The 72089-nt window shown below is 40.5% G+C and overlaps 1 protein-coding gene across 1 annotated transcript; it reads right to left on the reverse strand.

Moving 5' to 3' along the window:
- Positions 1-3498: 3498 nt before the first annotated feature.
- LOC131225470 (uncharacterized) lies at positions 3499-33153 on the reverse strand. Its single transcript, XM_058220998.1, has 8 exons — positions 32997-33153; positions 28797-28878; positions 28608-28675; positions 27402-27499; positions 27107-27243; positions 26656-26723; positions 4934-4997; positions 3499-3783 (listed from the first exon to the last, which is right to left on the reverse strand). Exons 1-8 carry the CDS (start codon positions 33005-33007, stop codon positions 3766-3768), a joined length of 546 nt encoding a protein of 181 aa, XP_058076981.1. The 5' UTR covers positions 33008-33153; the 3' UTR covers positions 3499-3765.
- Between the last annotated feature and the right edge of the window lie 38936 nt (positions 33154-72089).

Below are 72089 nucleotides of genomic sequence, written 5' to 3' on the forward strand. Positions count from 1 at the left end.
TAGTGGCCCAAACCATTGATATGCTAGGCCCCATAGTCGATAGAATTTACCCAAAATACCACTTGACTTTGAGTTGTCAAGTTCTAAAACCTTGGTGTAGTGCTATCGATGGGTAACCGATATGTGAATAGCAGCTAATCGGATCTAAATCTAGATTTTTAGCTTGACTGATAGTTGGGCTGGTTCGAGTTAAAGTATGTTAAACGTAACGTGACCCATAAAACAATATTTCATTTCAACATACGTACAAGCAACGACCGACTCTTCCATAAGACAAGATTTCTACCAATTCATATATGATAGGCAATAGTAGAGAAACAATCATTGGATGATTGTACCTAATCAGCACCACAATATTCTTACACTTATAGGTGCTCATGATCAGCAAAGATATACCCTTTTCTAGAACTAATTTCAAGTAGTGAAAAAATGTGTGTTGTAATTCCAAGCCCACAATAAACTCGGATCAACCTTAGATATTAGAAATTCTCGGATCTAATACTATTGTCAATCATGTACTTTGTAGAAGCATGTTCAGCGAAGATAGACACAATCAAACTAAAATCAACCTATCAAGCAATCACAAACACATTATTTGACATGGAAAATCCTTTCAAGAAAAACCATAACACAAAGTGACGGAGATTTCCACTATAATAAAAACATTCAAGTTACACCACTCTCCTTCTCCTATTATAGAAGCAATTCAATCTCTCCTTGCAATGCACACCCTCAAGAAAAATCCTAGCCATTGAGAAAAATCCATTTTCAAGCCCTTATAACTGTAGAAAACTCCTTCATCCTCTAAAACTCTTATCCTATGAGAGTAAGCACTAGTCCTTGTCAATCCCTAATTGAATTAGGAATTAAATAACCCGACTTACACAAATTTGCGTAATTGATTTGGCAATTGTCTGTCGAACCGAACTCCCCCTTGGTTGTATCGACTCAAACCGACGGAGTCTTACTTTGCTCCTGACTTCTGACTAAGAAATCCTACACTCTGTAGGTTGAACCAAAACCCAGTTTGGTCCAATCGGCAGAGCCCTACTTTATCTCCCTGATTGTGCAAAATCTAAGGCATGCGCATAACAATGTGATACATCAAGATGATGTTGAGGAGTTTTCATAAATTAACTCACAAGGCTTACAACATAAGTAATGTTGGTCAATCATTGAGAGGTAGACTAGCTTGCCCACTAGACAACGATAGCAATCTAGATCTGAAAGAAGGCCAGACTCTTTGGAGCGGAGATTATGATAACTTCAATAGTAGTCTCAGCTGATTGAGATCCCATCATACCAGTCACTAAGGATGTCCATGGTGTACATGCACTGGGAAAAAATTGCCTGCCTATGATCAAATAACTTCAATAGAGTAGCTCAAATGGCCAAGGTCCTTGATTTCAAAGGACGAAGTAAAAAATCATTGACATCATAAATATTGTTTAAGTTTTCACATGTAAGAATGACATCATCAACATTGTCCGCAAGAATTATTATATTTGAACACTTCTTTTTAAAAAAACACCGAGTGATAGCAGTGTTGTAGATAAATTCAATCGTAAAGATAACCTGACTAAACCATTGAAACTAAGCATCGGGGGAATGCTAGAACTTATAACGCCTTCTTTAATTTACACCCCGTATCCTAGGAATCCAAATAATGAAACCTAGAAGTATGCAAAAAAAAAATGAATGGCTAGAATAGAAAATTATTTTAACGGTCAATTAACTTGGTACGCTTTGGTAAACCTCACGAGTGAAATGGCCTGAATTTTCAGATAACAAAAGTTCATATCTCAGACGAATGTGGGCACGTGTGAAATTTGCACGCGTACGGAATTTGTAAAGCAGTGAAGCATGTGTGAAATATCCGATTGTTCCATCAGGTGGATTGGACGTATTAGGTCTTGTGGCTTAAAACTCAAGAGGTTTCAATTATTAAGCAGGGCAAAGCGTACTAAACAAATGGATAGAAAATGCTTACTGTGGCTCACCTGAGTAGTGAGATTGCGTGACTTCTGAGGCCGATTTTACAGCTCTCGACAACTCAACCATCTTACGAGCTCGATTGATAGCTTGCCTTCTAAAAGTATGCAAGGGATGCCTCCTTGACAATGTCAGGATTGACTCGCTCGTAAGAAAATGAGAAGAGTCTTGTGTTGGTTTTACTCTTGTTTAGGGGCACCTATCAATTATTTGTTCATTGGGGAGCTTCATTTTTAGACGGTGTACAACCAATTGAAGGTATGCATGTACGGTGGATGTGGTGTTTAGGGACGGGGCAGTCTTCCTCTTTGTGCGGGATGCTGTTTGGCTAGTGACCCGAACACCAACCAGCTAGCTGGTTTCAAAGCTCTGTGGGCCTCACCATGATGTATGTGTTTTATCCATGCCGTCCATCCATTTTAGCACAGAAAGTATTGAATGCTTACCGTTGAAAACTTTTTGGGGGCCAAAGAAGTTTTGGACCAAGCTGATACTTTTATTTTTTTCCTTCGTTCAGGTCTATTTGATGTTGGACATTCAATCAACACTGTTTTCTGTGGTGTGATCCACCTGAGATTTGGATCTGCCTCATTTTTTGGCTTACGCCCTAAGTTAAGATGAAAAATGGATGGACAGCGTGGATAGAACACATACATCATGGTGGGTCCCATAGAGCTTTGACACCAATTAGCAGACTGGTGTTCATGGTGGGTACCCGTACCACCTCCTTTTGAATGGTCCAAATTGCTAACCACCTGATGTTGACCGGTTAGATTGCTGTCCACCATCTTGGAAGGGTCCAAATCATTATCCAGGTATTTTTAACAGTCCAGATTGCTTCCATGATTACCACTTCTTAGGGGAATTCTGTCATTTGAAAAAAAAAAAAAAAAGACTTTAACCGATGTAAGTTAGATTCTAAAGGTAAATTGTCTAAGCGGTTGTCTTATTCATAAACTTAACAAAAAAAAAAAGCACACGTGCAGATATGAAGTACGTGTGTGAGATCTAAAGCTTTACCATGATGTTGGGAATAATGCTTAGATCTTCTGCCGTAGAAACTTTCACTCCTTGCGTAGGCCACAACGTATAAAGTAAACTGATACTTTAAAAAATTCCTAACCATTCATTTATTCGGGTATGGTGTGGCCCACCTGAGGTGTGAAATAGCCTAATTTTTATGTCAGACGATATAAACAGTGTTGATCACCTGATAAAAAGCTCATATCACACATGAACCAAGTGTCAGATGGATGGCATGGATGTGTATAGCTCCACACGTGCATGGAATTAGAAAACATAAAATCTCTCCCTCTTCTGGTTGAATTTCAGTATTTTATCGGCTCGCCGCCACCCAATGATGCCCCATGATGGTATGGTCCGATGATTCTGAAACGTCCATTTTATCATTACTGCCATATATAAGATATTAGCCCAGAATTATGACCATTTCTTTACTTCCGCCATCCATCAGAAGGCCAGAGTCGGTGGTTTTTTTCTGCAATGGGCCACACACATGATGGACGGTTTGGATTCACCAACCATACTGACATGCGTACCTGAAGTGCATGTAAATGACTTGAAATAAACTAGTGATGAATTCCTTTCCCAACTCATTGTAAATAACAGTCATTTTATATCCTTGAATGACTATATCAATACCTCTCGACTGCTAGCAGAAGATTAGCACAAGCGCTGTATATATATCCCAACTAATACATGGCGCACCCGCACATCTTACAGTGCTGTAGTCCAGCACAGCACACTCCTCATTCAGTCCATTCGCTCCATCTGCAAAAGTAAACCCATGTTTCAAACATCGCAACGTCATGGCTGCCATACATGACTAACCAGTGAAATCCTACTCGCCCTATGTGAAGGCAACATTCGGTTCATTCATCTGGTGTGGCCCAAAGTACATGCTCTATGGCCTGAAGATCAGGCAGGTCCGCAGGTCCAGTAATCAGGTGGCTGTACATGTACATGGAAAGGGGACTCCTGGCCAATCTATTCTAACCATTCGTCTTTCATATATGTTTGACATGTGCATCCACCTGATGAGTACCAACCTGATTTTTGGTTCATGGCACGTATTTGGTGGGGACTCGGATGCGGGAGAATCAACAATCTTTCAACAGTGCACACGCTACTGGCTCAAAAATCATGTCAATCCACCACTCATAAGATAGGCCACAAGCATGTGTTGTCGATCATTTTCTACTGCCCATTTGCCTCACTCATGTCTGCCCTAGTGGATGAGTTGTTGTCTGCCCTAGTGGATGAGTTGTGGCCTGATTTTTGGGCCATGGCATGTTCACTGCAGGCCCCATCTAACAATGGTCTGGAATTCAAGTGTCGACCATGTTGGCACATGAGCTATGAGACCCACTCTCCATCTCGTTACTGTGTTCCCCTTTCTACACGTCACACACGTGCCTAGCTTATATTAATTTCTTGTAATAGATGAAGGGCATTTCACACTCAAAACATAGCTGGCTAATTAGTTCCCACGAACAAAATCTTGCACAACCATTTCAAAAGAGAGGATTGTAGGCCCCCTAAATGCTCCTCTCTCCATGCACACCTTTACCACCCAGCACATGAGAATCTCTAACCAGAGCATAAGGTGGCCCCCACCATGAAGATGACCTGGTGAATGAATCAGGCTAGTCCACTCAGGAGGGCCCCACACACATTGACTGTGAACAGTGGGCAAATTTATTGTTATGGCCATTTTCTTTATACAGAGGTAGCCCACCTATTGAGTGGACCGGCCTGATTTTGCGCCACCATCTTCATGAGTTCATACATATGCTGCATGTTAAGGCACGCATATGGAGACATTGAGTGGGGACAGAAACCCTCTGCTAAAGAAAAGAAGTGAAACCAACACCAAGCTTATAGATGAAGTAAACAAAGGCAAGACTCCTGTCATGATTACCTTCCAAAGGCCATCATTCAAATAGTGCATGTTATCCACACCAATTCCCTTGTTGATAGCCCTTCTGCAGTAACAAGAAGACAAATAGTTTATTTTCTCCACAGGGAAATATAAAAGATATGAAATACAAGTTGTCTCCAAGTCAATAAAAATTTCCTTCTTCCCCTTCAAAAAAACGGGGGGGGGGGGCGCGGCCTAACATCTCTTATGTTAACGTGTGAACTATCTGAAAAAGTTTCAGAGGGATTTAAGAAGTGCCAACAGCAACTCAGCAAAATTGATTTGATAATCAGCTATAGTACAGATGACTCAAAAACCTACTTCAACTCAATGGTTGACCACTGGCCTGCTACAGAGTTTATCACCCACGTTCGATTCTGGGTCTATAAGCAGTGACAATTGGCCTACAAGAACTCGCTTTTGCTGCAGCTCTGGTGGGTGCCATGGATTGAGCGGGATTCGCAGGCTATTCTCAGTATCATTATGTCAATATAAAATGGCTCAGTGGTATGTTAACAAACTAGTCCACTACAGAAACAAACATGATTGGCTGACATTTGTGACAGGTTTTGTTTGATAGATTTCGGGAATCATCCTTCCACAAGTTCATTTTCATAAGAATGTTAGCACTTATGGTAGATAATGAGACTACTTCTCACATCACCAGTAGCAGAGTCCACATCACCCAGTCATCCAAACATTCCATCGAAGCATCCAGTCAGTATGAGCAGTGTGAGTCAAACTTCAAAATGTTGGACAAGATGTATCAGCATGAAATGAATGGCAATCTCAAAAAGAATTTTGTATTTATTCGAACTACAGCTAGGGCTGTACACAAACCGAGTTAGCTCAGTTAGCTCGCTTGACTCAATTTGACTCGGTTTGAAACTGAGTTCGAGCCAAGTCGAGCTGATTTTTTTAGCTCAAAAAAATTTCGAACCGAGTTCGAGCTTGACACTCGACTCGGATCGAACCCAACTCAAATTGAACTTGGATCAAACCAGTTTGGTGACTCGATTACTTTGATATTGATGTTGCTCACCAAGTGTTTGACGAAATGATTCACCGAAGTGTCTCTGGTGGCAAGGTATGTATATGAAACAAATACCCTTTTTTCTTGATTTTTATATTGCTTACAACATGTTTGATAAACTAACTATAAAACCACTGCTGCTGTTTTACATACAGTGAGATTTTGAAGGTGCAGTCCATGTGTTTGTGAAAATGCTGCACAGGTGAACTCAGCTTGAACTCGGCTCGAACTGGCCCGAGCTGCTGACCGAACCGAGCCGAGCCGGCCAGTCAGGCTCAAGGACCGAGCCGAGCCGAGTTCGAGCTAGGGTATCTTGCTGGCCAAGTCGAGCCAAGCTGGGCAAAGCTCGACTCGGATCGACTCGTGTACACCTCTAACTACAGCACTCAGATTGGTGAATGTTCGCACAAATAATGGCTGATAATTGGTGCATATTGGACGATATCTACCAACATTTAATTGGTTTTAGAGCTGGCTGACACATGCTCTGATACAGATAGTATGAACCTTCAGCACAATCAATGACTAGTTGCTTTTTTGTTTTTTTTTTTTTGAAAAGTCGCATATTATATTAATAGAGGAAAGATAAAACCAAAAAAAGTAGGCTGCACCGCTGAGGGAGCTACACAGACTACTATAAACCTAAAAATAGCAGATTACAGCCCTTTAATTTTTCTACGTTAACAGCCCATTCCACAACTAACAATCTAGCTCTAGCAGCAACGTAATCAGCTGATTTGGATTTCCTGATAAAACATCTGCCGTTTCTTTCTTCCCAAACAGCCCACCAAACAGCGAGCAACGCCATTCTCCATAGCGGCAACTTGTTCTTCTCAAAAGAAATACCATGCCAAGCCTTTAAAAAACTTCCTGCTGATTTTGGGGCTGCCCAAAACATTTCGAAACGGGATAGAATATCCTTCCAGATATGGCTGATGAAGGGACAGTGAATAAATAAATGGTTCACCGTTTCCTCATTAGACATACAACAAAGGCAGACATTAGTGAGAATCATCCCTCTTTTTCTTAGATTGTCAATCGTGAGAATTCTATTCTTGCCCACCAACCAAGTAAAACCTACAATCTTTGGAGGAGCTTTGTACTTCCAGATTTTGTTGGTGTATCTCTTCTTCCTTGTCCACTCCTTTGTCAACGCACCTGTAGAACGATCTAACCGAAAACTTTCCTGATTTATGTTTGTTCCAAACTAACTTATCTTCACTTTCCAAATGTAACTTGACTTCTTGAATGCAGTTTAGGAGAGCCACATACTCTTCAACCTCGTTGTCCCGGAGATTTCTTCTGCACTCCACATTCCACACTATAACACCCCCATTCACAGAATAAGTGGCAGCAACTGAAGTGTCCTGATTAGCCACAATGCGGTAAATACGCGGAAACTTATCTTTTAAAGCTCCATCCCCTCCCTACCCATGAATCTGACGAAAAGCTGATCCTGTCTCCTCTTCCTACTGTAAAACCGATTTCTTTGAGAACTTCCTCCTTAATAGATAGCACCCCTTTCCACAAATTACCATCCTCGTATCCCAACCTCCAAATCCACTTTCCTAAGAGGACCCTATTCATCGTTTTGAGATCTTTTATTCCAGCCCCTCCATCTTGAACATGCTTGCAAACCTCTTTCCAATTCAAAAGATGATATTTCTTTTTATCTTCCTTTCCATGCCATAGAAAGTTTCTCCTTAGCTTCTCCAATTTTTGAAGGATCGCACCCGGGCACGAAAACAGAGACATAAAGTATAAGGGGAGATTCGAGAGGGCCGCCTTTATAAGAGTGATTCTTCCGCCTAGGGAGAGATATCTGCATTTCCATCTAGCAAGGTAAGTGTCTAATCTGGAGATTACCTTTTCCAACATATGTAATGGAGGTTTTCCAGAACAGAGAGGAAGACCCACAAAAGTAGTCGGGAGGGAACCCACTGCACAATCAAACAAGTCAACAAATTTCAAAAGCTCTTCTACCTCCATGTTTATACCAAACATCTTTGATTTAGCCATATTCACTTTAAGCCCCGAGACCACCTCAAAACACTGGATAATCGTACGAAGATTGATAACTTCCTCTGCTTTGCTAAGTAGGAGAATATCATCGGCAAACTGCACATGCGAAATCGACCTATCCATACCCTTGACATTAATACCACCAATAATGCCTTGTTCCTGACCATTATCCAACATTTTCAAAAGAGCTTCCACCACTATCAAAAACAAGAAAGGGGATAGCGGATCCCCATGCCACAGACCCCTAGTGCTTTTGAAGAAGCCTTTAGGGGAGCCATTGATGAGAATCGAGAAGAAAGCAGAACCCACGCATTCCCCCATCCATTTCCTCCACCTTTCTCCAAAACCCATCCGATGCAGCATGTATTGTAAGAAACCCCAGTCAACATGATCATAAGCCTTTTTGATATCCACTTTACATAGGATAGCTTTACGCTTAGATCTATGACGCGAATCCACACATTCTAAAGCAATTAGCGTGCTCTCAATAATCTGTCTTCCCGGTATGAATGCACTTTGATTATCAGAAATAATCTTCCCTAAAACCCCTTTCAACCACGTAGCTAAAACTTTTGCCAGAATTTTATAAGGGCTACCAATTAAACCGATAGGTCTAAAGTCTTTTAACGACTCTGCACTTGAAGACTTTGGAATTAGAGTAATGAAAGAAGCGCCCAGCTCTTTCGATATACGACTTCTAGCAGAAAATTCTTGCATATAGGCCATGATGTCTCCCTTTAGAACTTCCCAAAAGGATTGGAAGAAAGCTACTGGAAATCCATCAAGTCCGGGAGCCTTATCGCCTCCAAGATCTTCGATGGCCCCTTTCGCTTCATCTATTATGGTTATTGGAGATTCCAGCCCAATTGCTTCTTCCTTAGAAATTCTGTCAAACTGCAAAAAATCTAGGCCCAGTCTCTTCCAAGCTTCACCCCTTAAAAGGTCGCTGAAATATCTGACTGCCTCTTCAGAAATGATTTGCTGATCATCAGTTCTCTGCCCATTGACCATCAAACTACTGATTTTGTTCCTTCTGGCCCTCGCACTCGCTATGGAATGGAAAAAGTGAGTATTTTTGTCACCTTCTTTGATCCACCTAGCTCTTGATTTCTGTCTCCATGATATTTCATCCTCCAAAACTCTAGCTCTTGATTTCCTAAACTAGTTGCTTTTATTAGGAATTTCTCGTTGAAGAATGGCAATTGTGATGACCAATTGATCACAATGAAATTCTCGAATTTTATTTATTTATTTTTTTTTTTTTGAACAATGATATGATATATTAAAAATGGCCAAAGCTAAAGCATACAAATATACAAAAGAACAACACCCCCCAGCAAAAGCCCCCTCAATTGCAAGAAGAGAAGATTGAAAAATCTAAGCTTCCACCCAATCCTTCGAATTAAGAATTGCCATATTGAAAACTTGCACCAGGCCTCTCAATTTGTTGTTGAACCAACATTGATTTCTTTCCCACCATAAAGCCCAAAGGGTCGCTAGCAAACTTAATCACCATACTCTTTTCCTTTCTTTCCCCTTTCCCCCCACCATGCCATGCAATGAGAAATTCCTCTATTGACTTCGGGAACACCCATAGAACTGAAATTCTCAAAGATTGGCCAATCCTATTGGCAAAAGCTACAAACTTCGTTAAAGGCATCAATATTGAGCAAGGCGAAACGCCACAGGCGCGGGCCCTCCCTCCCTCCCTCGTCCAATCAGTTCTATTTGGGGCACATCCAGACAAAGCAAAGTAACGAAATTTAATGAGTTCTTAAAAGAAGCTGGTTGAGGTGGGTCACTTTCATGTGGTTGGTTACAAAGCTACGATATGGATTGCGTAAAGGAATTAGCCAAACAAAATAATCCACCAGCTATATTGGCCATCCACCATCATCTATATTTCAAAAGGCCCCTTTCTAGAATTAGGTAGTGAAACAGTCAGCACGCAACCTGTTCATATTAGACCTGATGCTTTCATTTCAGGTCTAGGAGGGACAGAGCCTATGTGATACAAAAAGGAGTTGTGCATCTAGAAGAATGCTAGGGATGAGTGAAATTTTTGGGTAGGAAATTCAAGGACATTACTCAGTTCAAAGCTGAGAAAAGAAGCAGCCTCCTCTTTTAGGTCAATATTTGGGAGGGGGGGGGGGGGGCCTTGCCTTGAAATTACCAAGGCTCTCAAGGGTGGTGAAGTACAAAGTTCGCTCGAAGTTGGGACTCCCATGAGAAATGGAGAGGTATGGTGATGTGGAATATTATCAGCAGAAGAAATCTAAGGATAAGGAGCTGGATGATTTCACAAATTTGTTGGGCCTCAACAATGCGGTTTTCATTCGTATAATCTACAAAGATTTTAGACTATGGAAGTAGTCTGCCGTGGTTGGTTAGGTTGTAAAAAAAAAAAAAAAAGATCCTTTGCATCTTAAACTTTTAATGTCAAAAGAGAATTTGCCTCTTTTCTTAGGTTTGTGGCCCAAGGCTAAGGATTTTTGCTTGGACTGCAACTGCTGACAAGATCCTCATCTACGATCATTTCATGAATACACAACAAAAGCACCCAAGAGGCATTTTGGGCGCTTGTTTTTCTCTGATTGTGTTCTATGAGTTTTCCAACATAGCTTGTGGATGCATTTAGGAGCTGGTGGGTAGGGCCATGTAAGGAAAGAGGAAAATTCTTATGGCAATTTCTTCCACTTTCTTCGAATTGGGAAATCTTGAAGGGGACAAAAAAAATTGAATCTTCAATTATGAATTGTCTCCATGCCCAAAATTGTTGAGTATAAAAGGTTGTCTCGTTGTGTGGTCATCATCATCATCATCTAAGCCTTACCCCGACTTTTAGTGATCAAAGACCAGGGTTCGTCAATCCATCAATCCTATACGTCGTCAGGTCTGAGAGATTGGCACATGTATCGTTTAATAATGTGGAGGGACATTCAAAAGCATAGGGAGGAACAACAGTGGGGAGGTTATGGAAAGGAACTAGAGCCTTCTTAGAAAGTGGTGGTGAAGATCTGGCGAAGGAATGAATGCCCTTTGTATTTTTTGATAGGTAACCAGGGCTTGAGCTCTAGACATCAACGTTGAAGCATTACCAGTTTATCAATGAGCCATGGGCTTGAACCCGTGGCTCTTTGTAGGGTTTTTACTTGGGAAGAATGGCATCTCTAGGAGGAACTGAGCGTATGAGATACAAAAAGGGGTCGTGCATCTAGAAGAATATAAGTGAGGGATGAGTGAAATTTTTGGGTAAGAATTTCAAAGAAATTACTTGGTTCGAAGTCGAGAAAGCAAGCAACATCCTCTTTTAGGTTGATATTTGGGAGGGGGAGGAATCCTTGCTTTGATGTTGCTAAAGACTCTCAATGATGGTTAAGTACAAAGTTCACAAGGAAATGGGTCTCATATGAGAAATGGGTAGGCATAGTGATGTGGAATATTATCTTTAGAAGAACTCCAAGAATAAGGAGCTGGATGATTTCACAAATTTGTTGAGCCATGAGGTTTTCATTTGTAGAAGCAATAAAGATTTTTAGACTATGGAGGTGGCCCCCAATGGTAGGTTCTCTGCATTTTAAAATCTTAACATCAAAAGAGGATTTGCCTCTCTTTGCTTAGGTTTGCAGTCCAAGGTTAAGGCTTTTTGCTTGGACCACAACTGCTGACAAGATCCTCATCTATGATCATTTCAAGAGTTCACAACAAAAGCACCCAAGAGGTATTTTGGGTGATTGTTTTTCTCTGTTTTGGTGTTCTATTAGTTTTCCAAAATAGAATATGGAAGCATTTAGGAGCTGGTGGGTAGGGCCATTTAACGAAAGAGGACAAATCTTATGGCAGTTACTTCCACTTGCTTCGTGTTCAGAAATCTTGAAGGGGCAAAAATAAATAATAATTAAACCTTCAATGATGAATTGTCTCCATGCCCAAATTTGTTGAGAGTATAAAAAGTAGTCCCATTGGGTGGTCATCATCATCATCATCTAAGCCTTGTCCCAACTAATTGAGTTTGGCTACATGAATCCTTGTCTCATCAAGTGGTGGTACCTTGTTAAAAAGAATTTTCAGGAACTACAATTCGGACATGGGTAGGGGGAAAAGTGGGGGTTTCCACAAAAGGAAGTTTCCACATAAGGGGGAAAAAAGTTTCCACGTAAAGGGGAAAAGCAGTGGATCCTACACAGGATGCAGGTTGGGATATTGACGCGAGTTCACTCGTGAGATCAATCAAGAGGAAGGTCATGCGGGATTTCAAGAGGTCATTCGCACAAGAGGGAGATTCATGAAATGATCTATCTCGTAATTCGGTATAGAGGTACATGCAAGAAGAAGCTAGAGTCAGAGCGGATGTGGGAAAGGGAGATAATCGATTGAACGAGGGAGCAAGGAAGAGTCAAAGCTCCAAGCTGTGACACGAAAGGAAAGGGGTTTGAGTGTCGGATCTAGGGATAAGGTCATAGTGGCGAGGAACGGAGGGGGAAGGGCAACACCGTCGAAGGTAGCAAAGAAGGAGAAGGGAACAAAGGTGTTGAGGTGGGGAAGGTAAAGGGGAATCTCATTGATGGATGCAATGGGGGATAAGGGACTTCTAGCATGGAGAAGAGTGAGAATACTGAGAATGGGGAGGAGAGGCTTGCAGAGAAAGATAATAATGGGTAGCGGGTGCTGGTGGAGGAGAAGAAGAGATCAGGATTAGGAGGGGGTGGGAGGTCTCCCTTACCAAAGCTCCCCACCCTCTTCATGGAAAATTTTCCAAAGGGATGGCCAGAGCTTCACTTCAGAGGGTGTTTGGTAGCATGCGGTCAACTAAGGAGGTAGGTTCCTCTGGTGAAGGGTAAACGAAGGCTCGGGCTTTCGTCTACATCTAGCTAGAGAGAGAGGAAGAAGTTCCTGGTGGTGAGTTCAATGCGCCCGATATAGGCTAGATGTTGTGAATCGGGTTGCAAAGGAAGTTGTGGAACAAAGCTCGGCTTGTCCTATAAGGATGCAGTGGCCAATGACATCCTCGAGGTAGAGCAAAGACACAGAGGGGAGCCCGTGGAGAAGCAAAAACACTTTGGGGATGAGAGATGGATCTAGATGGAGGATAATAGTGATGGCCCAGTGGTGAAAGTCCACCTAAAGGTGGTCGAAAATGTTTCGGGTGTGCTTCAATGCAGCTTAGTGGCACAAGTGCAGTGTTTTAAATATCGACGATATCGGCCGATATATCCCACGATATATCTTGTTTCCCACCCGTGCGATACAAACGCACAGGTAGTGCGATATATCCCACGTGTTAGATCTAGCGAGCATTTTCGAATTTCGATCCTTTTATTTTCTGTAAATCATGTTAAATTAGTGTCAAATTGCAACAAATCCATGATTTTTCATGTTTTGCATGAAAAATCATGGATTGGGAGCTTCGATTTCAAGATTTGGAAGAGATGAGGCCGAGTTGCGGAAAATTGAAAAAAATCAAAATTTCCCAATTGCTCGCAAATCATTTGCAATCTGTGTCCAAAAATAAAATCAAACATGTATGTAACCTAATCTTGTGATTCTTATTTTGCTTTTGAATGCATTGCTTGTATTTCTACACATCTTCTTACATTTATAAATTATATGTATAGACATTGAATATACTTGCATCAATTCAGTTAGACAAAGCATAGATTTAGCACCCCATATAAAGAAAACCTATTATGTGTACTTGTTTTTTTGTAATGTTTTGATTTATAAGTGTGTATTGATATCTTTTTTAACAATCACTGAAGTTTCATTGAAAAATTCGACCAATTTCCCAATGTTTCCCCATGTTTACAGCAACAACGATACATTACATGATACAACTGATATATCTCATACGATAACCAATATATATCCAAATCCCAAGAATGCAATACGTAACGCGATACCAATATTTCGAACACTGCACAAGTGAAGCCCAGCGTAGCCATGGGGGAGGTGAAAGGCTGGCTCTATGAATGTGCAAGAGTAGAAGGCCCATATGTTCTCAAACTATTAATGGAGAATGAGATCTAGATTTCTTTCAACCTGCAAGTGGAGCTAGATAAAATTATCATCGTCAAGGTCCTTTACAACGATGGGCAGGTCATGCGTCTCTGCCAGTGTTTTAAATAGTGAATAGTGTGTAGCATAGCATTCACCCTCTGAAGCGTGAGGCTTGAGCTACATAGGTTGTGCTTGGTTACCAAATATCACGAAATTTTATGATAATTTGCATCAAATTAGTCTAATTAATAATGAAATGTAATGGCATTTGGTGCAACCAAACACAACCTAAAATAATAGGAAAAGCAACCTAACTGATTTAATACTATTACTTGTATTAGTTAGCTAAAATCATTAAAAAGATTAACGAATTTTTTATTAAAAAGGAAAAAAAATATAACAAATCATTGAAAACATCAATTAATTTTAATGTTTTAGTAAAAATTGGTAAAAAAAAAATAACTTGCAGTGTAAGCTAGTTAGCATATACCAAAGGCTATGTAGTGCGTAGCATATGCAAAATTAGCATGTAGCGTATGCTACACATGACTTAAGCTATTTTATGAGCTATGTGACGTTAAGGCTAAGCTACACTACATAGCATAAGCTATATGCAACAAAGCGTAGCTATTTAAAACACTGGTCTCTAAAAACACAAAGACAAATCACTGTTCGGGCAAGAGGTGTGGTATCAATTATGGGAGATGCCATTAAAGTTCTAGTTCATGCAAGTCTTTGTGACAGTTGGTTCATGCTTTGGCAAAGTGGTTGTGGTGGACCCGGCAACGGAGGGAGGAGCAGAGGTAAGGGCAGTGAGAATCTATGTGAGGAAGAAAAAGTCGCATGTAGTTCCAGAGAGGATTTCGCTTGTTGTGGGGGAGGAACGAGTGTTAGAGAGAGTGATGGAAGGGAGATGGCCTGACCAGAGCAAAGGGTTGGCCTCTGTGAGGGAGGAAGGCGTTGGAGGTCGGCCATGGGGAGCCTTTATAGTAGGATTGGGAGATGATGGAATAAGTACAACGGATCACCTCACGAGGGAGGGGTTATGTGCTTTACACCCATTGGTCGTCAGGGGTTAGGTGGAGCAATGTTTGTTGCTAGTGCGACACATGGCAAGGCAATTGTCTCTCATGCATCAGTGGCAAAATAGGGCGGCTCATTCAAGGGTCAGAACGAGGCAATTTCAGCATTGCCCTGCCCTCTGTCAAGTTCAAAGCAAAGCGTGTCAATTCAGGAAGAGGATCGGATGCCAGTTGTCACCTCGAGTAACAAGGTTGGTGCGGAGGTACTGGAAAAGGTCGATGTGCATCCCCTTACCATTAGCTCTAAGGTGATAATGGTTGGCAGGGTCTTGAGTTGCTCTACATGTAACACCCCGAACTTTTCAATACCCGAGTATTGAAAGTTCTCGAGTGTTACCATGAAATTTAACGTAATACGTACATGTGTACAACATCAAACTAACTATCCTAACCTTACATTATTTCCCTGACACGTATCTAACCCCTGAGAACAATCCTCACCCACAAATCAAGTCATCCGACTGTAGATCACATAGTTTAATACATGTACGTTCCACTAACTAAATCAACGAATAACCCTTCATCCATGATGATTTAGACATAAGTTCTTTTATAAGAATTACTTAGAAATGTGCCTAATATCATGTAGACCCATTAGATTTCACAAAACTATTAAATCAGTAATAATTATGAAAATGCCATTAACTTAGGCCTCGAATTATAGATACATAGTTTCCACTATCCAATGAACGTGAAATTTTATATCATGCCTATGAATCCTAAATTAACTGTACATGTCGAATTTCAACCCTTAAATCATTGTAAAAATAACCCAATGGATAGATTAGCCATTAACCATTGAGTTTAGGGCTCACTTAAGATCCATATGCACTACATGCGCTAGGGATGACCTCATTAATGATCAACAAAGAAAAATGGACAGAGTAGACCTAACCGTATATCGTTATGGACCTCACACGCAAGGTGCATGTGCACCAGGGCTGGTACACCAGCACTGCACAGAAACACCTGGTGCGGTCAAATCACGTTTGACCCACACTCTTCAACAGAAGAGAGAAAATCTCTCCCGTTCCCGCCGCAGCGAGGATTCAAACGGATACCGCTAGCATCACTCGCGGGCCACTTACTTGACCCAGATGATAGATCCAAACCGTCCATCACGATCAGGGGCCACCTCCGTCCCAACCCTAGGTGTTCATGTGTGGGACTTTACACGTGAGTGCACGCAATTCCCAGCAGAAGGACCTCTGTGCTGCAACGTCGACTGACAAAGTCCATTTGAGAGCGCTGGTAGCCCACCATTACGATGATCCTCGATGATCAGAACCGTTCACCTCGTCCAAGGGTCAAAACCGACCAGATCCCGGTCCTTTCACCTCCAACTCAACCACGACAACAAACAAATCCTCACACGATTTCCTACTGCAAATAGAGTTGAAAGAAACCCAACGCAATCCCACTTCTTCCACGTAATAAACCCATAGACAGCTATCAGAACTTGATCTAGGTCGTCCAAACCTAGGAAAAGATTCCGACCTTGACCAGGCTCTCAGAAACCAACGCATGGAGAAAAAAGAAACATGGGACTCCACCGTCTTCCCTTACGCAAACCCCACCTCCAAGAATTGCGTCCGCATGACCCCAATAATCACGTTCGCTGGAAGGCAACGCGATCGAGGCCATCCATTCAGAAGCCCACTCAGGGACAACACTATCCGAGATCCGATTTGATCCAAGGAGCAAGAGATATTGGCGGTCAGGCGAACATTTCGCCCACCAAACCTGCGTCCAACCTTTATCTTCGCAAGTTGCTACGTAGACAAGTCAATGCCAGGAAGTCCAGCTGACCTGAAGCCTCACGCCTATAAAAGGGGACTTTCAACGTCCCATTGAGAAGAAAAAACATGAGAGAGAGAGAGAGCAACGTCCAGCTCCCTGCTGGACGTGGCAACAAGAAAAGGAAGAAGAAGAAAGGAAAGGAAAGGAAAAGAGAGAGAGAGAGAGAGAGAGAGAGAGAGAAGGAAATGAAGGAAAGAAAGAAAGACAAAGAAAAGGAAAGGAAAGGAAAGGAAGGAAAGAAAGACAGAGAAAGAAAAGAAAAAGGAAAAGAAGGGAAATGAAGGAAAGAAAGAAAGAGAGAGAGGTTGTGTGCTAAGTTGACTCGCCGAGTCAGCCTCTGAGTTGCTACTCGACGGTAGTTCGAGACAGGAAAACAGGTTCTGATCCTAGGATTACTCAGGGCCTTTAAACTTATGAGCAGATATCAAATAACTTAAGGTGAGGGTTTTATCCTTTAGGCTTACATTAATTTAAGTTATTATATTTACCTTGCCTTACATGTCATCCTGTTGTTTCATCTTGCTTTTACATGCCTTCGTAATTTTTCTATCTTGCCTTTAACATACCTTCGACTTACTTTGAATTCTTCCAGCAATTATATGTTTTATCATCAATTATTTGCCCTTAGGGCCTGTTTGATTTTTCGAATTCAGTGCAAATGCCCTGTAAATACCAGCTTATTACAATATCACCCTGTCTGGAAATAGGTAGGTACTTCTGCTTGGGAAAACGGTCCAAAAGGATTAACTTAAATTTGTGGGCCCCACCATGATGTATATAACATATCCACGTCGTCCATCTGCTTTACCATGACATTTTGAGGCATGAACCAAAAAATGAGGCAGATCCAACATTGAAGTGGCCCACACAAAAGTAAATAGTGGCCCCAAGAAGTTTTTAACCGTGGGTGTTTGATTACCTTTTTTCCTGTGGTGTGGTCCACTTGAAATTTAAATCTGGCTCATTTTTTGGGTCATGCCCTAAATTCAGTTGGCATAACGAATGGACGGTGTGAATAATCCACATACATCATGGTGGGCCCCACAAATAATTAGCAGCATCCTCGATTTTAGCGTTGAAAAAAGTAACGGTTAAATCGATCCAATGCAGTAATTACCTATGGAAATAATCATTATGTATTTACAATGCAATTACGTTTACCTTAGAAAATCAAACAGTCCCTTAGAGATTGTAGTATAATGTTGTTTACATGAGATCTTTATGAATTTATGTGGAGCGATGAATACAAGCCTTGCCCTTGCCTTATCAAATATATTGAGTTGGCCCTGCCACTCGTCTCTTTATTGAGTTGGCCAGTGCCACTCCTTCCTATTAAATCCGCCGTTACCACTCTTCTATTTGTTGAGTTAGCCATTGCTACTCTTCTTTTATTGAGTTGACCATTGTCACTCTCCTCTTTATTACGTTGGCCATTGCCACTCTTCTCTTTATGTTATTGGCCTTGTGCTATCTATTTTTAAAGGGCTTGGGCATGTGTCTTGATATTCCTAAACTCCCATGATTCAATGGATTTCCCTTTTTGGTGCAAGTTCTATGTTGGATATCCCTCTTCTAGCGATCGAATATATATCGTGGAAGTAACGTATTTTCGGTAGCAGCCCCTGGGGCGACACGTAATTACATATTTCATAGCTAGTGATGCACAAATCGATGTAAGTAATTCGCAATACATGTTACATCACTTCCGAAATTGAATGTCGCAAATAGTCGCTCCATAAACAAATCGTGTCACGTAATTCATCCAGTCATGTGTTGTGTTTGTCTTGGGGTAACCGCATAAAACCATGTTAAACATGGGACACGCCAGCGAATCTCTGTAGTATGGGATGCGGGTTGAGTCGGATAACTCTAATCATATTCCACATTGTGGCAATCGCTACGTGTGATAAACCACATATACTTTGCTAGGCATGCATCTCATGTAGGTTGCTTACGCATATTGATACCGCTCGTAGTTGTGGAGTACGAGACGTATCAGAACCTTTATATTGCTTTTATGAATCTCTTGAATTATTGTTAATCTTGAAGGATAACCATCACTATGAGTAGGGCGTTGACCATCTCCCAACCGTACAGATGATGCAGGTGATGTACAGATTGAAGACTTAGAGGACCATCTCCCTATGGAAGATCATATTGAAAGAATAGGAAGATAGTTTTACTATTTAGTTTCATACCTCCGTTGCAAACTCGATAAATGTAATAAGCTCCCACTGAGAAGGCATTTGATGATTTTTTTACTCTAATGAAATAATCAATATAGTCGATTTTATTCTCGTGATTGTTACCTTCATGAATGTATGTGGATGTGATCCAAATGAAAAAAAATAAGGTGTGATTTTTAAAGCATCCAATTTCTACATTATTAACACCCGATTTCCTCGGGCACGAGTACGAACTCTGGCCGTGAAAATTCGGGGCGATACAGTTAGTATCAGAGCATAAGAATGAGATTAATTGGGCCTGAGGGAGTGGACCATTATAGGCTTTACGCGATTAGGGCATATAATGAAATTAGATACATACACTCAATGAATTTCCAAAAGAACCAAGGAGTTGAGAAAATTAGAAACTCATATTTAGGTCCCCCATTGGAAATTTTCCAATAGATTACTTAGGTCCCCATCAACCTTCCCCAAAAAAATTTCATCTCCATTGTCGTCAAGTCCAGTTGGGATGTCTGGCTTTCAACCAGACGACCCGGCTTCAAATCCCAACAACAAAACCATAATCCGGAAAGGCGTAAGTGTGTTAATCCAATTACCAAATCTCGGGGTCGAGATTTTGTTTAAGGGGGTAGGTTGTAGTGTCCCAATGCATGTGGCCAAATTATACTCGCACCTAGACATGTATATATCTACCTTATGAGTAGTACATTAAAAACTTAAGCATAATGAATCAGTGAGGATGGTAGTAGAAATTTCGAGTAGTGTATCAGATACTCAGAGTACGTAGTGAAAGCTTAATGAGCCACAGAGAATTATCCCTTACGAAAATATAAGATTTCGTGATATTCCCCATGAGTTTAGAACAATCGAGATTATGGACTGATGGAACCATATTTATGCGAAATTGCGCGGTTTGACTCGAATTTTAAGTCCTAGAAAATCTCAAATGATCCCAATGCCCTAATCAAGCAAAGGATCAAGACTTAACGGGATTATGAATTGATACCAACAAAACCTCTGTACTGTGCAGGTGAAGGGTCTGTGTATCGAGCGCAAACCCACTACAACCATCTATTCATATTACCTCGAACACAGGAAGTAGGGAATCCTTAGAGGCATAGGAAATTACTCGGATAACGGAAGTACTAAATTTTGGGGGTCAAATTATCTTTAAGGGGGGTAGATTGTAACACGCCGAACTTTTCAATACCCGAGTATTGAAAGTTCTCGAGTGTTACCATGAAATTTAACGTAATACGTACATGTGTACGCCATCAAACTAACTATCCTAACCTTACATTATTTCCCTGACACGTATCTAACCCCTGAGAACAATCCCCACCCACAAATCAAGTCATCCGACTGTTGATCACGTAGTTTAATACATGTACATTCCACTAACTAAATCAACGAATAATCCTTCATCCATGATGATTTAGGCAAAAGTTCTTTTATAAGAATTACTTAGAAATGTACGTAATACCATGTAGACCCATTAGATTTCACAAAACTATTGAATCAGTAATAATTATGAAAATGCCATTAACTTAGGCCTCGAATTATAGATCACATAGTTTCCACTATCCAATGAACGTGAAATTTTCTTTCATGCCTATGAATCCTAAATTAACCGTACACGTCGAATTCAACCCTTAGATCATTGTAAAAATAACCCAATAGATAGATTAGCCATTAACCATTGAGTTTAGAGCCCACTTAAGATCCATATGCACTATATGCGTTAAAGATGACCTCATTAACAATCAACAAAGAACAATGGACGAAGTAGACCTAACCGTATATCGTCATGGACCTCACACGCAAGGTGCGTGTGCACAAAGGCTGGTACACCAGCACTACACGGAAACACTCGGTGCGGTCAAACCACGTTTGACCTGCACTCTTCAACAAAAGAGAGAAAATCTCTTGTTCCCACCGCAGCGAGGATTCAAACGGATGTCGCTGGCATCACTCGTGGGCCACCTACTCGACCCAGATGATAGATATAAACCATCCATCATAATCGGGGGCCACCTCCATCCCAACCCTAGGCGTTCGTGCGTGGGACTTTACACGTGAGTGCATGCAATTCCCAACAGAAGGACCTCTGCACTGCAACGATGACGGACAAAGTCCGTTTGAGAGCGCTAGTGACCCACCATCATGATGATCCTCAATGATCAGAACCATTCGTCTCATCCAAGAGTCAAAACCGACCAAACCCTGGTCCCTTTCACCTCCAACTCAACTACGAAAATAAACAAATCCTCACACAATTTCCTACCGCAAATAGCGTTGAAAGAAACCCAACGCAATCCCACTTCTTCCACGTAATAAACCCATATACGGCTATCAGAACTTGATCTGGGCCGTTCAAACCTAGGAAATAAAGATTCCGACCTTGCCCAAGCTCTCCGAAACCAACACACGAAGAAAAAAGAAACACGGGACTCCATTGTCTTCCCTTACGCAGACCCCGCCTCCAAGAATTGCGTCCGCAGGACCCCGATAATCCCGTTCACTGGAAGGCAACGCGATCGGGGCCATCCATTCAGAGGCCCACTCAGGGACAACACTATCCAAGATCCGATTGGATCCAAGAAGGAGCAAGAGATACTGGCGGTCAGACAAAGGTTTCGCTCACCAAACCTGCGTCCGACCTTTATCTTCAAAAGTTGTTGCGTAAACAAGTCGGTGCCAGGAAGTCCAGCCGACCTAAAGCCTCACACCTATAAAAGGGGACTTTCAACGTCCCATTGAGAAGAAAAAACGTAAGAGAGAGAGAGAGAGAGCAACATCCAGCTCCCTGTTGGACGTGGCAGCAAGAAAAGGAAGAAGAAGAAAGGAAAGGAAAGGAAAAGAGAGAGAGAGAGAGAGAGAGAGATAGAGAGAGAGAGAGAAAAAAAAGGAAGGAACGAAAGAAAAGGAAAGGTAAGAAAGAAAGAAAGAGAAAGAAAAGAAAAAAGGAAGAGAAAGGAAAGGAAGGAAAGAAAGAAAGAGAGAGAAAGGTTGTGTGCTAAGTTGACTCACTGAGTCAACCTCTGAGTTGCTACTCCATGTTAGTTCGAGACAGGAAAACGGGTTCTGATCCTAGGATTTCTCAAAGCCTTTAAACTTATTAGCAGATATCAAATAACTTAAGGTGAGGGTTTTATCCTTTAGGCTTACATTAATTTAAGTTATTATATTTACCTTGCCTTACATGTCATCCTGTTGTTTCATCTTGCCTTTACATGCCTTCGTGATTTTTCTATCTTGCCTTTAACATGCCTTCGAGTTGCTTTGAATTCTTCCTGCAATTATATGTTTTACCATCAATTATTTACCCTTGGAGATTATAGTATAATATTGTTTACATGAGATCTTTATGAATTTATGTGGGGTGATGGATACAAGCCTTGCCCTTGCCTTATCAAATATATTGAGTTGGCTCTACCACTCGTCTCTTTATTGAGTTAGTCAGTGCCACTCTCCTTACTATTGAATCGGCTGTTGCCGCTCTTCTATTTGTTGAGTTAGCCATTGCTACTCTTCTTTTATTGAGTTGACCATCGTCACTCTCCTCTTTATTACGTTGGCCATTGCACTTTTATCTTTGTTGAGTTGGCCATTGTCACTCTTCTCTTTATGTTATTGGCCTTGTGCTATCTATTAAGGGCTTGGGCATGTTCTTGATATTCCTGAACTCCCATGATTCAATGGATTTTCCTTTTTGGTGCAAGTACTATGTTGGGTATTCCTCTTCTAGCGATCGAATATATATCATGGAAATAATGCATTTTCGATAGCGGCCCCTGGGGCAACACGTAATTCCATGTTTTATGGGTAGTGGTGCACAAATCGATGTAAGTAATTCGCAATGCGTGTTACATCACTTCCAGGATTGGATGTCGCAAATAGTCGCTCCATGAACAAATCGTGTCACGTAATTCATTCAGTCATGTATTGTGTTTGTCTTCGGGTAACTGCATAAAACCAACATGGGACAAGCCAGTGAATCTCCGTAGTATGGGTTACGGGGCGAGTCGGATAACTCTAATCATATTCCACATTATGGCAATTGCTAAGTGTGATAAACCGCATATACTTTGTTAGGCATGCATCTCATGTAGGTTGCTTACGCATATTGATACCTCTCATAGTTGTGGAGTACGGGATGTATCAGAACCTTTATATTGCTTTTATGAATCTCTTGAACTATTGTTAATCTTGAAGGATAACTATCACTGTGAGTAGGGCGTTGACCCTCTCCCAACCGTACAGATGAGGTGATGTACAGATTGAAGACTTAGTGAACTATCTCCTTATGAAAGATCATACTGAAAGAATAGGAAGATAGTTTTACTATTTAGTTTCATACTTTCGCTGCAAACTCGATAAATGTAATAAGCTCTCATTGAGAGGGCATTTGATTATTCTTTTACTCTGATGAAATAATCAATACAGTTGATTTTATTCTCGTAATTGTTACCTTATAAATGTATGTGGATGTGATCCAAATGAAAAAAAATAAGGTGCGATTTTTAAAGCACCAATCTCTACATTATTAACACCCGGTTTCCTCGGGCACGAGTACGAACTCTAGCCATGAAAATTCGGGGCGTTACACTACATGTGTCCCCGTAAAGGACCGAGGGGATTTCATGCATGCAACCATCCTGGCATGTGTGTTCATTTCTCCTCAAGTGACTTGTCTGTCACATAGAATTATGTTCCACACACATGATGATATCCCCACTTTATCTTGCTCGAGGAGTCTCCTCTTTCTGTGTCTATTTATGCTTCTGGTTTTGAATTGACTCTCCTCCTATATTCAACTCCTGCACCTGTGTCTCCCCCCAATGACACCATCCTTTTCTGTGATGTTGAGGCGACCATGGCAAACAATTTAGGAAAGCTTGTCAGGTGTTTTAAGGTGGTTTTAGGGCTGAAAGTCAACATCACTAAAAGTGAGATGTTAAGTGTTCAGATGTCAAAGGAAAAGGTCGAGCGGATAGCAGGAAATTTTGGATGGAGCGTAGGAACCTTCCCCTCCAACTATCTTGGTCTTCCCCTTTGCATCGGTAAACCGACTAAACATCTGTTGGACAGTTATGGAAATGATTGAAAGGAAATTATCCAAATGGAAGGGTCAGTATTTATCACTTGGTGGGCGGCTTATTCTAATAAAAGTAGCATTGCCAAATACGCCATTGAATTATATGTCCCTCTTCAAGTGTCTAGAGTCTATTTCAGCCAAACTGGAAAGGTTGAGGTGAGACTTCTTCTGGTAGGGTATGGAAGAAATGAAAAAATTCCATCTCCTGGGATGGAAAGAGGTTTACAAACCGTTCTGGGGGGGTGGCAATCCGGGATTTGGACAAGGTAATTCTAGTACTTTTGGGGAGATTGCTATGAGGGTTCATGTAGGAAAAAGATTCTTTGTGGAGAGTCTGTTGCAAACTTGCAACCAAGTATGGATGCCAAGGAGGCTGGTGGGTTAGAGACTCGTCTACATATAGGGTGTCAGGAATTTGGAAGGCAGTCGAGCCCAAGTTCAAAGTAGGGATCAAGTCTACCTAGGCGATAGGAAGAAGATTCGTTTATGCGAAGATGTGTGAATAGGTGAGACTCCACTCATAGGCCAAATTTCTAAGACAAGCTCAACTCTCTCCAAAAAGCAATATCTTGATTTTTAGGTGCTCCTTACAGCAAGAATGTGTTCATATCATCTCCTCCTTGCTGTAGGAACTTACTTGACATAGAAGTGGAGTTCCTAAAGCTGCAAAAGACCATCTTTAGTATTGTCTTCCAGTGTCCAAAGAATGGGATAGGATGGCTTGGGCTAAGGATAAATCCATTTGCTTCTTGTTCTAGTACTTCTATTCGATGCTTCGATTGCCTTTGGGGGGGAAGGGCAAGTGCACATACATCCTTGTGGTATTATGGTGCTCCTGTAAAAATAGTTGTGTTTGTTTGGCTCATCAGAAGAAAGAGGAACTTCAAAAAGAGAAATGGTACTCCCCGATGTGTGTGGTATGTTTATGGTGAACGCTGAATCAGTTGATCACCTTTTCGTCCATTGCCCTTCTATTGGGACAGTGTGGTCTAGCTTCCTTAGGTTGTTCAAAATGGCATGACTGATGCCTGCCAGTAGCTATTGATGACCTTCTCTTGGTTTGGCACGGAGTTAAGCTAGGGATTCAGGGAAGGGTTATTTGGTGATTGATCTGTTTGGTTGCCCTATGGGCACTTTGGAATAAAAGGAATGGTAGATACTTTCACAATAAGAGTACTTTGATGGCGGAGGTTTTTAGTAGGGTTAAGCTTTATGTTCTTGAATGGGCCTCTTGTTTAAAAGCCCTAGAAGGTTGTAATTTTTCTTTCCTTTTTGGAGTTGTATCCTTTTGCACCACCTTGGTGCTTTTCTTTAATAAATTTCAGTTATCTATCAAGAATAAATAAATAAATAAGGAACTACAATTTCTGACATACCTAGAGATCGGATGGTTGTGATGGATGGCTATCTGTTGGGAGTAATGATCATCAACAAATGGAAAGTGCCCCTTTCCATGTGTGAAAGTTTAGTTAGATAGGTTTTCCATTGGCAATTCGAGTGATTGCGGCATAGGTGGGATCCTGAGAGATGGTAGGGGCATTGTTCATATGTTACTTTATGGCCTCATTAGTTGGATAGAGGCTAGTGTGGCTACAACTAAGGTCCCTGGAGAAATGTTGAGAATCTTTTCAAGGAACTTCTCTACGGTCGTAGTTGTGGAAGGGGTTGAAAAAATTGTCTTGTGGATATCTCTGCTGAATTCTAAACCTTGAAAATTGAGCTTTCTGTTCTAGTGAGAGTAGTGAATGTGCCTCTACGCTAAACATTACGTTTTCCCATGTGGTAGAGAGACAAACACCTTGGTCGATGCTCTACCGAAAGAAAATGTTCACCACCAGGCTCCTTGAATTGGGAATTATCCTGCTTTGATTTTTCTTAATAAGGTGTCCGCTACCACTCGCAATACAAGAAAAGAAAAGAAAAGGAATGTTTCTTCACACACATTTTATTATAATAAAGAAAGGCCCTGATGTGCAAGATTTCACATCTAGAATCTGGAATTTTACATGACAACATACCCATTTGGAATCCAAACAACCATGACAAATCACCCCATTGTATCAAGACCACGATAAGGGACTGTTGGACTTCTCTGTGGTCTAGCAATTAATGCAAGGATAGAAAAAATCAACGCAAAATCTATCCCAAGCAACATATGCTTAGGCAGTTTACATTATCTGAATAGTTCTTTGAAAAAAAAAAAAAACAACTGAGTATCAAATCACCTAGGTGGATGTACAGATTATCTTTTTTCGTTTTTCTTTTTTACTTTTTCTTTTTTCCTTTTGAGAGAGAGAGAGAGAGAGAGAGAGAGAGAGAGAGAGAGAGAGAGAGATTGGGTGTACAGATTATCGAAGTCAAAATCAAATAAACTAGCTGATTGGCAGTTTTCCTTGCCTTTTGCTCTTAAATAAAATTTCTTTTCTTTACTAAGAAAATTAAAATACCATGAATTGAAAGCCAGTACATCCAAAGAACCAACACCTAAGGAGTGGACTTACATGTCTTTAGCCGACATTTTTGTAAACCCAATTGCAAGAGCATGTTGCTTCCCTTCAGCCATTATAGCCTGCATTCAGTTTTACATATCAGTAGAAATAGAAATAATCAGACTTTGACTCAAATATAGGGCTGGCAACGAGAAGGCCTGGGGTTTGTTCAGGATGGATTTTGAACTAGTCGGGCCAAGGCTGCCCGGCCATGCCTATACAAATATTAATTTTGATTGGCCCAGTCCCAGCCCATTGCCAGCCCTACTAAAATGATAGCTTCCTAAAAAATAGCAGTAAAGGGTGACTATCACGACCTCTACTGAACAACGGAGAGGGCAATGACAACCTTCTGGTTTGTTGATATGTACATAAAGCCTTGTTTTAATCAATTCAGTATTGCAGATTATTCAAAGTGCATATCACTATGATGGTGTTAGATGATAAACCGAAGAATTCATACCACAGGAGTTTCTTCCAACACTTCATCATCCAAAATGCCACCAGGAGATGTAAGACCAGGACACATTATGTTTGCACCAGCAAGGACAAATTTGATTGCACCCCTATCCACTTGTAATTTTTTCATTATATCTGGATCTGAAAACAATAAGGAAGGATGGGAGAAGAAGACCAAGACAAAGACAGGCTTCTTCAATAGAGGAACTAGACAGGCTTCAATTATACAGCATAAAAGCGTACTGTGTCAGCACATAAACGGTAAGAGAAGACAATAAGTGGTAGAAGAGATGCTTTACATTGATGAAGAAGCCGTAGTGTTGGCATGTAAGGGCCATCACGAATGTTGAAAAATAAAGGCACATTGTTCACCAGAACCAGATTTAGATGATTTTGACTGAAAAAAAAAAAAAAAAAAATTCATCAGAACTGATTCAAGTCAACTTAGAAATTAGCAATGTCTTCCATCAATAAGACAAGACCTCCTAACATCTTCCTTGGCAGGAATTCACCCACTGTTTCAATTTAAGTTCAACTTAAGCAAGCTGCAAAGCCGAAAGTTCAATGCTTAGCAACAACCCTTTGCTCAAGTACCCACTTCCCACTTCAAAATCTTAATCCTGCTCTCACTACCAAACCTCCTTTTGTCCTGGTGCAAACTACAATTACCACAATTCACCAAGCCCAGTGTTAACTCAATCTTTTAACAATTGTAGCCTAGGGGATTTCATACTCTGGCTATAAACAGTGTCACCAAAACATAATTTCTATATCCTGCCAAATATAAGTACATGAATGAAATTTTTTAATATCGTTTTATACAAACATTTCCATACATGCTTTAACTTCATGATTTCTTTAAAGAGGAATTACAAGATCCAGCTCATTGGCAAAAGTAGACCAGGACTCTATCATCACTCCTAAAATAGTCTGCTCACATGTAAGATTTCATAACTCCATGGTTTGGCGATCCAAAACATTGATCAAAGGGGCCTAACCATGGTGAGAGATGCCTCAAAACTCTAACAGATTGGAAGATTAATCCCTTTGATCTAGCCAATAAATAGATAGTTAGGGAGATAATTAGCAATTGTCCAAATTCGATGGAAAATAGTACAAGCAATAATGGGTTAAGATCTTCCAATCTGGAAATTTTGGGGGCAGCCAACATCCATGGTGGACCACACCAGATCAACAGTTTTGATCCTTGAACCGTAGCCTTACATGTATGCAATTCTGTGCAAACAACACGTTTGCTGACTAGTAGGACCCCAATAGCTCCTTTTTTTTAGGAGTGATGCTTCCCCACATTCACATGTGTATCCACTCCCACTTCCACCATTGCTTCATGAAACTAAGGTTTGATTTGCTAAAATCAATGTGTGGTAGAATCCAAGATACTAATTCATCGATAGAAGTCTGAGATATGATCAACTACTCATCAACTTAAGAGTCTTTGAACTTAATCAAGAAAAGATATCAGTGTTGGAAACATTTGAATAAACCATTTAGCAACGATGAGAGGTGATTTCTTCGGAAGCAAGTCATCCAACACCGGTTCAAGGCCTGGGTACTGCGGCAACAGTGGAGATCATATCAGGCGCATAAATGAACTAAAATATAAGCATCCATGCTTGCATTGTTCCAAGAACTTCAACAATAAGAGAATGCCAATGCTCAGCTGACATCCGAACCTCGTCAGCGATACTTTGTCGGATCTTGCGTTGAACAGATGCCTTCACTTGATTTTGTGCAGAAACATCTTCAGAGGAAAACCTGCAAGGAACAATACAAAAACATGTTGGTTTGTTGAGAACCCAAGGTTGGGTTGGAATTTTAGCAGTACCGAATTGAAATAATTCAAATATATAGAGAGGAAATGATCATAATGGAGGTAGGGCAATTTTTTTATGGAACGATGATGATGTTGGCAATGATACTAACATTTTTTATAGGAAGGGACACAGCAGTGTATCCCAATCCCAGGTAGGAGGATTGATGTTAGGTAGCCATCCAGTGGTAAAGCGATCATGAAAATTCTTGATTCGTAAAGCCAACCCCAAATAGCTTGGACAAGGCCAGTGGTGATGGCGATAACAATGATGGTGACAGTGATGATGATGGCAACCAACTCATTGTTACAATGTTGTGTCTTTCAAGGTTGTAGTGACTTGAATTGTTATTTGGGGTTTAATCCTCATTACAAATCAAGCGGGTACTCTGTCCTCCGCACATAATTCATTTCCAACTTTATTGAACTATTGCTATTCAGGGCCTGTTTAGTTTTCCAATTTACTATGAAATGCAAGGTAAATGAGCCATTATTATCATTTCAAGGTGTTTGTTTAAACAGGAATTATGGCTCGTAAATCAAGAGTCAAGTGATTTCTGGGTGAAACAATGTAGCAAAATCATCATTGCAATCAAATGTAAGTAGATGTCACTACACAATTACAATAGTAAATAATCATTACCCATTTACAGCCATTTACTGTTGTAATTAGGGAAAAAAAAAAAAAAAAACTAATGCGGACATCAATAGTGCACCCTCTAGAGTATACCAAAGGAAGAGGCGTCGCCAACAGAGTACTAGAGCGGAGGAGTTGATGTGGATGGACGATGGGTCCATCGGACCCATTTTCTTATGCGCTGCGAGTACAGGAGCGGCATGACCGCACCCTGACCGCAGGCCCATGGGTCGGAATTCACACCCTGTCGTGCTGGTGTTTTTAGTTTTAGGCATTTTTCAAGTCATGGAATAACTCCTTTTACATAGTATTTATTGGCATTAATTCAAATTAATAAAATTTAACCTAGTTAGTCGACCTAAGGTATAGTCCAACTGATTGGACTTGAGAGTACCTCATACACACACACACACACACTCTCTCTCTCTCTCTCTCTCTCTCTCTCTCTCTCTCTCTCTCTCTCTCTCTCTCTCATTTTTTTAAGATAAAATCTAGCTAATTTGTGACCTAAAATGCAACAAATGCCAATTCGTTGTGCTAAATTGCCGAATAGGTATCTAATTGATCCTTTAAAAAATTGATAGCTTTTTGGTAAAGTATTTTTACTAAATTAACAAATTCGTTGGAGGCTCTTAAATCATCTCTAGATACTTCAATAACCAAGATCTAGGGTTTGGAGGCAAAAAAAGGAGGAAAAAAAAAAAAAAAGGGGAGAAAATTGCAAAAACGAAAGAAGGGTTTGAGTGATGCCGAGTCAAACAAGACCAACTTCAATCAACTCACCTGACCGAAAAAAATGAAATGGGTTAGAGCGAAGCCAAGTCGCACAAGACTAACTCAGACCAACTTACCTACAAGCGACTCAAATGAGTCGGTCCGAGCCTACCCGACTCTACAGACTTGTGGTTGTTGTATGTGCAAAGGTAGTGCAATAAGTATTGACCATGCAGGCACACATCGCCATTCTACCCTAGAGTTGAGGGCTGAGTAGCCGATGCACACAGCATCCAAAGGGTCTCATAGGCGCTCACTGCTTACACCTTCAACGCCTACCTGACACGAGCCACAATGCAAATTGCAAGCACTAGGACCAATGTCCAATAACCCTGCCTCTAGGCTCCCGATTGCACTTGAAATGCCATTCCAAACTCAACAGTCCTCGCATCACACAAAGCCATTTGTCTAATGCCATGTAAGCCAAAGGGCCAAAGGCATCATGTGCAAGACATAGGCGGTGACACCAGAAAGCGATGCCGCTTGAACTAATGCATTCATGCCAATGAGCAAAAGGCATCGCTGCAGGATGCACATCTCACACACTATCACCTAGTGTCAACAGTTGCATGCCAACATACTCTGGAAAGTATTCCTTGGTGGCACGACTAAGTGCCATAGGCATCGGGACAAGAAGTGTCACCCATGGTACCCTTGGCATCAAGCACACAATGAAAAGTGCCCCTGGGGGGTAGCCATTCAGGACATCGACACCCACAGCCACATCTAGGAGAGAATACAATAGTGTAGACAGACAGTTTCCTGACCCTCTGAGCATGCTTTACTTCACCTGGCAAGTGCTCCTCACCCTGGTGTCTACCCAGGGATGAGAGGAGTCATAGGTTACACAAGAAGTCTGTGACTGTCATAGGACAATTGCAGCCCTCTCACCCTAATGGGAGAGACCCTATGACCATCACTGTCACCATCAAAGCTTGTGAATGTGTGTAGGCAAACTCACAGCCCCTTTCCTCTTCGGAGAGGTGGGTCATGCCACTATACCTCCCTCTCTAATCCACGGTCTACACTACGATCATAAGCCCATAATGTTATGATCATGCCACACCAATTATTTGTTAAATCAACGACCACTGAACCATGGTTCACAACATATCGGTAAGCCACGGCTGCTATGGTCATGCTGCTTCCTATGTCTCCCATGTATTTGATAATGGGATCTCCCAGAAGCATTATCATCTTTGCCTTCAACACATGTCATCTCATCCCCCACAATCGTCGCATCAACTATGAGATAGATGGACACTTACCTGCGATAGGTTTCAAAAAAGCCTATACACTCCAACAGCTAAATCAGGCTGGAATCACTTTGTGCACACACATGGCACACATCGTTGTACAAGATAGAACATTTGGTTTTCCCTTTTAATCAAGGTTTTTCTCCAAATAAGATGCAGCCAAGGGCATGTGGTATGTCACAACTCACAGGGTGGAATGTATTGTGTCTCCATAATTCAGTAAACCCCTCCAAAGGGGGAATTTGAATCAAATTTGAGTATGATCTTTTTTCTTCTAATCACATTAATTTTGTAAGACAGAAAACACTGAAATTTGGTAACAGTGGTATCAACTCTACCTCGTTTCAACACTTGAGGTCTTGGTATCGATCCCTAGCAGGGGTGGCTAACATGGAGTGTGTACTGACATGGGTGTGTACTAACAAGCTAACCAAACAAAAAAAAAAAACTGACTTCAACTCAACTCGGACGAGTCCTATCGGACTCAAACAAGTCTTCAAACCATGATATACAGGCTATAATGCTCAAAGCAGCTTGGATGGAGAGGTATTGCATCATGGTCAATAAAACAAGATGGCTTTCTTTTCTAGGCAAGGTAAGATGCAGATTTCACTAATCTAAGCTCTTCCTCACTTGGGTCTCACCGTAAGTGAGAGAGTGACCAAATGTCTCTACAGCAATGATCCTAGCTGTCCAATCTGTGGATAGAAAATAGATAATCACTCCGCATTTAACAGGACCCGATCAATCATTTGAGAAGGACAAACTGCTCAATCAAAGAGTGGATATTTCTCATGGATACAAATAAAACTGAAATTTTCCAACAGATGCAGCCACACATATGATTGGTAAGTTCCATTCAATAAATAAGATGGAAATAAAGAAATGAGACATATATTTCACTACTACGCCAACATCTAAGCTCGTTATCAAGCCCTCGACTTCAAGGGACATCGAAGACATGTACAGGAGATCTAAACCATTCATTTGATGCGGCATACCAAAACTGCACCGATCAGGTAATGCCGTATAGCAGTTTGATCATTTTTTAGAATTAAGATCGGGAGATTGGAGAAAAATCCTAACAAACGATCAATGTCCTCTAATCGTCAGGTGGAGTCATCTGACTGGTGTGATTTTCGCCAAATGGCCAATCTACACCAAGGCCCATCAAATACGGTCCATGTCGCTTGCACGTGCGGTGCGTGTACGGAGATCGAGTGATTGGAATTTTATTATAAAACAATGTAGATTTCTGTAAAAATAACGGGAATGAAAGTTGCGAATCATATCAAAACCTAGATTTTCAAGCATTGAAACTAAAAGCCCTAGATTGTACGGAAATTAGGGGGGAGAGAGAGAGAGAGAGAGAGAGAGAGAGAGAGAGAGAGCTGACTTCTTGAACATGTTATAGAAATTGAAGGAAGAGCTGCTTGCAGACTGCAACCTTGGTGAAGCCCTTTCTGGAGCTAGAAGGAAAGAGAAGTGCGCAGTGTCTCGATACGGCGCATGTTAGTCGCGTGTTTCTTAAGCTGAGCCGGCTACCCTTCTCGGGACCGCGCGTGTTTGTACCAGGAGAAAGTAATGCGAATTGAGGTACACACGTTCGCGAGATCAGAACCGTCCGATCAGTTTAGTGCACATCGTGGCCTACATGAGGAATGATCACATACGTTCGCAAGTTCGAGCTATGTGGGGCCCACCGTGATGTTTGAGTGCCATCCAGACCATCCATTAGATGATTCTCCTCATGTTAGAACTGGATCCCAAAATGGATCCTGATCCATAACGTAGGTGGGTCACACCAAAGGGAACAATCAGAGACATTGGGATGGGACGCCTACAATAGAATCTTCTGGATGGAATGTGGGGTCCACCGTGTTGTGTACTTATCATCCAACACATTCATCAGTTGAGGCCCAACGGGATGAAGAGACACCAAAATTCAGGTCTTTCCAAAACTCAAGTGGGCCAGAACAATTGAATATATAGGTTCTAGGCGCAATGTACATTGCTCCCCGTAGTGTGTCCCACCTCAGCTCTGAATGAGGATGATTCCAGAAATGTAACGTGAAAAGCAGGAGGCACACAAGATGCACGGTTTGGATTCCACATACACACTACAGTTGGGCCATAAAATCAGGTTGATATTTTAGTTAAGAGGTCACAGATGTGCGAAGAGATAGACGGTTAGATGAAAATAAGCAACGGTCTGCATTCGGGATACGTCTTTAGGCCACGACGCGGAACTTCCTGCGCTGGAAACTTTGGTACGACACACATTGATGCTGGCGAGAAATCCACCCCGTCCCTCAGTTTTTTTATCTCCTTTTCTGAACTTGAGATCAAAAGTGAGCATAATCCGTACTAAGGGCATGTTTGGTTTTCCAGTGAACCGGCAAATATTAGGTAAATGGATAATAATTATTTCCACGTGTATTTACAACATACTTATCTGACTCTTTACTTTTTTGACGCAAAATGGAAAACATTACAAAATATGTCTCACTGTAATGCATTTCGCGTATCCACATCGTCAATCCATTATGTCAAAGGTATATCCATAACTCAAGTGGACCACACCATATAAAAAGTGAATCAAATGCTTACCGTTAAAACTTTGTGGGGGCAACTATTTTTTTTGGTGTGAGCCACCTGGGTGTTGTATCTGCTTCATTTTTTGTTTATACTTCAAAATATTGCAGTAAAATAAATAGACGGAACGAATATACCGTATAAATTATCGTACGATTCAAAATTTAAAATTATATTTTTTGAACTAGTTTCAATGGCACAAATACATATGAATTTTCAAACACGGTAAACCATAATAATTACCTATTTCCAACTTTGAAAAAACAAATAGTTCCTAGAGGAAAAGGTGAGTAGGGAAAATCTTACCATTGAAACTTTTCCGAGGCCGACAGTAATGTTTACATACTATCCATACTGATTATAACTTCGTTCCTGCTAGGATGAACTATATATATCCATACTATCATAACTTCATTCTTGCTGGGATGAACCATATATATATATATATATATATATATATATATATATATATATATATATATATATTAGCTGGATTCAAAACTTATGTGAGCCATGAATATTTCAGTTGTGGAAGTTATATCCTCACATTTTTGTCTCACTTGAGTATTGGATCCGGTTCAATTTTGGCCTCATATTATAAATTTATCTTAAAAAATAAATGAACGTAGTGGATTTCTCACAAACATCACTGTGGGCCCCACTTATGTTTCCAGCACAGGAACTTCCTGTGAAAGGCTTTCGCATGAAATCTGCGTCCTACAGGCCACCTGACAAACGTTGAATCGAATCAGGACATGTTTTGGTGACTAGGGGTGTACATCGAGTCGAATCGAGTTGAGCTGGCCTTAACTCGACTCGGCTCGGCCACTAGTTGACCTCAACTTAAACTCGGCTCGACTTTGTCCTCGAGCCTGACGACCAACTCGGCTCAGTTCGATCAGCAGTTAGGGCCAATTCGAGCCGAGTTCGAGCCAAGATCAAGCTGAGTTCGCCATTACAGCATTTCCACAAACACTTGGACTGCACTTTCAAAATTTTGCTGTTTGTAAAACAGATGCAATGGTTTTACAGTTATTTTATCAAACACCTTATAAGCAATATAAATACCAAAATAAAAAAAAAGGGTATTTATTTCATGTACATACTTTCCTTGCCACCAATCACACTTCTTCGAGTCATTTCATCGAACACTTGGTGAGCAACATTACTTTGTCGAGTCATTTCATCAAACACTTGGTGAGCAACATGATGTAGAGCGGGTCGCAAACAGTTTCATGGCCAAGATGGATCAGAAAAGGCCCGGTCGATGACAGAAGTGATCCGGACCGTCGGACCTTAGATCGGGCGTATCTCACAATCCGGAATGAGTTATCTGACGTAAAATATATGATTTTGGAGTAGAACGAGCTAGCCAACCAAGTTACGCCGGGTTGCGCAGCCCGGAATTACGAAAAACCCCTGGATTGATGGCCGTTTTCCTGTTTTAATTTCATTTTTACTATAAATAGTAAGTTTTAGTTTGATTATAACTCTTCATCCGTCGGGCTTTAGGAGTTGCGCCCAACGTGAAAAGAGCTTAGAATAATTAGGAGAACAGTTTGGTGAAGCCAAATAGGATACTTACTATTTTTGGCCGAAAACCTTGCGCACTAGTAGACATCACGACCGTCTATAAATAGTAAGTTTACTATTTATAGTAAGTCGCGAATTCTAGGAGTTTGAGTTATAGTTTGATTCTGATTTCTTTCTCATTGCTTGGTATCCCTATTTAAAGGGTTGTGAACTCGTTTTTATAGAGGCATTAATCAAATTCGAATTTATTAGAATTTATTTCTATTTACTGCTTTCTTTCCTCGTGGATTCGAGAAGTCTCTGTGAGGAGTCCAGAGAAGTTCCGTGGATTCGGAATAGTTATCCTCTTGAGGAAGACAGTACTCGACCTCACGTCCTCCCCTGCGTCACAACATCAATAGCAAAGTAACCAAGTCACTGAACTGGTTTAATCCGAGTTCGATTCGAGCTGGATTCAATCCGAGTCGAGTCAAGCTGGGGCCAGCTCGAACTCAGCTCAAACTCAATTTCGAGCTCAAAAAATTAGCTCGGCTCGGCTCCAATTCAACTTCAAACCGAGTCGAATCAAGCCTTTTCAAGTTGAGTCGAGTGAGCTAACCGAACTAAGTCAGTTTGTGAACACCCCTACTAACCCCAACACGCCCCATCAAGATGTATGTTTTTTTATCCACGCTGTCAATCCATTTTTCCAGCTCATTTTAGAGATGAGCTCAAAAACGAGCCATATCCAAAGTCCAAGTGCACCACACCACGGGAAACATTGGGGATTGAACTATTACCATTGAAAACTTCTTGAGGACCACTGAAATGTTTATTTGCCATCCGGCCTGTTCATAAAGACGTATAACTCTAGATGAAGGGAAAATGCAAATATTAGTTTGATAAAAGACTTTTGTGGCCCTTAGAAAGTTTTCAACAGTTGGTGTCAATCCCTACTCTTTCGTGTGTTGTTGTACACTTGAGATTTGTATCTACTTAATTTTTTGGCTCATGCCATAAAATTAGGGGGCAAAATGGATGGATGGTGTGGATAAAACACATACATTATGGTGGGGCCCACAGAGATTTTCCACCCGCTAGCATGCTGATGTGGGGTCCCATCAAATTCGCTTACAGATGAATGAACTGCGACCTGACTTTTAGGCCGAAAGCGGATTGGCTGGGACATGGATTGCGTCCTACCCCTGGTAATCCGTCTGGGCAGGGCTATGTGCATCCCACCCTGATGTAAGTATTTTATCCACATCATTCATCACTTTTCTTGTATCATTTTAAAGTATTATACAAAAAACAAAAAAGATACGCAGTTCCAGTGGATCATAGGAAGCCACAGTAACAATGACACCCACCGTTAAAACCTTTCTAAGGGCGACTGTGATTTTTTTTTTCCCCACCCAACCTATTAATAAGGTCATGAAGGCTGGGATAAAGTGAAAACACAAATTTCAACTAGATCTGACGCCTCTCTAGCTCTTAAGAAGCTTTTAAGGTGGAAGTTGAATCCCCACTTTATGATCCACTTAAGCTTGAAATTATCTCAGCTTTCGGCTCATACCTTAAAATAATTATATAAAAATTATTAACAGTGTAGATAAAATACTTACATCACAGTGAGCCCCACATAGCCCTACCTGGACGGATTAGGGCAGGGTAGGACATAATCCACGTCTGATTAACTGGTGTACCACACACCAGCTATATAGCTACTGTAGGTAGTGTCGTGCTAGGCCGACAACTGACCATCCTCTAGCTCCAAGTTGTACAAATTGTCCAAAGGAGATCAAAGTTACATGGCCCCACAGTGATGTATTTATTATATCTACGCTATTTAATTTTTTAGAATTATTCAAAAAATGAGTTATATCTAAAGATCATATGTACCACACCACAAATAGCAGCGGAGTTAATGATTTTCACCGTTAAACAATTTATGATTAACTGTGAAAATCATTATCTCCGCTACTATTTGTTGTGTGATCCAGATGATTTTGGGATATTAGGATATGATTCATTTATTGGATAATGCTTTAAAATGATCTCTAAAAATAGGTTAACAGTGTAGATATAATAAATACATCACTTTACGTGCCATGTAACTTTGATCTCCTTTGAACCGTTCGTACAACTCAGAGCACGAGGAGCGTCCGTGCTCGTCTTCGCTCAACACGTACGCTGCTGTGTGGTAAACCAGCCAAACCGCTTTCGAATACCTTGGCGTTTCTCAGAGGAGACATGACACGCGTGTGAGACGTACGGTGAAAGATCAAAGCTGTTGACCAGGAGGGGCCCACCACGGATTAGACTCGTCACGCGTGTGAAAAATATGAACGAGAGCTGAAAGAGAGAAGATTCAGTTGTATCAATATCATCGTAGGTGTAGGACAGTACAAGATCTGAACCTTTCATCTTTTCGGCCCCGTTGTGTCAACCAACGGTTACAATTCAGTCGGCAAAACTCCTCCAACAGATCGGGAATGATCAGATTACCGTAGTTTGAGCTAAGTGGGGCCCATAAGTGTTCTGGATGTGGAATCCAAACCATTCATCTGGTGCACCGTACAATCTAAGGATTCCCTGTCAGATAGACACACCACAAGGAGCAATGTACAATCAGGCCTAAAACCTATACATGCACTTATTGTGGCCCACATAAGTTGTAGAATATCGGAAGTACCTGATGGACGGATTGGATGACATATCCACCATACGGTGGAGCCCACATCCCGTCTGGAAGTTTCAATGGGGACATTACCCTCCTTCGATGTGCCTCATTGTTCCCTTTTGGTGTGACCGTGAGCCATGGATCAGCGTAGAATTTGGGATCTAGGGCTCAGGAGTGCACATATAATGGATGGGTTGGATGGCATTCACACATCATGATGGGCCACACATGGCTCTAACCTATGTGATCATACCACCCAGTGTAAAAGCAACGGTCGTTTGGCCGGTATGAAATTTGGAATATCACGTTGTACAAGGTAGGGCCCACTAGATGAACGGTCAGGATCTCAGTCATGGTCCCGACCCGACCAATGACGTGGCATTGGGAACCCCAAAGACGGGGGGTGAGGTTGTTCTTCATTGAATCCCTACTGTCGTGCAAATTGATTGTTAGACAATGCAACCATCCATATGATCAAGATTATCTGATGGGTGTAATTTTGGGCCATGGCACCTCCAAGGTGGGGCACACGAGAACAATCCGGATCGAGATACTAGATGATAGACGGGCCTAATCAAAATGGACGTAGATAGTCTATTTTCACCAAATGGGTAGAAGCAAAGCTTTTGGAAGGAACCGATCACAAAAAAATTATGAAATTTATCAAAAGTAGTGTGGTAAGGTTGTTCGTCATTGAATCCCTACTATCGTGCAAAATGATTGTTAGACAATGCAACCAACTATATGGTCATGGCACCTCCAAGGTGGGGCCCATGAGAATAATCCAGATCAGGATACTAGATGATAGATGGGACTAATCAAAATGGGCCTCGACAGTCTATTTTCACCAAATGGGTTGAAGCAAAACATGTGAAAAAGGACAATCACAAGAATATTGAGAAATTTATCGAAAGTAGCATTATTCATTGAAACTAGTATTTTATTCATCAGTTCAGGATTCAAGACTTGGTCACCATAAGCCAAGGTGTAGCATTTTCAGTAAAGGAAATGAAGGTGATGACAATAAGTATGGAATAAAAATTTTGCACTTCGACAATATATCACGCACAAGCCAATAGTCAGGCCTCATCGCAAACAACACGAATTTTGTATCTCTTATTCATGTACATAGGCTGCTTTCCGAAACAGTAGGATCGTCTAATCATTGCAAGATTCACGCCCATCCCACAATGGTGAAAATTCGATGTGCGGTTGGAAGGAAACGATTGCAAGAAATATGGTTTCGAAGATGACCCACACCATACATTACTAGGGCTGTCAACGGGCCAATCTGGGCTAAGCTGAGTTCTGTCCAAAGCTCAGCTCACATTATTCAGCTTAAGCCTAAACCCATCTAGGATCTGCGATAGGTCAAAACAGTCCAGCCCGAGCATAGCCTGGATTGTTCATACGGCTTTTAACCAAAGCTTGAACCTGCGATCATGCACAAAAACCTAGAGGGAAAAAGCGGCCCAGGCCGAAAAGCCCAACAAACAAGCCGGCCAATTAACAGCTCTAGGCCTGTATATTCCTTAATTTTACACCAACGTACGAATGGCAGTGATGCATTTCTGCGTTACTCAAATGTGGCGTTGGCCATCCAAGCCATGCAGTAAATCTCTTTAAAATTATATTAAATTGATGGTTAAAGGTAAAAAAGTGAGTAGTCCAAACTAAAGGCGACAATCAGGTGATTAATTTTATCTTTTCAATGAAAATTTTATGTTATAATCAGTTCGCAATGGGGTAGTATTTTGGTTCTTAAAGAGTCACCATCTTTTTTAAATTTAATAGAACTAACAAAAGTTTGCCTTAATAAATAGTGTCTGTATTGGAATCGTCGGATCTGAATTCTTCGGGACGCTGCATGTCTTAAGTTCGAGACGGGCCAAGGGCTTTGAGGGGGCACCAGGGAGTTGTAATTGTCAAAAGCTAATATCTTCCAAACGAGCCCAAGATCACCTGATCCGATGCTGAAAAAAATGAGTTATGGCCGTTTTTGTGAGATTACATGATGTTGGAAAAAACCATAAATGCCAACGGTACAGAACGTAAGCTAGACTTTGGGCCCACTTTGAAAAAGCAACAATTTCCAAATGAGATCGTCGCAAATTTTAGCCCACGTACAGACAAGAACCTGTGTGTGTGTGAGAGAGAGAGAGGAGAGTGTCGTGCATCCCTCAAATGCACGGAGTGGAAAGATGGAGTAATTTGAAATTTGAAATTTAAATATTTTGAAAAAGATTACGGGTTGGGCTGACAGGCTTTTACCAAGCTAAGTCCAAGGCCAACCTGTTTTAAAAACGAGCTCAAGTTTCAAGCCCGAACCTAGCCCTTAAGCCTGATATTCCAGCCCAAGCTCAGGCCAAAAGCCCTTTAGGTCAGTCCCACCCATTGACAACCCTCCAAACAGTACATAACTAAACCTGTGAACTCGTTTCCAACATTGTATGATCTCACGAAAATATCCACAACTCCCTCGTTACAAGTTTGATCAAAGTGATCTTAGGCCCGTTGAAAAGATAATTCATTAACCTATCAAATAGGACTGAAATAATCTCATTTAAAGACCATTTTACCTTTAAAAAGTGGGCCTAAAGTTCCTAATGGTGTAACTTATGTTGTTTGCACAATAAGCACCGAGCGAAAATGAACCAAATCTCCCTCGTTGTGCCTAAGATTTAAGTAATTTTGGGCTTGTTGGAATGATAACTTGACGGTCTTTTAAATAGGATTAGAATAATCTAATTTGGGGATTGCTTGACCTTTCAAAAGTAGGCCTAAAGTCCTTGATGGCCGAACTTATGTTGCTTGCTGATGCTGGGATGGGCGTGATGAGGTCGATCACCGTCTTCCTCAATGGGATAACTACTCCGAATCCACAAAGCTTCTTTGGACTTCTCACATAGATACCTCGAATTTACAAGGAAAAAGAAGAAAATAGAAATAAATTTTAAAAATTCAAATTTTCATTTAGATAATAAAAACAATTTTACAACCCTTTAAATAGTGATATTAAACTTTGAAAGAAGTTTCAGAATCAAACTCATACTCAAACTCTCTAAAATTCCTAACTTGCTATAAATAGTAAATTTATTTTTCATGTTAAGTGTCCTATTTGGCTTAACCACTTTATTCTACTAATTTTTCTAAGCACTTTTCGTGTTGGACACAACTCCTAAAGCTCAAAGTATGAAGAGTTATAATCAAACTAAAACTTACTATAAATAGTAAAAATAGAAATAAAATAAATTTTCATTCGTTGATCTGATGGAATCTCACAAATTCAGCGTGGGCAGTTGGCTAAAGTAGCTTCTCCTGCCCCAAAATCATATGGTATGTCGAGTAATTCATTCTGGTTTGCGAGATACATCTGTTGTAAGGTTCTGACGGTCCGGATTACCTCCGCCTCTGATCGGACCTTCTCTGGTCCATCTTGGACATGAAAGTATCCGCAACCCGCTCTACATCAGTTGCATTGTCAGCACCGCATGACTTTAGAAAATGGACTAATTTTCTCTTATTGTACCTTAGATTTGAGTGAACTTGGGCTTATTGAAAAGGTAATTTAATGACCTTTCAAATAGGACTAAAATCATATCATTTGGAGATCATTTAACATCTTAGTGGGCCCAATAAGAAATCAGGAGAGTTTTGATGGGCAGGCATTCACACTCAACTGTTGTCTTTAGTGAGGCCCACCTAAGTCATGGATTGGTACGATTTTTAGGTCTAGGGCCCACCATGGGTGTATCTAATTGGTGTGGATGTCCGGGACACATGACGGGAGCTCATAGAGCTTGACCTCATATGCATAAATGATCTTGACCACCTAAATTTCTTAATTTGTTAAAAATCAAGTGAAGTCGATCATTCAAATTGACCCAACCCAAATGAATTTCTAGTTGAGTAGGAGTTTTTGAACTATGGTCAGCACTAGGTAAGCATACACCATCTATTACATCCTTAATAGATTCTATTTTAACAAGTGCGCAACTGTTACATCCTCAATTGATCCAATAACGAAATTTGAATGAATGAAAAAAATAAATAGAGAACAATCTTTTATCTCTTTCCAACACAAATTAAAATTCAGTATCTTAGATTATGGTTCAGATCCCCAAATCACCAATGCCACATCATTGAGCATAGCTGATATGGAGGGGAGAAAAAAAAAAACCAAATACTCTCTCAGTTTCCTTTGTCCCTTCCACAAGGTTCAATTGGAAGGAGTCAATAGTAAGATACTACTTCTCTAAAGTGTGCAAGGAGGTGATGCGAGACAATTAACCACTTGTTCTAAAAGCTCGAATTGATAAAGTTGGTGAATTAATTCCTTCATCTTATAACCCAGGCCCCACATCTCATGTGTTAGGTCCTCGGTTAAACTTCCTTGTAGGCCCCGCATCACATGGGTTCTGCCTCACATAAGCCCCTGGCCTTAGACTGGTGGGGCTCACCTCACATGAGCCACCCGCCTCACATGGGCTGCCCACCCCGAATGTGCTCTTGCATTTCACAGGCCACCACAGTCGAGCCTGGTGTGAAAATGAGCATTGGAAGGTCCTTGATGGTCAGCCTTGTCTCTAACCTGCATGCTCACCTACAAAATTTCTAGCGAAAGATCTAATAAGTAGGGACTTCAATTTTGCAATCACACCAATCAAATGCCTGTACTTGAAAACTGCACTTGATCGGTACAACTGTAGTATATCTGAATTCAAAGAGTGCAATTCTTCTTCTTCTTCTTCCTTGGGAGGAAATGAGAAAATACCACTAAATGGTTCTCTTAAGAATTAGAGATTTGTTAGCCACATGTAGGACATGGATTAACAAGTCCAAAGAGGAGCCTAGAGAGGAGTTAAAATTAAGCATAGGTTGACTAGTTGACAGATTTGGTCAACAGATTCAAATTCCACCAGAATTTTCAGATTGTTATTGGACAATTTTTGATAGTTTCAACAGGTCGGCAGGTTGAAGGCCCTGTTCGACAGGTCAACCAATCGGGTCGACAGGTTGAAATTCACAGAATTTTTAGTTCTAGTCTCTAGACATTTTTGAGCCCGTTTGACTAGTTGATGACAGGTCAATGGAAGGCAAAAATTTATGCATTTGCCAGAATTTATTCTGTTATTTGATTATGATTCTTTTAATTACGTTTTAGGATTTGTTTAAGGTTACTTAATAATATATGCTAAACTCATTTTTTTCAATATCTATCAATTAAAATTCTCTAACTTATATTTTTGAAAATTTTTGTATGGATTCAAGAGTGCCTTGTAGATTAAAGCCATTTATCGCTAAAGGAATATAGTGATCGACCTCATCATGTCCTTCCCTGCATCACCACACATGCAACTATATAAGCGGCAAACAGTGCCAACTTAGCAGACCTTTGTGACATCTCTTAATCTCGACGAGTGCATAATGTGGGACCCTACACAAAAATGACCAGTGCGAAAATCAGGTTAGTCCACTCATAAGGTGGGCACCTCTATACAGAAAGAGCGGACATTTAAAAAATTGCCAAGCGTCCAATTCAATGTATACCTGTGGCCTGCCTGATAAGAACAGCGTGATCTTTACATAAGATCTGTTTCAAGCAGAGTGGAGGAAGTTTGTTTGGCTAGCATAACTGAAACTGTAAATGGACGTCTATCAAATCTTTGCCTTTCTGTTGGACGGCCAAGATCAAGTTTGATAACAGATGGACCATGATTGAAATAGTTCATCAGCAAAAGATTATCAAGTAGTACTCAATGTAAACTCACCAATGCACTACTAGTTCTTGCATATTTTTCAAGTAAAACTGTATTAGGATTTTTTTTTATTTACGCACATCACATGGGTAATTGATCTTATGACCTCAATGTTAAAATGCAATCTGCTTACCACTGAGCCATGAGTAAAAACCCTCTAGCAGAAAGTTTGTCGCAAACAGCATGAGGTGGCCCCTGCCTGTGAAGATGACCATGAGGAGAAGTCAGTTGGGTCAACAACAAGTGGATCACATTGATACTAGAATGGAAGGTTTACAACCCACATCCAGGTTACTCATGTTGTCCAGACTTGTTTGATTTTTGTATATTATCACTTTCGCAGTGGGGGCCACCTTGTGAAACCTCATTTGTCCCACACGAGAGGTTGGCACATATGCATGTGGAGAGGGATGCATCTGTAAGGCTGGCAACAGGCAAGGGTTGGCCCTAAACTGATCTGGTTTAGACCAGCAGGGAAGGCCCTGGTCTTAGCCCTAGCTTTGGCCTTAACTGGGATGACTGGGCCTCGGCCTTGGCCTGAGCCTGAGCACAAGGCAATGATGAATGGCCCCATCCAATCATCAAGTGAGCCACCATTATACAATAAGAATGGACGATTTAATAAGACACCCATTCACCATAGCCAATGATGAATGGACCAGTCCACTCATCAAGTTGGCACCAATATACAATAAGAATGGACAGTTTGAAGAAAGGCTCACCCATTCACTTAAAAAAGAAAAAAAAAAAACCCTTCAATTGGAGTAAAGGTCAGCACTGGACCAGCCAGGCCCTTTTTAGCATGACTGGGTAATGTAGAGCAAGTCATATATACTTTCACGGCAAAGATGGACCAAAGAAAGCCTGATCGGAGGCAAAAACGATCTAGACCATCAGGACCTTAAATCAGTTGTATCTCGCAAACCAGGATAAGTTTTTTGACATATTATATATGATTGTGGGTAGTAGAACCTACTTAAGCCAACCAACCATGCTACGCCGGGTTGCCGACACCGGATTTGCAAGATTCCATCTGAACGATGGTCAAAAGTCCCATTTATTTTCATTTTTACTATCAATAGTAAGTTTTAGTCGTGCCCCAACATGAAAGGGGCTTAGAAAAGTTAGGAGAATAACATGGTTGGGCCAAATTGAACATTACTATTTTTTGCCAAAAACCATGAAATCAAAGTAGGAATTGAGGCCATATATATATATATATATATATATATATATATATATATATATATATATATAGAGAGAGAGAGAGAGAGAGAGAGAGAGAGAGAGAGAGAGAGAGAGAGAGAGAGAGTAATTATACGGTACGTTTACTATTTATGGTAAGTCACGTTTTTAGGGTGTTTGAGTTCGAGCAATTCTAAAACTCTGTCCTAAGTTTGAGTTCCTTATTTAAAGAGTTGTAATTTCTTTTTATTTATTTATTTATTTATTTATTTTTATCATCAATGAAATTATTTTGAATTTATTAGGAATTATCTTTGCTTTTATCCCTCGTGGATTCCAAAAAGCTCTACAAGGAGTCCAAAAAGCTCCGTGGATTCGGAATAGATATCCCTTGAGAGAGACCGTGATCGACCCCATCGCATCCCTCCCTGCGTCACTAGGCCCAAGGCCAGGGATTAGGGGGCCTAACCAAGCCCATTACCAACCCTAATATTGGCTAAGGGCCCATTTGGACGGGGGGATTGAAAGGGAGTAGGTTGTAGTACATGGGATTCGCTCGTCTAATCCAAGGGTATACGGGCGATGACGTGTTTGGTAGGATGAGGAGATAAGGCGGATGGTCATCCAAAGGATTTACTTCTGGATTCGGAGGGAGTGGTGGCGGGAGGTAATCCAGAGAGAGAGAGAACCAGGCGTGTAAGAACTTTTTTGAAGGACGTTTGCCTCCATTCAAAGGTCCGATCCGGACCGTCCATCAGAGTCCTACATGCCTAATAATTACGACCTAGGTGAAAATTTTCCAAGAAGCACCATGTATCTGATTTCGACCGCCAAAACGTAGGATAGACAGCAAAATGGAAAATCAAGTGGGCTGTGTCAGAAGCAATCCAAAACCGGCCCTCTCCAGCTGAAATTTCATCATAGAGCTGATGGACAATGTGGATTCCTCAAACCGTCGATGATCATGGCGTCCCCAACGTTGTAGCACAAAAAAAGCCATTACGTAGGCCCTGTTTTTTAGCCGAACGCTGGTTGTTCTTTACAGTCGGTGCAAGTTCATGGCATCGATCGGATGGCTTCACCGGTCTCATCCCCAAAAGCATATCCCAGCTGAAGCTACTGGATAATCTGGATCTATCAAGAAACCGGCTCTTCAGCCAGTGCATTTTCAGATTCCGAGTTCACCCAGCACCATGGCGTGCTTGATTTTTCGAGCAAGGAGCTTGTGGGCCCAATTCCGTCAGTTATCAAGCATTGTGCAGTGTTGATCGAGCTTCGACTGCAAGAGAACAAGCTCAATGGACGCTGGATACGCTCGGCCATCCAAACAGAACCATCCATTGAACGCGGATCATTTAATACAGTTGGATTGGAGACAATCCATTGACTTGCATTTAAGAGTATCGGTTTCTGTGCAATCCACCCCATTACAACCTATTCCCTTTCAATCCCCCATCCAAATGGGCCCTAAGAGGCTGAATGGGCCCAGAATGAGGAAAGCAACAAATATGCATCCACATATGAATTTTGGGGAGTAGGAATCATTTGGTGCATCCCACCAAATTTGGATGGAGGGGTGCACCAAACAGTCCCATCCTCGAAAAAAGGATGAGCCCTAAAATGTAATTAGCAGCGGAAGCTTGCTCCTATCTGTATTTGTTGTCTTGCCAAAATTAGCCCCATTATTTCATACAAAATCATAAAAAAAACAAACATGCCAAACCAAGGACAAGCGAATAGACATAAACCTGACAGTGTTTGCTTTCTCCTCACCAACTACCAATATGTACCTGTACTGCACCAATTGAATTCTCGTACCTGTAAAAATAACCTAAGTAATTAAGTACAAGCATGAAGTGCATGTGAGAGATGAAATTTGTAGCCCTAAATAAATTAATAATAAAGAGAAGGCCTAGTCCAACTGCTTGGACCACAAGTAACCATCCACCCAACAACTAACTTCCAACCTTTTTATATGTGTGTGACATCCAACCCAACCAATAGGTTTTCAGCATCCTGAGGAACACCTATAACGAAAATCAACCACATCCATCGGTCCATTGGACCACACTTACATTTTTCCATCTATCAATGGCTATATATTGTTTTCTATAGTGTGTCCCACCTGATGAGTGGATGGGATGATTTTTTACAACGTGATCGTTATCGTGGGGCCAACATATTGGAAGGGTTAGTTGTGGATCACATTATACATGGAAGTTATTAGCTGGGTAGACCGTAGATTAGTCCAACAAGTTGGACTCGAGACCTTCTCAAGTAACGACATATCATAGACTAAAATGCTGAAGCTTTTGGCTGATTTTATTTCGTTTCAATGGTCCTGAGCAATGTAGCATTTTACAAGGATGACCATATATAATCAGTGTTCTAAAATATCACCGATATTATCAATAATATATAATATAGGCTGATATTATCTTGTACCTCAGCAACATAGACACTGGGTTAATAACATAATTTACAAGTTATATTGCTGAAATTATTGATAATATTGCAGATGTCTCACGTATTCATTCAGCCCTTTGAAATAAATACACTACATCGTCGATGCATGCAATATATTGGAATATCAGCCACACCAGCGTTAGTACTTCTGAAATTTCAGAAAAAATAAAATAAAAAATTAAGAACAAAAAAAAAAGAAAGAAAAGATTTTTTCAATTTTTTTGGGGATCTCTTCCACGGGTGTTTTAAATTAGTGCATATAATGCACTAATTTATTGCATTATTTCTTATAAATTAGTTAATTAAAATTGTCATCTTCTTCTTCATCTGAGCCTTATTCCAACTAACTGGGGTTGGCTACAAAAACCCTGTTATGCCATTCCAGTCTACTCTAAATGCCAGATTGTTAGGATTGAGCCTTATTCCAACTAACTGGGGTTGGCTACAAAAACCCTGTTATGCCATTCTAGTCTACTCTAAATGCCAGATTGTTAGGATTTATTATAAAAAATAGTGCTGGAAGTTTGATACCATGCTGCCAATTTGATGCAACCATCCTTTATCCGAGCTTGGACTGACGACTATACTTTAAAATCATGTTATTAATTAAATATTTTTATCCGACAATTATACATTATACAATGGAAACCTACTAATATACCTGGTTCTTTTTTTTCTTTTTTTTCTTTTTGTTTTGCAATATCTTGAGTCCTAAGGCATGTAATCATGTGTCTTCTAACATCTCCCAAAGCTTCACTGAAAAACTTGACCATTTTCCTTGTATATCCCCAATGTTTTCAATATTGGACAACAATACATTCCCCAATTAATATTTGTGACATTATTGACGACATCAATAAATGTTTCCATATCTGAAGGGTGTTCACTCCCCAAGTATAGGGTTGTGATGTAGTAATAAACTCGGTGAGACCGAGGTCGAATCCACAGGGACTGATACCTGTACGTTATCTGAAACTAGGCAGAACTAGAACTAGCCTAAGATGTAATTAAAATCAAATATAAATTTAAGGAATAATTGTGGAATAATTATCTAAAACTTAAGTAATTCAGAGGAAGGAAACTAGGGATTCAGAGGATCCACTTGTAGAGATCAGGGAGATCTTATGCCTGCATCAAGGTTTATGGAATTCAAACTGAACTTACTTGATCTGATTTTCAAGAGATGAAAGGTATATGAATTAGAATGGATTCCATCATCTAACCATGCCCAGGAGACAAAGCAAACAACAGGATTAAACTAATTACCAACCAATCCATAATGCATGAGAGTTAGGAAGGGTACGATCATCCAACCATGCCCAGGAGACGATGGTGAACAACAGGGCCTCCTGACGCCATAAACATCAAAAGGGAAAAGAAATATTTAAAGCCATTTGCAAACCCATTGTAATTTCGGTCACAACAGACCATTAAAGACTAAGAAAAATATTCCTTTGATAATTAACTAAATCAAATTCAGTTTATGAAATTTAAAGGCACAACGTAGACTCTCCCATCTCACTACAGGCTTCACCTCTTAGCCCTAGCTAAGAGGTTTAGCCACATATGAATGGGCTAAATTCAAATATCAAAAACAGAAGAAGGAGAAAAGAAAGAGACAAGAAAAAACCAGGTCCAGGTCCAGCCCAAGTGATGCTGCCAGCAGCCAACCTCTCTGTACTCTCTCCCGCACCTTCACGTTTCTTCCTTTTCTTCCTTTTCTTCCTTCCTTCAAAGTTAAGACCTGCCCTCTTGCTCCTCCTCCAAAACTGTCCAACAGTCCAGCAAAACTGTCCCACGGTCCAGCAGAAAACGCCCTCTGTTTCTCTTTTTCTTCCGTTTCTCTTCCTTAAACTTGTTCTTCCCAAACCCAAGATGCTTTCTTAATGGTTATTATCCTCTGATCTCTCTGTTGGGCCACTTCCACAAGGATCTAATGGCTGAAATTTTACGTGTACGGTTAATTTATGGTCCTCAGGCCATGTATGAAGTTTCGAGCCGAGTGGATGGTGGAAACCCTGTGATCTTGCATTCTGACTAACTTTCAGGCCACTTAAGCTTCAGTTTCTCAATTTTCTCAAATCTCTGGCATGTATATCCATCGATCTCGGTCCCTTGGAGTCCATTCCTTGCTCTGGTGACTTCAGGGCATTAAATCCATGCTTTTAATATTCTTTTTCAATCAAAGCTCCTTATTACATCCTGCAACAAAAACACGATTAAATTATAATATTAGGCATTATCGTGTACGTAAAATCAGGCAGTAATCGGGGTCTGATATGCAATATTCGACCCTCAACAAAGGGTCTGAAACATATAACAATAATAATAGATAAAAACCTTTTATATAATGATACTACTATTTTTAACATAATATGTATTTCACCCATGATAGAATCATATTTAATAGCTGTGCAGCATGCGAGAATGATGAGTGAACCTCATAAATATTCTGTAGAAGCTGATCTGCTAGCTGATATGAACTTTACCACAAATAAAGATTTTCCATAACCAACATCATTTCCACTTTATAATTGAAAAAATAATAGAATATATTATTTTGAAGTATTTTATTTATTTATTGATCCACAAAAGCATATAGCTTATCAATGAAAAATTGAGTTACCATTTAAATGCATACTGAGAAATAAGTATTACAAAAACAATCTTTAATAGAACTGATGGGGTTTTCCTCCTCAGGTCAGAGGAGATGAGGTACGGTTCGGAAGCCACAAATAGTGCAATCCCCGCGCTACTTGACCAGTCCTGTAGCCTGCTTGACCGATCGAGTGAACAGTGCTCGACCAGTCCTGCGTCTCTCGACTCAAAGTCCTGCGAGCTCTGTGAACAGTGCTCGACCAGTCCTGCAGCCCGCATGACTAGTCCTGGTTACACAGATTTGAGTCCGATTTTATGCGGGATTCGGAATTTTGAGGCGACTTTCGCAAGGGTGTGAAAGAAAGTTTCGTAAACTATAAATAAGAGGTCCCTAGGGTTTTCTAGGGTATGCAAGAGGTAATGCAAGAGGGTTTCCTAAAGCTTCGTAAGGGTTTGTCAAAGGGTTTAGGGCTATCAAAGGTGAGAGAGAGAGAGAGGGAAAGAGAGAGGAAGCTTGTGGAAGGGAGGTTATGCTTGTAGAGGTGATCTGCTATATCTCAGCGCTTCCACGTCCTCATAATCGGTGAGATCTCTCCGTTTTTCTTTTATTTTCTTATTGTTTATCCACTCCTGCGTGAGTGAAGAAGGTTGTAACATTTTACTTTATAGTGGATTGTTAATCTGGATGAGGTCCCGTGGTTTTTACCTCTTTAAGGATTTTTCATGTAAAAATCTCTTGTGTGGTGTGGTTTATGCTTTGATTTATTTCATTGCTTTCTTATTCCATAATTCTGGTTTGTTTTGGGAGGCTAGATCCTAAGGTTTTGTGCAAGGCCTCTAATAAAGTGGCATTAGAGCTAAGTTCATTGAACGAGTAGGATCGGTTTTGAATTATGGAAGGTGGCTCATCAAGGATGATCAGCCTCAATGGTTTTAACTGGACCATATGAAAGGCTAAGATGGAGGACTTGCTTTATTGCAAGGACCTATATTCTCCAATTTTAGGCATATTAGCAAAATTCAAGGATATGTCTGATAATGATTGGAAGAAGATGGACAGGAAGGCGGTGGAGTTTATTAGACAATGGCTGAATGATTTTGTGTTCCACCATGTGTCTACGGAGACCTCAGCCGCCAGCCTATGACTGAAATTGGAAGGGCCGTATGAGAGGAAGACAACCGGTAATAAAATCTTCCTGATAAGATGACTTGTGAATCTTAAGTTCAAAGATGGTGGTTCTATAGCCAAGAACATGAATGAGGTCAACAATATAGTGAATCAGCTCTCTACTATGAAGATGGTCCTGGATGATGAATTGCAGACTTTGCTATTGCTTAGTTTGTTACCTGATAATTGGGAGACATTGGTGGTGTCTCTAAGTAACTTCGCGCTAGACAAAAAGATAATAGGTAACTAGTTGTCTCTAAAATGAGGAGACAAGGAGGAAGTCTCAGGGTCTACTCAGCAAGAGGCCCTTATGACATAGGAACGGGGGAGAGGAAAGAACAGGAAGGGTGGAAAGGACCGAGATAAATTAAGAGGTAAATCGAGTACCAGGAAGGATGTTGAATATTTGAATTGTGGCAATAAGGGCTACTATAAGCATGAATGTCATAAAAATAAGAACGACAAGAAAGGAAAATGAAAGGAGAAGGAAGATGAATCAAATTCTACTGCCGTCGCTTCAGATAGCGACGTTTTAGTTATTCTTTTAGCAAATCACGATATATGTCTCACGGCTACGAGTCAGGACATCGACTGGGTGATTGACTCGGGAGCTTCTTTTCATGAGACTCCACGCAGGGACTTCTTCACAAGCTACAAGTTAGGTAACTATGGGACCGTGAAGATGGAAAATTCTCGCGTACCGAAAATCGTGGATGTCGGTGATATTTGTATGAAGACCGATGTGGGCGGCACATTGGTTCTCAAGGATGTGAGGCATATCCCAGATCTTCACCTCAACTTGATGTCGACGAGAAGGCTGGATGATGATGGCTATGAAAGCCGGTTTGCTGGTAGGCGCTGGAAGCTCATCAAGGGTTCGTTGATCACAGCCAAAGGAAAGAAATGTTGCACCCTTTACAAGGCAAGTGTTAGTGTGTGCAAGGGTGGGTTGAACACAGCGGGAGATTCAACTATTGACATGTGGCATAAGCGTTTAGGTCATATGAGTAAAAAAGGGCTTCAACTCCTAGTGAGGAAGCGGCTCCTTCCAGATGTGACAGGTATACCTCTCAAAACCTGTATTGATTGTTTATCGGGAAAACAACATAGAGTTTCATTCATTAAATTTGTTTCTCATGTTAATAAAGTGCATGCATTAGATTTGGTTTATTCTGATGTTTGTGGTCCTATGAGGATTAAAACCTTAGGTGAGGCTTTGTATTTTGTCACTTTTATAAATGATGCTTCTACGAGGGTTTGGGTTTATACTTTGAAATCTAAGGACGAGGTATTTGGTGTGTTTAAATTGTTTCATGCTATGATCGAGAGAGAGATAGGTAGATCATTGAAGTGCATCTACACTGACAATGGTGGTGAATATATTGGCAACTTTCATGAGTATTGTAAGTCTCTAGGTATACGACACAAATAGATGGTTCCTAAGACCCCCTAGCATAATGGTGTGGCTAAGCGAATGAATTGCACTATTGTAGAGAGAATCAGATGCATGTTATCCCATGCGAAATTGCCTAAGACGTTCTGGGAAGAAGCAATGCATATAGCGGTGTATTTGATAAATAGGTCTCCATCAGCCTCATTGAATGGAGAAGTACCTGAGAAGGAGTGGACTGGACAAGATCCATCGTACAGTCATCTAAGGGTGTTTAAATGCAGGGCATCCGTTCACGTACCAAAGGACGAAAGGTCCAAGCTCGATATGAAGATCAAACAGTGTGTGTTCTTGGGGTACGGTGATGAAAAGTTCGGATACAGATTGTGGGATCCGACTGAGAAGAAGCTCGTCAAGAGGAGAGATGTGGTTTTCTTTAAAGATTAGTGTATAGAAGACATTAGTAAGCTAGAGAAGAACTAACCTAGTTCAGGTGAGCTAGAGGACATGGATCCGATTATTCCTCCTGTGGTACCTAATAACGGGGGAGTATAGTAAGATGCAGAGGACGAGGAAGTTCCTTTAGAAGATGGACCAGGGGAGCAGCCCCCACTTGATCCACCTGTTGAGCCACAGGTGAGGAGGTCATTTAAGGACAGACAGCCGTCCAAGAGATACTTGCCGCATGAGTACCTTATGCTAACTGATGGGGGAGAGCCAGAAGATTATTCTGAGGCCCTAGCCGACAAGCATAAGGGGGAATGGTTGAGAGCTATGTAAGAAGAGATGAGATCTTTGTATAAGAACCACACCTATGATATGGTGAAGTAGATACTGTGGTATCTAAGAGGCTCATCCGGGTTGAGCCTATGCTATGCTGACGGTCAACCTGTGTTGGAGGGCTACACAGATGCAGATATGGCAGACGACATAGACTTCAGGAAGTTTACATTGGGGTTCATGTTCATGCTTGCAGGGGGAGTGATATCTTGGCAGAGCAAGCTACAGAAGGTAGTAGGATTGTCGACAATGAGGCCGAGTACATTACAGTTAAAGAGGTATGTAAAGAGATACTTTGGATGAAGAGGTTCTTATAGGAACTTAGCCTGAAGCAGAAACAACACATGGTCTATTGCGATAGTCAAAGTGTAATACACTTAACCAAAAATCTAAGTCAGTCCAAGTCAAAGCATATAGAGATTCGGTATCACTGGATCAGGGATACTTTGAAACAGAATGTGTTACAGCTTGAGAAGGTCCACACGAATGATATGGGTCAGACATGATGATGAAGGCTTTGCTCAAGGGTAAGTTTGAGATTTGTAGAAACCTAGCTGGCTTAAAGAATGTGAATTCCTCCTGAGTCGGAAGGGGGAGATTTGATGAAGTTTTCCTCCTCAGGTCAAAGGAGATTATGTGCGGTTCAGATGACACAAACAGTGGAATCCCGCGCTGCTTGACCAGTCCTGCAGCCTGCTCGACCAGTCTTGGGTCTCTTGACTCAAAGTCCAGCAAGCTCTGTGAACAGTGCTCGACCAGACGAGGGTTGGCTTTACCAGTCAAGTGAATAGTGCTCGACCAGTCCTGCAGCCTGCACGACCAGTCCTGGTTATGCAGATTTGAGTCCGATTTTGTATGGGATTCGAAAGTTAAAGGCGACTTTTGTAAGGGTGCAAAAGAGAGTTTCCTAAACTATAAATAGGAGGTCCCTAGAGTTTTCTAGGCTATGCAAAAGGTAATACAAGAGGGTTTCCTAAAGCTTTACAAGGGTTTGCCAAAGGATTTAAGGTTATTAAAGGTGAGAGAGAGAGAGAGAGAGAGAGAGAGAAAGAGAGAGGAAGCTTATGGAATGGAGGTTATGCTCGTAAAGGTGATCTACTATATCTCAGTGCTTCCACGTCCTCGTAATCGATGAGATCTCTCTAATTTTTTTTATTCTCTTATTGTTTATCCACTCCTGCGTAAGTGAAGAAGGTTGTAACGTTCTACTTCATAGTGGATTATTGATCTGGAAGAGGTCCCGTGGTTTTTACCTCTTTGAGAGTTTTTCACGTAAAATCTCTTGTGTGGTGTCGTTTATGCTTTGATTTATTTTATTGTTTTATTATTCTATAATTCTGGTTTGTTTTGGGAGGCTAAATCTTAAGGTTTTGTGTAAGGCCCCCAATAAGAACACATACCTTCTTTTGGATCTTTCTGTCTGTTGTATCAACATCAACATAATAACTTACTTGATTAATCTGATCATGTACCTGCGAAATGTAGGAATAACATCAAAATTCATTTAACTTCTACATGATGTAGATAGCAAGAGATTAAACTCTTGGTTGATGCTAAAGTACCTCAAAAGCACCGTTTACTATATCCTCAAGTTTTTCTCTCCTTTTCTTTTTCTATTTTCTATTATTTTCTTAAAGGAAGATCCTCAATTTTGTTTTTTACCTTCATAAGAACTCATATCTGCGAGCTTTTTACGGAAGGCAACTCAACTTATATTAAAGAAAAAGGAGAAGAACAATAAAAAGCCAACAAGACCTCCATTGTAGGTATAAGAATAAAGCGAACTTGACCGAAAAGTTAGGCCAAAAAAAATCTTTTTTTCAAATCAACATGCATAAAACGATTCCCAAGCATAATGGATTGAGGGAGAGTGACATCCTAAAATGATGAAGGATGTGGAGTGACGTAGGAATGAATGTGATGAGGTCGATCACCGTCTTCCTCAAGGATAACTACTTCGAATCCACGTAGCTTCTCTGGACTCCTCACAGAGACTTCTCGAATCCACGAGGAAAGAACGCAAGAAAATAGAAATAAATTCTAATAAAGTTTGAAATTGATTAATGAATGAAATAAACGAGTTCACAACCCTTTAAATAGGGATACCAAGCATTGAGAGAGAAATCAGAAGCAAACTACAACTAAAACTCCTAGAATTCGCAACTAACTATAAATAGTAAACTTACTATTTATAAACGGTCGTGATGTCTACTAGTGCGCAAGGTTTTCGGCCAAAAATAGTAAGTGTCCTATTTGGATTCACCAAACCATTCTCCTAATCATTCTAAGCTCTTTTCACGTTGGGCGCAACTCCTAAAGCTCGACGGATGAAGAGTTATAATCAAACGAAAACTTACTATTTATAGTAAAAATGAAATTAAAACAGGAAAACGATCGTCGATCCAGGGGTATTTCGTAAATTCAGCTTGCGCAACCCGACGTAGCTAAAGTAGCTCGTTCTACCCTAAAATCATATATTTTACGTCCAATAACTCATTTCGGATTGTGAGATACGCCCGATCTAAGGTCCGACGGTCTGGATCACTTCCGTTGTCAACCGGGCCTTTTCTGTTCCATCTTGGCCATGAAATTGTCCGCGACCCGCTCTACATGAGTCCCTTATACTTTAAAAGAACTCGTCCTCGAGTTTTCATCCTGCTCTAGTTCATGAAACTCGGTCAGATCCGCAACATTGAAAGTCCATGAGATCGCCATGTCATCTGAAAGATCAACAACATAAGCTAATCTTCTTATTTTTCAACTTGTTGTACGTCCCGGTCAAAAATCTCTCTTTGCACAGATGGACCATAACGCCGTCGCCCACCTCAAACACTTTTTGTCGCCGGTGCTTGTCCGCTTATTTCTTGTACTTCTCGTTCGAGGCATGTAGTTTGGTCTGCACTTTCGCATGGATGCCTATGATTTTATCTGACATATGTTCTGCTGCAATTCTCGTGCCCGAGTGCTTGGGCAGAGGAACCAAGTTAAGTGTGTGACGAGGCACTCGTCCGTAGATAATTTGAAACGGTGATTTCCCGTCGACCGGTTCACCATGTTGTTGAATACAAACTCTGCTTGAGATAAGGCCAAATCCCACTGCTTCGGTTTTTCTCCTAAAATACAGCAAAGGAGGTTTCCAAATGTGATTCACAACTTCGGTCTACCTATCAGTCTGTGAGTGGTAAGCACTGCTGAATTGAAGTCGTGTATCGAATCGAGTCCACATAGTTTGCCAAAAGTGGCTAATGAACTTCGTGTCATGATCAGAAGTAATGGCCTTAGGGACCCCGTGTAGCCGTACGACATCCCTAAAGAATATATTCGCTACGTGTGTTACATCGAGAGTCTTCTTACATGGGATAAAGTGCGCCATCTTAGAGAAATGATCTACCACCACGAACACCGAATCCATGCTGCGTTGTGTTCGTGGGAGACTAAGCACGAAGTCCATTGATAAATTCTTCCAAGGACCGTCAGGCATAGGTAATAGGGTGTAGAGGCTCGAATTCTAAGATTGCCCCTTAAAGGTCTGACAAACATGACAACGTTGTACAACTTTTTCCACATCATGTACTAATTGCGGACAGTAATACCGCTCTTCCACAAGAGCTCGCGTCTTGTCTCGCCCAAGGTGTCCACCGAAGCTACCTCTATGTAGCTCCTAAATAATCTACTCCCTCAGAGAACTTTGGAGAATGCACAATTGATTTCCTTTAAAGAGAAAATCGTCATGTATATGAAGATCACTGGGGTGACCTTCTTAGCACTTCATCCAAGAATCTTTGAAGTCCTTAACCTCAGCATACAACTCCTTGAGACAGTCAAAGTCGACCACCTCGTTACTCATCGTAATAAGTAGTGATGCATGATGGCTAAGTGCATCAGCCACCTTATTCTGCTACCCTGACTTGTGCTTCAGAACGAACGTGAATTCTTGTAAAAACGCAACCCATCTAACATACACACGATTTACGTTAGTCTGACTATTAATAAACTTTAATGCTTGATGGTTAGTGTATAAAACAAACTCTCTTTGAATCAGATAATGTCGTCAATGTTGCAGTGCCTGAACAACTGTATACAACTTAAGCTCATAAGTCGACCACTTCTTTCAGGCTTCGCTGAGCTTCTCGCTGTAGGAGGCTATCAGCCTGCCTTCCTATGATAATACTCCTCTAATTCCGACGTATGAAGCACCATACTCAACCTCAAACAATTTGTCAAAATTAGAAAGCACCAAGACTGGTGTTGTAGACAAATGATGTTTGATCTCTTGAAGGCTCTTATCAACTTTATCGGTCCACTGGAACAATCCTTTTTTCATGCAATCTATTATAGGTGCGACTATGGTGCTAAAATCTCACACAAATCGACGATAGAAAGTCGTTAACCTGTGAAAACTCCTCAGCTCATGAATCTTTGTCGGGATCAGCCATTCCCTCATGGCTCGCACCTTTTCATTGTCCACACGGATGCCTGTGGACGTTACAACAAATCCTAGAAACAACAGGCCGTTAGTTTAAAAACTACACTTCTTCAAGTTGAGGTACAACTTCTTAATTTGTAAGACCTGCAACACCTGCCTAAGATGTTTCCTGTGCTCCGTTTCATCCTGGCTATATATCAATATATCATTAAAATATACTACCACAAATCGACCAGTGAACGGCTTTAGAACTTGATTCATCAGACGCATAGAAGTACTTGGTGCGTTCGATAGGCCGAAAGGCATGACCAGCCACTCATACAACCCTTCTTTGGTCTTGAATGTCGTTTTCTACTCATCACTGGGTCGGATACGAATATGATGGTACCCGCTCCTTAGATCTAGTTTAGAGAATACCTTGGCCCCTTCTAGCATATCGAGCATATCGTCCAACCGTGGTATTGGGAACCGATATTTGATGGTAATTTTATTGATTGTCTTGCTGTCGACACACATGCATCAGCTTCATCTTTTTTTTTACGTTAATAATGCTGGTATGGCACATGGGCTCATGCTCTCTCTCAAGAGACCTTTATGGATCAATTCCTCCACTTGCCTCTGAAGTATCTCACACTCATTCGGACTCATCCGATCATGAGGGCGGTTGGGTAGGTTAACCCCAGGGACAAGGTCTATGTGATGTTGGATGTCCTTCATGGGGGGGAGGGGAATCCATCAGGTAAATCATCAGGCCAGACTTCTTTGAATTCGTTTAGTAACAATCTTAAACTTGGAAGAATGTTTGAGGGTTCCTCTTCCTCGCCCTTCACCACTACGGTGTATACCTCACCAGTTTCCTTGGATTCATCCATGAAATCCCGAATGGTTAAGAGGAAACTTCCCTCCACTTTAGAGGCTTCAGGGTGGTTCTCCTTTGTCATAGGGGTAAGGATTATTTTTTAACTATCCATGACGAATATGTAGACATTGTCTCATCCCCGATGGGTCGCATCACGGTTCGACCACCAGGGTCGACCGAGCAACATATGGCAAGCTTTCATGTCGACCACGTCACAAAGTATTTGATCCTTATAATTTTTTTCAATTGAAAACGAGATAGTGCATTATTCAATTACCTTGGTCTCATTCACCTTTTTTATCCAGTCAATTGAGTACGGGGAAGGATGTTTCGTCATTGGTAGCTGTAACTTGTCCATTATCACTCTTGAGACGATGTTCTCACTACTACCACTGTCTATGATCACATCAGTTTTCGTTGACAGTGCACCGAGTATGAAATATATTGTGTCGCTGTGGATGTAATTCCTTTCATGGGACATACAGTAATCGCCTCACAACTAAAAATTCGCTACGATCCTCACCCGTCACTTCATCATCACCTGTTATTTCTTCACTAGTTTGTTCATGTTCATCAAAGCCATGGTATTCTTCTATGGCCTCATCTTCAGTACCCCTTTCGTTTATAGTCAAGTGTGTTATGGGACGTTGAGGACAAGTATTTGATAAGTGGCCTGGTTGGCCACAAAGGTAACAATTGTTCAACCTTGGCCGAGCATAAGGATTTGAAACCCTACTTGGGCCTGCTGTTGTGGGTGTTACACGTTGAGGTCTGGATGAGCCGCTCCCTGTATCACGGTTTGCGGTTGTAGGAGGTTGAGGACATTCTTCTACTAGATTTTTTTCTCGTGCCAGCACTGGATCCTGCGTGGGACTCATCATGAGGGTCGAGTTGAAGGATAGGGATGAGCAGGAGCTCTTGCAATTTGTGTTTCTACCCTACCCGCCAATTAAACTGCTTCATCCATAGTCCCAACTGTTTATATCTGAACTCGGTCCTGAATTATCGGTCACAACCCACCTACAAATCGTGCCACCTTCTGTGACTCAGATTCTGACAGATCGTTTTGTGTAGCCAACCGCTAGAATTCTTCAGTGTAATCCGTGACGGTTCGATTTCCTTATCGGCAATTTTGGTATTATTGGAATAATATCTGTTCATAATCACTGGGAAGAAATCATGATCGAAGAAGACGTCTCATCTGTGGCCATGATGAGATGGGCACCTTGTTCTGGCGGGCTCCTGAGAGTTGTAATTGTTCCCAACATGCAAAAGCACCAGATTTTAATTTAAACGCTACCAATTTTACCTTTTTATGATCTAGCACGTCCATATAATCAAAATATCTCTGTACTTCGGCTAGCCAATCGAGGAAATCTTTTATACGTAATAAACCATTAAAACTAGAAAGTTTAGCCTTTCCTCGATAGTCTCTTTCAGTACGATCTAGATGATCGCCTTCATGGATTGGTCGTCAGGCAAAACCTTCATTAAGGTCCTCGTCGGTAGAACTTGAATCATCTGGTGTAGCCCTACAATTTGCCACTAGCAGTGCTCTATGAAAATCCGGGTTATGTCGTACAACAACCATGAGGGGTGGAGCAACCATAGGTGGTGGGGCACCACCTAGGGCTCGGGGCGGAAGTAGCTCATCTGCAAGACGGTTGAGGGTTACCTGCAGCCCTTGCATGGTCAACTGACTCTTCTGGTGGAAAACTTTCATTCGTTCCAAAAGATAACGAATCCCTCGATCATCGACCGCAGGATTCTGATTCGTACCTTCATTGTTTGCCATCGGTCCAAGAGGAATCCTCGCTTTGATACCAATTGACCCACGGATGAATGTGATGAGGTTGATCACTGTCTTCCTCAAGGATAACTACTCCGAATCCATGCAGCTTCTCTAGACTCCTCACAGAGACTTCTCGAATCCATGATGAAAGAAAGCAAGAAAATAGAAATAAATTCTAATAAAATTCAAAATTGATTAATGAATGAAATAAATGAGTTTACAACCCTTTAAATAGGGATACCAAGCAATGGGAGAGAAATTAGAAGCAAACTACAAATAAAACTCCTAGAATTCGCAGCTTACTATAAATAGTAAACTTACTATTTATAGATGGTCGTGATGTCTACTAGTGCGCAAGGTTTTCGGCCAAAAATAGTAAGTGTCCTATTTGGCTTCACTAAACCGTTCTCCTAATTATTCTATTCTCTTTTCACGTTGGGCGCAACTCCTAAAGCCCGACGGATGAAGAGTTATAATCAAAAACTTACTATTTATAGTAAAAATGAAAGTAAAACAGGGAAACGACCGTCGAACCAGGGGTACTTCACAAATCCGGCTTGCGCAACCCGGCGTAGCTAAAATAGCTCATTCTACCCCAAAATCATATATTTTACGCCCGATAACTCATTCTGGATTGTGAGATACGCCCCGATCTAAGGTCCGATGGTCCGGATCACTTCTATCGTCGACCGGGCCTTTTCTGGTCCATCTTGTCCATGAAACTATCCGCGACCTGCTCTACATCATGGAGCAAGCATTTTCTATTATAAATGAATGAAGAAGTTTAAAGGAAAATCAACAAAATTTTAGCATAATCGATCAATCGAAGTCGATCGAGCAAACTGATCGAGTCAATCAATCGATCGATTGATGGAAATTCGAATTTAGGTGCAAGCTTGCTGGACAATTTTTTACTCAGTTCGATCAATCGGCCGATTAGGTCGATCAATCAGAACAAATACAATTTTATGGATTTTAGTTTCTGGACATATTTGTCCCATTCCGATCAATCAATTGATTAACAGAGTGCGAAAATTTATGTGCTTTTCAATTTTTATTTTCTTATTTGTTTAGTAATTTCTAATTACATCTTAAGAGTATTTAAGCATGCAAACTCATTTATTTTATTTTTGAATAACTTTTAATAAAATTTCTCTTATTTCTCTCGTGGATTCGAGAAATTCCTCTTGTGGATTCAAGAGAGCCTTGTGGATTCAAGGTGTTCATCGTTCAAGGAAGACGACAATCGTCTTCATCACACTCTTCTTTACATCAGTTTGGTATCAATGAGAGACTTTTTATCGGATCAATGTCTTCTAATAGCAAATCGGGCAACAATCCCATAGATAATGTTCTAGGGAATTATTATGTAATAACAACGGCTTTCAAAGCGATGAAACAGGAGAATCGGCAAGTCATGGAGGGGTTGCAGGCTTCTCTCAACTGCTTGACTAATGCCTTAGGGCAACTCCATGTTTGTGGTGATAATCCACCTCCGATAGGTGCTAAAATTCGCAATCATACTAATTGCAGTGTGATGCCTATGGTGAATTGAAGAATCACACCTAAGGATGTAAGATCCAATGACGAGTAGATTAATGACATGATCCTTTAACACACTGGACAAGGCGACGATCTAGTAAATCGGACGAATTGAAAATTTAGGATGAAAATCGATCTTTCTAGCTTCAATGGCTAACTCTACATCGATGACTTCCTCAATTGACTACTTGAAGTCAAGCGCTTCTTTAACTACATGAAGATCCGTAAAGAGAATAAAGTTAAACTTGTGACTTACATGTTGAAGGGCAAAGTTTCGGCTTGGTTGGAACCTCTTCAACTTGCACGGATGAGATATATGAAGGCACCAATCCACACCTGTCAGTGGATGAAACAATTGATTCACGCGTGATTCCTCACCAGCGATTACGATTGGTATTGTTTTAACAATACCAAAATTATTGGCAGGGTAGTCGATCAGTGAGAGATTATGGAGAGAAACTCTACCGTTTGGCAATGCGAAATGATTTAGTTGAGACTAAATCACAGCAAGCCACCCAATTCAATAGTGGTTTGCGTATTCTGATTTAGGATTGAGTTTAGATACAACTTGTTTGGACGATGAATGAAGCGATCAAATTGGTCACCTGAGTGAAAACGCAACTTGAGCGATCCAACACACAAACATATCCTACTAATAGGGTAGCCACTATGGGACCTTCATAGGGAGTAGTGCAAACCAAGGGGAAAAAACCTATAGGAGGGCGTCTTTAACCTCATACACCCGCGAACCAAGAGTAGGAGAATGGACAAGTGAGACCCCAAAAATCAATGACTACTGCTACCGCCTTAAGTAGGACTCCAAACCCCTACAATCGGCCAAGGCCAAACCATTGTTGCCGATGTGGCTAACCAGGTCACCTATCAAAAGTATATACTCAATGGCAAGTGGCTAATCTCATTATTAATGATGAAAACACTGAAAAATACAAAGGAAGACCCAGAAATTGATAAAGCAGAACCCATCGTGAATGATAAAGCAGACGAAGTAAATTGAGTTTCGTAAAATCACGGTGAATCTCTAATAGTAAGGCGGCTATTATATACACCAAAGAAGGAGCTACACCTACAATAACATAACAACTTTCAAACAATGTGCACGGTGAATTAGAAAGTCTGTGACGTGATCATAAATAGTGGGAGCAACGAAAATATCATGTCCAAAGTCATGGTGGAGAAGTTATAGTTGAAAATGGAAAGACACCCTTTCTCTATACACAATCAGCTAGATTAAGAATGTCAACAAGACGAAGGTAACTGAACAATGCATCATCTCTTTCTCAATTGGTATACATTATAAGGACCAAAAAGTATGTGATATAGTTAACATGGAGACTTGTAATATATTACTCAGTCGATCGTGGTAATCAAATCGTGACGCTACTCATATAAAATGAGATAATGTATACATCTTTGTCAAGGACAGCCAAAAAACTATACTCACCCCTATGGACCCAGATGAGTAACCCAAATCCTCTAAAGTGGAGAGATATTCTCTCCTAGCCATACGGGACTTTGTGGAGGAATATAAGGAAATGAAACAAGTAATTTATGCATTAGTTGTAAAAGGTGAAGAAGTAAAGCCCACGATTATTCCCAAAAAATTGAAATCATTGTTGCGAGAATACAATCTGGCCCGACGACCTCGCCGATTGGTTGCCCTACATACAGGATATACAATACCATATTGACCTCTTCTTACGGCTATTTTTCAAACTGAATTTGAGGAGTGATTACTATCAGATCCATATTCGGACTATTAAATGCTACTAATATGTTTATAAGGTTGATGAAGCATGTTCTAAAATCATTCATTAGATGATTCATGGTGGTTTATTTTGATGATAGCTTAATATACACTTAAAGCGAGACAAACCATTCAGGAATCTCAGACAAGTGCTTCAAGCGCCCGCCGAGAACAAGATGTACCTCAATTTGAAGAATGCAACTTTTTGACAGAGAGCCTCTTATTTTTAGGCTTTGTTGTGACGTTTATAGAAATCCATGTATACGAAGAGAATGTAAAAGCCATTAAAGAATGGACAGTTCCAACAAACATTCATGAAGTGCGAAGCTTTCATGGGTTGGCGACGTTCTATTGTTGATTCATGAGGAACTTCAGTACCATCATGGCACCGATCACTGACTTCACGAAGAATGGGCATTTTGAGTAGACTGACGAGGCCGACAAAAGTTTTGCTAAAATTAAGCAAAGGTTGTCTACTACTCCGGTCCTCGTACTTCTCAGCTTTGATAAATTATTTAAAGTTGAATGCGATGCTTTGTATGTTGGCATTGAGAGTGTGTTATCTCAAGAGGGCAAGCCAATAACATTAGTGATGCTTAAAAGAAATGCGATATATGAGTTATAATTGTACGTAGTGGTTCAAGTTTTGCGCCATTGAAGGCATTATTTGATTCAACTGGAATTTGTACTCAATACGGACTACCAAGCCCTCAAGTTTATTAACAAGCATACTAATGTTAACCGTATACATGCTAGGTGGATTTCATTTTTATAAGAATTCATATTCATGTTGAAGCATAAGGCTAGGAAGTAGAACAAGGTGGCTGATGCACATAGCCTGCGTGTAGCCTTATTAGTCACCATGAGCAACAAGGTTGTCGGGTTTGAATACCTTAAGGACCTATATGCCAATAATGAAGACTTCAAGGATGTATGAATTATATGTTAGGTGGGTCAGTCCACTGACCTACATATTCGGAATGGTTTCCTTTTTTAATGAAATCAAACATGCATTCCATGGAGTTCGTTGCAAAAATGTGTCATCCAAGAGCTACATAAAGGTGGCATTAGCTGTCACCGAGGGCGAGACAAGACAATAGCTCTCCTAGAAGAGCATTACTATTAGCCACAACCAAAACAGCATGTTGGAAAAGTGGTACATTGATGCCATATGTGTCAGGCCTCGAAGGGAATATCATAGAACATGTGCTTATACACTCTATTACCAGTACCTGACGACCCTTGAGAGGATTTGTTTATGGACATTGTGCTAGGTCTTTCCCGAGCCAGTGTGGAATGGACTCAGTAGTTGTTAAGGTTGACAAGTTTTCCAAGATGGCTCATTTCATACAAATGTCATAAATTTATTCTTCTGACGAGTTGTGTGTCTACATAGTGTCCTAAAATCAATCACATTAGATCTTAACACTAAGTTCCCCAATCACTTTTAAAGGACTTTGCGGAGGCAATTTGACACTAAGATACAGTTCACAACATATATCATCTGCTGAGAAATAAACAAACTGAGGTGGTGAATCGTACACTCGGGAACCTTATATGATGCATCTCGGGTGATAAGCGCAAATGTTCACAACCCCAAGTGTAGGGTCACGATGTAGTAATAATCTTGGTGAGACCGAGGTCGAATCCACAGGGACTGACTTGTGTGTCTTCTGAAAGTAACTAAAACTAAAACTAGAAGAAGATGTAAATCTAAATATGAATTAATAGAGAGAGTAATTGTGATTAAAGTAATTAAAATCTAAGAATTCAAAGGTAGGAAACTGTGGTTTCTAAGGATCCACTTGTAGCTTCTCAGGATGCTACTTTGCTTGATTCAAGGACACAACTGGAATCAGAGTCTTATCCTATCCAATTAATAAGAAGAGATTTGTCAGATCTCTGAACTTCTTATGGATCCAATTATCGATGAATGAGAGTTATGAGGATTTGGAAGTAATTCCATCACTTAACCATGCCCAAGAGACAAGACAAACAACAGGATTTACCAATCCCACAACCAATCATAAGAGAATTGTGAAGGTTAGGAAGGATTTCATCATCCTACCATGCCCAAGGGACGATGGTGAACAACAAGATCTCTTAATTTCACAATCTCAATTTTAGAAAAAGAAGATATTTCAAGCTATTGCAGATCTATTGTAATTTGTCATAACAAGCGATTAAAAACTAAAAATATTCCTTTATAATCAAACTAAAATCCAAGAGAGTTCAATAAAATATGAATTAAAACAAAGCAAACATCCCAATCACACTACAAGCTTCACCTCTTAGCCCTAGCTAAGAGGTTTAGCCAACCATAGACATGATTGAACTAAGATCTCTTAAGAAATAATAAAAACAACTAAGAAAAAGGAAGAAAAACTCTTAGCGATGGCTTCTCCATGCTTTTTCTCTACTCCACAAACCCTATAAGATGCCTAGGGATGCCTTTGGGACTCTTATTTATAGTTATGCATCACCTCCTTTCGCACTGAGTTGAAAATTTTAGAAACCGTCTCAAATTTACGCAGTCCGCACAACCTTTGCGTAACCCTCGACTGGTCGACGGTGACGGGAATTTAAAAGTTAATGTTGCTGGAATTCGAGTCGAGCAGGAGCCTCGACTAGTCGAAGCGAAGCCAGGACTAATCGAGCAGGAGCCAGGACTAGTCAAGGATCACAGAAATTCACTTCAAAATTTCGGTTCTCTTCATACTTGACTTGATTTTCTTAGATCTTTGGCATGTGAATTCTTCATTCTTGGTATTTTAAGATCCAATCTTTAGCTTGGTGATTCTTCATTCTTGGTCTCATAAGATCCATCCTTGGCTTTGGTGATATTTGAGCGTTAAATCCATGTTTTTAACATCCTTTTCAATTTAAGCTCTTAAATTCACCTTGCAACACAAATATGATTAAAATAGAACATTATGCATTATCATGTTCATAAAATTAAGTAATAAATGAGGGAAAATATGCAATATTTGAGTCTCAAGACACACCCCAACCAGCATTTTGCTAGTCCCAAGCAAAACATGCGAAAGATATTTCAAAAAATCACTGTATAATTTCCATAAGCTTAAGTGATTCTAAAGACAATCCATTTCACAAAAATCTAGGATACATAAATATGGAGCAGTATTTCCTCCTAAACTCTAGCACATGGTAAATCTCATAATCAAGTTCAAACTAGTAATCCTCAAATTAGAACAATTCAAAACATTGAGTTCCATGGGTGCATAGTGAAGCCTAGACTTATCACAATTAAAGATTCAATTCTCAATTTCCATGATAACATTGATAATCAAAAGAGCATTCAGGATAACTAAAACCTAAATCAAAACTTATCTTACAGTTCAGCTTTTTTATTCTTCCAGCTTCTGATTTTTCCATCGATGACTTTCACGATATGTCAACCTTTTCAATGATCTTCAATAGGTAGCCATTTTCGACGACAACTGTTTTTTTAGCTGGGTATTTATTTATTTTTCTTTCTTTTCAATTCTTCTCATTGAACATGATGGAGAAATTTCCTAGGTTAGTTCCTTCCATGCTTAATAATCACCAAGTTAACAATTTAATATTAAACTAATACCTTAATGTGTAAGCTAGATGTGACATGCGACATCATGACTTAATCAATGTTTAAAACTTCTACTCATGAATTAATAATTTGAACTTGACTATAAAATCTAACAAGTAATTGAACCTAAGAGTCATAAATCACTAACATTAAGTATCTTATACTTCTAAATCATGGATGAACTTTAAAATCACTCGAATTTCACGATTTTTTTTTTTGCTCAAAGACTAAGAAAACACTGATTATTACTAATTAGCTTGCCTAATCCACACCCCTCAACCTAAAATCTACATTGTCCTCAATATAAAAGATATAAGCATGCAATGCACATAAGACAACGAAAGTAAAAGAGAAGTGATGAAAAGGTAGTACCTAAAGAAGGAATTTTAAAGCTTTTCCAATGATCTCAGTGTGAAAAATGGGTTAGCACAAAAGACTCAAACTAATGATAAGCAAACTATCCATAATCAGCTGAAAGTAAACTATCCTAAATTCTATGAAAGTAATAAACTAATCCTAAACTAGGAAAGCAAGGAAAAAGCTACTCAGTCATGTCGCAAGGTTCCCCTTCCGACCAATATCTTAATATATTTCTCAGTAGGTTTCTCAACAAAATCATTCAAAAGCCCTTTTTGTAACAGGCTTGGATGCCTTGGAGCATGAATTTCTAGAGAAATTTATGGACCTCAGCATAAGGTTTTTTTTAATCTCCTGAGGTGTCCAAAGTATATACGATTCACCTGTGACAGAAAAAGTTTCAATGTTAGCATAAAATAGTGAATTAGAGACTACACATAGATGAAATTCAGAAAAATTCTCAGAAAGTGATGTAGTCTCGACACATTCTAAAGTTTCAGACTTCGATTCAATTTTCAGCTCCTCCTCCTTTAATGGTAAACATTCAAGATCTGTGGAAGGAAGAGTTTTAGAATAAAGGTTCTCTTGGTCAATAACAACTACTGAGATATTATCTTGCAAGTCATCTATTATTTCTTTTATCATAGGATCGTTTGAATATGCAAAGTGTACCAAGCAATCTTCCAAAGAGTTGAGAAATTTAGCTGAGAGTGACTCATTTTCCACATTGAAGTTTACAATGATTTGCCCAAGGATTTCATCGTCTCTGGAAGTCGATAGAAGCATGCTCTTGCCCTACATAAACAGATTAAGGATTAATAGGTGAAGCATTGATGTGAAAACTCTGTTCATTAGTACCACTCAATAAAGGCATTGTATTGTCAAGGGTTGACAACTCAGATGGTGGCCTCGACTGGATGGTTTCAAATTCCAGAGTCATATTTAGCAACTCGTCCATCTCCCGAATCGTGTCATTATTCAATTCAGGGGAGTGGTCTAAACATACCTCACAAAAGTTGGAAGGGTTAGTTGAAAGTGGTTCATCCTCCACATTTAAATTGACCAAGTCAGATGGGTAGAGTAGATCACTATGGTCGACAACTTTCTGAACCTCTTAATCATTGATATAGGTCAAACTTGAGATTGAATCTAAGGAGATTTGAGCTATGCGTTCATGATTGTCATCTCAATACTCATCATCTTTCAATTCAGTGCAGTACACACTTGGAATATGATCGCTTTCCTCACATTCTGTTTATAGATTAGGTTGAGGTTCGAATAAACTAACCTCTTCCTTATCATTGGAACCAAGTGTGTCATGTGAGTGAAGTGTGACAGTATCATTATATTTAAAAGACACCCACGTCTCTTGATCATTCCTTTGGACCGTCATCGAAATCGACTTTTCGAAAAATTGAACCACATGCTCATTAACACAATCTAACTCTCCATCCATAATTTTAGTACTTTCCATAAGCGAGTTAAGATCACTTTCTTCGCATTGTGTTTCTGGATTCGGTTGAGACTGGAATAACCTAGCCTCTTCCTCCTCCATAAGGTGGGACTGAATTATTTGAATTGAGGATTTGAGCAATTCACATGATTGTATGACATATTGATTGAATTGCTCTTGTGCATTCATGAGTTTTTGAAGTGAATCCTCTTGGATCGTTTCTGGTTGGATTTCAAAGGTAGGGGATCCAAGAGAATTATCACCATGATGTATTGCCGGTTCACCTTCCCAACATTATGAAGATAAGTTTCTAAAAACAGAAAATAGAAAGTTTCTAAAAAGAGAAAGAGTTAGTTTCTAAAATCAAATTAAGAAATTTCTAAACCTAGAATTATGAAGATAAGTTAGTTTCTAAAATAAAACAAAACCCTAATCCTAAAACTAGAAAACAGAAAAAACCCTAATATTAAACTAATTCTAAAACTAGCTAATCTCAGAAAAACGCAACCGTTAGTCCCCGGCAACAGTGCCAAAAACTTATTCACAACCCCATGTGTAGGGTCGTGATGTAGTAATAATCTCAGTGAGACCGAGGTCGAATCCACAGGGACTGACTTGTGTGTCTTCTGAAAGTAACTAGAACTAGAAAAAGATGTAAATCTAAATTTGAATTAGTTGAGAAAGTAATTGTGATTAAAGTAATTAAAACTTAAGAATTCAAAGGTGGGAAACTAGGGTTTCTAAGGATCCACTTGTAACTTCTCAGGATGCTACCTTGCTTGATTCAAGGACACAACTGGAATCAGAGTCCTATCATATCCAATTGATAAAAAGAGATTTGTCAGATCTCTTAACTTCTCATAGATCTAATCATCGATAGATAAGAGTTATGAGGATTTGGAAGTGATTTCATCACCTAACCATGCCCAGGAGACAAGGCAAACAATAGGATTTATCAATCCCACAACCAATCATAAGAGAATTGTGAAAGTTATGAAGGATTTCATCATCTTACCATGCCTAAGGGACGATGGTGAATAACAGGATCTCCTAATTTCACAATCTCAATTCTAGAAAAAGAAGATATTTCAAGCTATCGCAGATCTATTGTAATTTGTCACAACAAACTATTAAAAACTAAAAATATTCCTTCATAATCAAACTAGAATCCAAGAGAGTTTAATAAAACATGAATCAAAACAAAGTAAGCATCTCAATCACACTACAAGCTTCACCTCTTAGCCTTAGTTAAGAGGTTTAGCCAATCATAGGCATGATTGAACTAAGATCTCTTAAGAAAAGTATTGAGTGTCAAATATTGCATATCAGACACCAATTATTACCTAAATTTACTAACATGGTACTGTTTTACGGCCTAAAATAATCATGTTTGTGATGCAAGGTGTGTTTAGGAGCTTGGACTGAAACAGAGTGCTAAAAGCATGAAATTAACACTTCGATAATGCCAAGGCAAGGGACAGACCCCAGGGGAACAAGATCAACAGGCGTGCACACCAGAGATCCAAGAAAATCGAGAAACTAAAGCTCAAGTGGCTCAAAAGACACTCAGAGTGCAAGATCACAAGGTGTCCACCATACGTTCAGCTTGAAACTCCATATGTGGACTGAGGACCATAAATGAACCGTACATGTCAAATTTCAATTATTGGATCCTTGTGAAAGTGGCCCAACGGACAGATCAGCCCATAAAATCCTGATTTGGGGCCCGTCTGATATCTGGATGTGCTTCAATTTTGGTCACAACCCCTTAAAGTATATGGAAAACAAGTTGGACCGAACGGATCATTGTAATACATCACCTTAGGACCCACACACGTGATGCGTGTGCATAGTAGGTACAAGACCCGCCGCCCACCGAAACTATCCAAGTCGATCAGCGTTGCTCTCACCGACGAAATCTCAAAAGAAATCAAGACGCAACAGCGTCTTCCACGCAGCCGTCCGTTTTTCACTAGTGGGACCCACCCATCATCCCTTTGAAAAATCATGACCGCTAATTCTGTCCAGTAGGTGGCCAAGACTCTCTCCAAGATCTCCTTATGGTCCCATACATGCACACACAGACGGATTGTAATCAAACGCAGGATGGACAACTGAATGGAAAATCCGTGGGCCACACCTGATTCGAGTTGTACCACGAATTTTCCCACTTTTATTTCAAGAGGACTGCAATGGATGGTGTGGATTTTCCAACCGACCTCAATCATGGACTCCACCAATCAATCAGCGTAAGCTCTGTTACGCACGCCCTGTTTCAGCGTCCGAAACCGACCGATTTTAGGGTTATTATACGCCCATATTGATGATCGTACGGACGATCTGGACCGTCCATCGTGTAGACCTGTCCAAAACTCCCTGAGGGACATTGTTCTTTTGGATCGAAACAAAGGAAGAGGAGAGTTGGGAGGCTCTGATCTTGCTACGTGAGCTGTCCTTCTTACGTTTCTTCGGACTGCGAAATAGAGTCGGTGATGTAAACCGACTTGCTTACGCACGCCCGCACCGACGTTAGCAGTAAAGGAGGCTCTTCTCCACCGACTCTCACAGCTATA

Source organism: Magnolia sinica, chromosome 14 (genome assembly GCF_029962835.1).
Source record: "Magnolia sinica isolate HGM2019 chromosome 14, MsV1, whole genome shotgun sequence".
Lineage (NCBI taxonomy): Eukaryota > Viridiplantae > Streptophyta > Magnoliopsida > Magnoliales > Magnoliaceae > Magnolia > Magnolia sinica.

Coding starts and splice junctions, on each gene's coding strand:
- LOC131225470 (XM_058220998.1), bottom strand. Junction 28,676..28,796: donor GACAAAGTATCGCTGACGAG/GTTCGGATGTCA, acceptor CTGTTGCCGCAG/TACCCAGGCCTTGAACCGGT. Junction 4,998..26,655: donor AAAATGTCGGCTAAAGACAT/GTAAGTCCACTC, acceptor TTGTTACTGCAG/AAGGGCTATCAACAAGGGAA.